We start from the raw sequence: 72,089 nt of genomic DNA on the forward strand, positions 1-72,089 counted from the left end.
CAAAGTAGTGGACTTCATGTCTTCTGAGGTCCGAACCACGATCATAGCAAAGCTGTATGGAGATCCTGAGTTATTCCTTGCACTTCGAGCATTCCTTAACGGAGAGCTACGAACGGGATTACCGCAGTTTGCGCAACCAAATAGGCCTGACTCGATTATGATTGATGAGGAAAATCATGTGCAATCACTTGACTTAGATGGACACGAGTCTGTGATCGAGGTACCCATTAACGAATTAGGGCAGTATTTTGAAGGCGACGAGTCTAATGCGACCCTACCCATCACTACCAAGGGATTAACTATAAAGGGAATTCTTGATGGTGGTGCGGGAGTTAGCATCGTTACAAAAGATTGTTGGGAATCCATGGGAAAACCCCGCCTCAGTGTTACTAACATTGTGGTAAAGATGGCAAATGGTACCATAGCCAAACCTATGGGGATGCTCAAGGATCTTAAGATCAAAGTTCTAGGACACAAGGTACGACATACGTTCATTGTAATGGATTTCTCTAAACACCTTATGTCATATGAAATGATTTTAGGACGACCATTCATGAGGGAAGCACAAATGGTTCACGATTGGTCTAAAAATCATGTCTATTTGCAATTCCAAGACTCTGTCCTTAGAGTGGATTTGGTGACTGGTAAGGTACACCCCTTAGGGAGTAAAACCATTATTGATCATCGCTCTGACACCACAGTTCACTCGGCCCCACTACAATATTGTTACACTTGTAAGAAGGATACAGACATTGGCCAAGATTCTCCTTATATGGATATCCTACCGGGTATGACGGAATCAGACAATGTGGATTGGGTCCACCTAGCATCAACCATAGACACTTGGGGAAATAGGGGGACGACCTGGGTAACACCTGAGGGGGATGAAATGCCTGTACCCTTAAATATGCTACAAGCAATGCATATCGCTTCCGACAAGACTCATCCTAAGGTAACAAAGAAAACATACAAGTGGGTCCCTAAAGCTTCTTTAGTGACCATAACTAGTGCTAAAAAGCAGAAGCCTTGTAAGAAACGTACCACTCACTCCAAGAAATGTAAAGAAATGTTGCGGTGGATCCCTAAACGACTATTGGAATCCCAAGGCTACTATCAAGGAAATGATCAAATCTGGGTGCCAAAACGTAGATTGTGCTCTTATCTATCACCTGACCCAAGTGAACCCAATCCCGTAGCTCCAAAACGAATCAATGATCGTGGAAAGAAAAAAATCACCGAATGCTACACACCCGCTCCCGAGCTAGTTTGGGTACCAAAGAAAGAACGATTTGTTCCACCTACCTCAGGAAGGGGGGAGTCCCATGAAGATTCTAGCTCCTCATGTAATACATCCATAGAGGTAAAATCTTCTACACAGCCTCCATCTATAGTAGTGGACCTCCATGAAGCTACAAAAGAATCCACACCTCCCAGTGTTCAAGAATCACCTGATGAACCACTTCAAGTTCGATCCTGGGAGAGTACCTTACCACCCTTGCAACTTGACAAGGCACCTAGGGTAATAGAAAACTACTGGCAAAAATCCTCACCTATTACCAACTGGAACAATTGGTTTCAAAGGGTGACAAGCTCATTTCAAACGGTATGATCTACCCAAGGAAGGGGGGAGTGTTTGCTGACAGTCATCATTCATTTGTTTCCCTCTCAACCTTTTTCCCTGACCTCTCAATTCCAATCTTAGGGAATGTACATATAAAGCTTTATACTCAAAAAAAAAGAAAAAGAGCAAGAGCAATTAGCAAACGAGTATGCACAATAAAAGTCAAAACATTGACTCAGACCTACACATGTCACATCTGGTACAGTGAAACAGAAACCTATGCCATAAAACACCTTTGATCCTCATCACTTGAGTGATGGAGGGTAGGTAAGATTAGTACGATAGGAGTGTTTCTGTTTTAGAGTTGAGTGATTAGCAAAGATCTCTTTTCCCACTAATGTGCCTCCTGGAGGTATTCCTTTTGTTTCCTAGTGTGTACAGGAGCGTGTTGCTATTGATAGGATTTGGACCTTCATGGAACCTTTCTCTCGTTCACACTTCAAATCAAGTGCGACCATCAACACAAACAGGTGTTTCTTATCCATTAGCATTGCCCTTATCTTTTTGCATCTATGATTGTCTGCTTTGATTGTGATTGGTAGCATACTATTCAGCGCATTGGCTTAGTATCAAACATTTAATTCAATGTAATGTTTTGTCATAATCACTTGTCTAGGTTTAAAAATCAAGCAGTCCGACTAAGCTCGTTTGACCAAGCTAGGTATTAGAAATCTTCTCTTAATACCATGGGGAATGCCTTCCTAATAAGCAATGGTTACTTAGGTTCTTAATCCGATTTAGGCAGCATTGTATGAAATGTACTAGGGCTTTCTAGTGGGCTTAACCCTATTGACCTGTAGCTTAAGTATTATAAAGGGAGTTTACTAATGTGATGAGCCTGGGGAGGGTAACAGTGTTATATGGCCCCCCAAAGTTACAAAATTAAAATGATGAAAATGAACAAACAAAAAATCAAAGTGCCACAATGTAAAATTTTAAGCTGGAAGAGAAATCTCAGCTTGATTTGGTACTTCACTCACATGTATTGCCTATGGTACTAGAGCCCTAGAGGTTTCCAGTGTGGGCGCTTTTCCTTGAAAAGCAAAAAACCCAAGGCATACAAAATAAGCACACACATCATAATTGAATCACTGTGAAAAGACCTTGGGGGGTCAAAGAAAAAGTAATCAGTCAGGCGATGATTTCATGAGAAATTCCTTTTATGGTAGCTTAACTACAAGGTTTTCTAGATATAGCCTCTAGTCAGCCCTTGAACATGAATACTTGGCTCTCGCGATTAAACAACTTAATTGACCACAGAAAATTAAGAAGCTTACCCATGGTATTAATATTCGATCTCTAGTGCTTTTCGACCGTCAAATTAGCGACCCCAGACTTGTTTAATTTTCTACCTTTACATCTGTTTATGCATTTGATTACATTGCAATTTAATGTTCATTGCTATCAACTTGTTTGAAATTCTTTGACCAATCAATTTGTCTGTCTAAAATTGCATGTGATTTTTAATTGTATATGAGAATGCAATTACTGTGCCAATGTTGTTTGATTTTGCAGTGACTGAAGAAGGCTAAGGACATTCATCTCAAATGCTCTTCCACCTCGACGAACCAGCTTCAACTCAATAGCTTCCGAGGACGGAATCTACATCAGGAAGGGGGGCATGTTAACCCTCACGGCACACGGACACCCCATCACCTACGATGGACGTGTATTATGTATTTGGTAGAGTCAGGTACCGGGCTTGTCGGTCCAATAGGGAAAGGTAGAGTGATCGTCGATGAGAGGCGCACTTTAACTTGGACATTCAAGGGATTAGTTGGTTAAGCATGGGCGCCCAAGTGTGAATGGGCTGAGCTCCTATAAAAGCCAACTAAACCTAATTTTTACTCATTCTCTCATTTGTGCAATTGAAGAGTGCTCTTGCTCCATCTCCATCTTCTTCTTCTTCACCTCCTTGTGTGTGTGTGTGAGAGAGAGAGAGAGAGGGAGAGTGTGTGTGCGATCGAGCATTACGAAGGCACGACGGCGGCGAAGCGGTTGAGCGCGGCACGACTGCAGCTTCTTCTTCATCGCGGCGAGGAATCCACCACGAAGGCGAGCGTAGATCGGTGAGTGACACACCCTTTGTTTTCTTGAGCTTGCTAGTTTAGGCTTGTTGTGTGCTTGGAGCCGTTTGTGGCTCGCATACGGTGTATTGGCAAGTCCCTTGCTTCGACAGTGCGGCAAGGAGCGCACAGACCAGCATTCTGACGTCTTGGGATCAGCAAGACAAGGAAAAAGTCACTTACATAGTGGAGACCATCGTGAGAGAGTACCAGCCTGCTCCGGGTTCTTCCGTTGTTTCGGTGCGGTGGATCAAGGGTGTTGCACGGGACACCATCAAACATCGACGAGATGCAGCTCGACAAGCTTTCAGGACCGGCTCGCCGAAGCCTTCGGGCATCCCACACGAGACGTGGCTGCAGATCATGGAGGATGAGCGGACAACGGCCACGCGGTTCAGACATCAGCGTGAGGCCGCGCAGGTACGACAGATGACTAGGGGGACATCTCATCTTGGCAGCGGAGGCTTCGACACCTTTCGCTATAAGTTTTTGAGTTTCTAATCCAATCTTAACTATGGCGTTTTTTAAAACGCGATGAATCATGTATTCTTATTACTTTGATTTCTGTATAAACACAGAATCTTGCGATGCATCAAGCTCCATCATGCGAGGAGGAGTCATATGCATATCGCAGAGGTATCTATGAAGTACTGAATGATCTTGAAGCTTCAGGAGAGTCTGTAGACTGGGAGGCCTTATAGGCTCGCTGATCGCTTGAGGTGAGACGTTAATATGTGTGAGTTGATTTAATTAAGTCAGTATATGTGAAGTAATATCAATACTAATTTTGTGAGTTGTCCTATGTGCAGGTTGCGACGCCTAGTCATTAGTGGACCAGATTTCATCTATATGCTTTGTGAGACACAGACACGTTTCTGTGTCTGTTTTTTGTACAAACACTTAGTGTTCAGACAGTTATTGTTTCCCTTATGGTTATGATTATTGTCATTGTTATGGTTATGGTTATCAGCATTATGGTTTTCATCAAAGTGGTTATAGCCGGTTATGGTTTTAAGTTATGGTTATGATTTGAAGTTATGGTTATGGTTCGGTATGGTTATGCTTTTAAGTTATGGTTATGGTTCGTTATGGTTATGCTTTTAAGTTATGGTTATGCTTTTAAGTTATGGCTATGCTTTTCAGTTGGTATGGTTGTCTTTTATTGGCCTTAAATCTCATGTGAGATCCTACATGGTTAGCATGTAGGAGGCGTATACATGATATGGTTTTTTTTGAAAAGTTTATGCAAAAACAAAGGGAACTCTGCCGAAATTTCTGCGCGCGGGAGCATGGTTGATATTTTGGTGCTGTTCGCTTTCTTGGGCAGAGGGCAGGAAGTCTGGCTGTGGTTGTGTCCATCTTTTAACTGGGCACAGGCCAGGCTACCTGCCCTCTACCCAATAATTTTTTTTTTGCTATGGTCGTCGCTATATGCGTCGCTATGCCAGTCGCTAATAGCAACTGGTTTCATAACGACGTGTATAGCGACGGCCCGTGTCGATATATGCGTCGATAACACCTGTTTTTGTTGTAGTGTGAGATGGCCTATCAACTCAAGTTGCCCAACCATTGGCTCATACACAATGCTTTCCATGTGAGCCTACTAAAGCCTTACAAAGGAGACACTACAAGAGGTACTTCACATTAGCGACGCTCATAGTGAGACGTTCAAAAGTGAAAATCCACGGCATCGCATATCAACGTCGCTATGGGTGTCGCTATGAGTGTTGCTATTTTATTTGTTACATAGCGACGCTCATAGCGACGCCGACAGGGGTAAAAAATAAACCGAGAGCGCCCAAAAACTCAGATCTCAGATCTGAGTTTTCGACGCTCAAGCAAAGAGGTAACCCACGCTCTCCCTCTCTCTCTCTTTCTCCCCCCCCCCCCCCCCCCCCCCACACACACACACACATACACACACATACACGAGGGTCTTGCATTCATTTAGGTTTACTCTATTATTGAAACATTGAATAGGGTTGATGGGTGAATGCCCTGCCACCAAAAAATTTTACTCTCGGGCGTCGCTATGTAAAGCTCTGTAACGTCGCTATACGTAGCCTGTAAACATCGCTATATGCGTCGCTATATAGCGATGGCTATAGAGACGTTCCCGTATTGACGCTATTAGCAACGGTCTTAGGGACGCCGAGGAGTATAAAAACCCAATGTATTTCCGTCGTTAAAAACGTCACAAGTGCACACAACCGCTTGTAGTGAGAGCCATCTCAAGAACCAACTATTGAAGACCCACCGGAGATCGAGGACCAAGAAGAGGTGCTGCAGCCAAAGTCCATTCTCCGACATGAAGACAAGGTACTAAGAGGCGGTAAGACTATCCCATGATATCTTTTTAAGTTTAAGAATTATCATTTTAAAGATGATAGATGGATGCAAGACATACAATTAAAGGATAACCTAAACCTTTTCAATGCTTACAATGCTTCCCAAGAGTAAGCAAATGTACAAATGTTAAAAATGAGCAAAATTTTTGTCTTATAAGACTCTCTTTTTCTTTATTGTGCACAAAAATGAAGTAGTATGCATGCTTAGATCAAGTTTGCGGAGACGACATCTCCCGAACACCAAGTAGAGCTTGTCACTCTACTATGGAAGATTGATAGGACTAATGTGCAAACATGCTTGCGACAGCCTAGGCTCTCAAGCGCCAAATGGACTAGTCATCCATTTTGGAACGATGTCGTAGGGTAACATAGGGATCCTCTACCCGCTACGAAAAATGACTAATGAATATGCTTTATCTTCTCTACCCCAGATTTCAAGAGAGAGGTAATGTCATAATAATCAATATATAATTCTCCTAAATGATTTTCTTATGTTAAACTGATCATTTAATATGGGGAAGCGCCAGGGGAGAAAAGGCTAGAATATTGGTTAAGCTAGCAGACTGGCCACAATAGGGATCCAAAGGAGGGGGAAAAGGGATCCAAAGGGGGGGGGGGGGATCTGAAAAAAGAGCAATGTGCAACAGTGGGCTTAAAAGACCCTAAGCTTCAGCCCATTAAGACTTCCAAAATGCTAAGGTTCCAAAATTCAAAGGTTGTGTCCAAAGGTCAAAAGCCTAGGGAAATTGGATGCTTTGCGTGTGTCCCAAAAGTCTTTCTCAAGCCCTACAAAGGAGGGGGCGCGCCCAAGAAGTAGGGGATGAGAGAGAAACTCACACACACACAAGCTTCATTTGTACACAAGGGGAAAGAGGGACACATGTCAGCTCCCTAGCCTAGATGCCCACAAGGTGTACTCAGATTCTATTGGATGGCCTTGGAGGTGGACCAATGAGAATTAGGCTAGAGTAAGTCTAGTTTAACAAATTTAAAAAACACTTAATGAAAGAACCAATAAGAATTAAGCTCTCTAGAAGACTATTGGAGAGTCTTTCAAGGGGTCCAATGAGCATTCAGCAGCCTAATGGCTTGCTTGATTCCTATTGGCCAAGAGGCAGAGGGGTCCAATGAGAGTTTAGTTGCATTTATTAATTACCTAAAGCTCTCACAAAAGGGGAAAGGGGGACACATGTCAGAAGTCTATCACTTATGCTGCTTAATTTCCATTGGCTGAGGCTGGGGAGGTCCAATAGGATGTGAGCATGAGCAAATAGCAAGAGGGGTCGACCAAGAGAGAGAGAGGGGGCTGATTTTTCAAAGGCATTATTCACTTACACAACACACACACAATTTATGTGTGAAGCAAGAAGACTCTCTCTCTCCTTCTCAAGCTTTAATGGAAAGCTTACCACCTACTCCAAGCTTGTGAGAAGGGAGGCCTACACCAACAACTCTTGGATTTGTGATGCAAATCCAACCAAGAGCCAAGCTTCAATGCATGCTCATCTCCTCTACCATGCTAATTACTAAGCTAAGCTATGCTAATAAGAGTGATTATGTGAGGGGATGTACATCTTTCTCGTAAGAATACTCCTTCTTCCTCTCAATCTACTCTCATATCCCGCTAGCTCTCACCATCTTCGAAAGTGTGTGAGGTCTTAGGTCTGAGATCGCGAGGAAATTGATGTTGTGTTTTGCTTAGTGCATGAAGTTTTCATCTTCATTGCACTAGCTAGTATTGAAGAAACACAAAGAATTGTATTGTAAAATGTATCACTTTTGATGGGAGAAACCATAATACAAAGCCTTTTAGAGGGGGGACCGGCTCCATGCAAATCCGGTCCTCAACTCTTGTCAATTGCTTAATTTCTCTCTCTTTTGAAGTATTGTTCATGCTATCTAACTAGGTGTTATACTTGTTGTTGCTCTCTCCACCCAAGCACTCTTGTTATTCTCATTAGGAATCTATTCTAATGAAATGCTCACTATGTTCATGCTATTTTCCGCTACACACAAGTTACTGGACCATTAAATGTTAGAGAGAGAGATTTGGACAATTATTGTGTATGTTTATGGTTATTCATGGGATTTGGTGATTGGCTTTAGTACAATTTACCTTGAGCCTATATGCTCTTGAGATTTATTTGAGAGAGAGAGAGAGAGAGAGAGAGAGAGATGATTCAAGACACGGCTTGCAGTTATTGTAGCATGCGACTCCTGCACACTTCTATTAGGGATGAATACCACCCTCAAACATATGTTGCAAGCTAGGAGCACTTCTTCATCTTCGAGCAGCGACCCAACAGCAGCTCACCGCTGATCAGCTCGGCCAGACCTTTAGAGCTCCTCATCCCGATTATGCAAGGCTCAAAGTTGTCTGCTCAGATTGCAATCCGCGACTTGCGACTCTCCCAACGTTAAATAATTCCCCTCATCTTTGCTAGTGACATCCAGCAGTTGAGGGTAGTAGCTGTCCATGCACAACACGAGACCGAAGTTAATAGGCTGGTGCATTTCACACAGGCATTGAGCTTTGTGAAGGTGTATTTGGAAAATGAGCAGAAACTGTGCATTGCAAGTTACCCTGGGCGGTATTCATCTCGAATAGAAGTATGCAAGAGTTGCATGCTACAATAGTTGCAAGCCGTGTCTTCAAATGTGACTTCATGAGCCAACATCTCCATGAGAATATGAATCAGTTGACACATGCGATGACTGTGATGAAGGTGGGGGTTGGCTTCGTTCCTTCTCTGAAAACGGAATTGCTGGCCAAATTTGCAAGCCAATCAGAAATGTCCGACTATATGGCCTATGTCTGCATTCAAATTACCGGGGATTACAGGCACAAGAAGTTTTGGACAAATTCTCACAATAATTCCCACATTGTGACTCACCTCAACATCATTAGCTTCTGTGAGTGGGGGGGGCGGCGGTCCCCTGCCCCCAATCGTACCTAGCTAGGTATGCGGTGCCTCTCGAACAGAAGCTCATGATGTTATTTATTGTATGAAAAACACTGGAAAAGACTCTGTTTTCCTACATGAGAAAATTTCTAAATCTTCTAATTGTGAGGAGAGTGATAAGCTTTGTAGGTGACATTGCAGATGTGATCATTCTGGAGCTGGAGGGGTCGGGTGGCACAAAAGGGCAGCAGTTGTGACTTCCAATGCAGTCCTCCACTACAATCCTACAATGGCAAGAAACAACTAAACCAAGATTTGATAAAACAAATAAGGCGTTATGGGACAAGAAACCTTTCTAGTTAAATAAATTAGGAACTTTCTACAGAGCATATGATTAAGGCGAGTGAGATCCAGGACAGAGCAAGCATTGCAGATGTATGCAATATACATTTTCCTCTAGGATGTGAGCAGTTGTAGCATAGCTTGGAGGAGGCTCTGCAAAGAATGCCCTCGCAATGCGATTTCCAAGGCATTAGGAATAAATTGAGCCTACAAAGAACTTGAAAGCCTCACAATGGAGGCAGACACCTATTTGCAGCATGATCGAGCTAAGAAGCATGATAAGGACAAGGCATGTAAAGAGGAGAGGGATAGGTGCTTGAGTTTGGCCAAGCAAGTCTTGAGCATCCCTCCGATGAAGCTCTTTTCTTTTACCATGTGCTCAAGCAGGGTGGCGTTGTGCCATAGAGGTTTTGAATAATGTGGCTAGAAAGAGCACTCTCTGAGAAGATGTCCACCATCCTTGAGGACGTTTTCCTGAGCATTGACAGAATATTTGAAGCCTTGAACAGAGACCGCAAGAATGAGCCGGCCAAAAAGCAGTACTATGAGGCAAAGCAAGACTATGTGGAGAAGAGTGTAGGGCTGGAGAATTTGTGGAGGGAAATGTGACATATCTTTGAGGCTAATCCTAAGAATCAAAGGTAGCTGGCAAGGCTCGCAATGCAGCACCTCTTCTTAGATGGATTTCCCCTCAAGATTCTTGATGGTGATACAGGTAAGTATTGTAAGCTTTGGATAAAGACTGTGCTAGTGGAGCTAGACTCCATGACTAAGGTGAAACCAATAGGTCAGCTTGCATTCTTGTGTGGAGTGTGACGGGGATGCAGAGCAGCGACAAGAGTACAAGATTGTTGAGCTTCATGTTTGAGAGGCACCTGAGATTACCAGTGCAGGGAGGTGTACGCACGGCATCACGGCATGTACATACAACTGGTGTCATCAAAGCGACAAGAGCACAACTGGCTGCTTCTGCTAGACACCGAAGGACTAAGGTCCCCTGAATTTGTTGGGCTGAACGCATCTTTAGTGCGGGATAATTTGGGTTATCCATGTTCATGGTGTGCAACGAGGGAGATGGCGGGCTGAATGAAGTGCTTCCCATGGTGCTTCTGGCGTTCAGAGGCTCTCCCATTGTTGAGGAGTGCGGGCAATGGATCAAAGCCAAGGTGGCCTTTGTCTCAGTGTTGTTGTGGGATTCCAGGAGGGCGACCATTGTCGTGTGTGTTAGACATTATGTGTGTGTGTGTGAGGGAGAGAGATAGAGAAAGCGAGAGAAGGTAGAGAGAGAGACATTCGCAGAGATAGTGACAGGTTGTGATTGACTATTGAGTTACATCAGGGTTAATTTTATAAGGTTAGAAGATTGGATATGAAGAGGTGTCCGTGCCTCTTCACTTCTTGCGGTGTACAGCTAGCATATTTTATTTTATTTCAACACCGAGGAGTGTGGACACTCGATATCAATGATAACAAGAGCTTATGTGCAAAAAGTAGTGTTGAGAGGCAGAGACATACAAAATCTCCAAATTTCTGCGGCCACAAAGCACAACACTCTTCTCTGGCTCATTCTTCACCAAGGGATATGGACTGGAGCAAAAGCCCTCAAAATTGGTAAAGCGGATGGCAAATGTAGAAGATGTCTCTATGCAGTAGAGGACTGTAAACACCTATTCTACCATTGCCCCAAGAACTCCTTCTTGATCAAAGAACTCAGTGCAATGTGCATGAAGATGGGCAAGTGGAAATTAAGTCTGGAAGATGTCCTGATTGGTAATTGTAAAGGTCTAGATATTCTGTTATGGAATGTGTGGCGGGGATTTATCCTCTGGTTTATATGGTCGCAAAGAGTAGCTGCTAATATGCAATCCTCAACTTCTCTTCCCCTCAGTCTTTTAAGGCATGACTTACTGTCCTCTGCCTCTCAACTTTGTATAAAAATCACAGAAGCCCTTGACCCTATTGCTTCCATCACTGATATTCAGAAGGAGTTCAGATGGCAACAATGGAAATGTCAAGTGTCTAAGTTCTATTCTCCTCTCATACTTTGTATGAAAGATCTCCTCATGTAATCTCCTAAGGGGCTGTCCCACCCCCTACCTGTGGGACCTTTGTATTTCCCTCTCCTTCATTTAATCAATTCCACTTTGCATCAAAAAAAAAAAAAAACTCCAAATTCCAACGGGCACGCAAGGGGGCCAACAATGGCATCATCATTTCCAATAGGAGTGCAATGTGCATGCATGGCACAAAGCTCGATGAAAGAAAAAGGAACCTACCCGTGTGATACATGAAGCACAAAGTTTGAGAAATAAACCCTCAGAGTCATGAATCCTGCTAAAAGTAATAAATACAGCCTCATCATGGGATTACATTGCTTTTATTCCACAAATAGAAATAAAACAAGGGCGAGGGGTCTTCAGGGGATTATGAGGGGAACATATACTTAGCCCTCGCATTTCTTTTCATGTAATGTAATGCCTACAATTTAGCACTCCTTTCCATGATTTGAGACTGATGTGAATATATATCGCTTAAGTCTTTGTTATGAGTATCTGCCATCTCTTCCAACCAATAAAAAATTATACAATGGCCTTAACCCTTTGGGCATGCCAAAATGTTGCCATATACATGTGGTAGTGATGTGTGTGAACACACTTAGGACCGTCGGGGCATTTTTTCCCTCTTTAGGAGGTTTTTTCCCCAGTGCATTGTATACACGCCCATCATTCTAGGGCTATCTATCTTTCCATTGCACACTAAGTAAAACACTCTCTATTGTGTGCCTTGAGTTTCCTTCATCTTCTCCAAGATGTGTGTGTTTTCCTGGAACCCTAATTCCAACAATTGGTAACACAGCAGGTTGCGTCCTCTCGAGCTTAGTCGCCAGCTACTCCGGCACACGCCTGCTCACTTTCTCCGATTTCCATGAGCTTTTGCGAGTGTTCGCAGGTCGATAAAAATTACGGGTAAGCTCAAAGAGCTTAGTCTGCTCAAATTTCTGATTCGGGCTCATGTCGGCCTCCGTTTCCACTACTACAGGCAGTACTGCACATGCTATTTTGTCATTTTGTGTAGAATTTTTGTTAGTGCCATTTTTTGCATAATAGGTCCCTTACAGTCTTCTACAATTTGTGCTATATAGCACATGTTGTTCTCGCTTCGTTTCTCCTCTTTTTGGACAATTTTCACATTAGGTGCAACATTTACCATGCCTGACAACAACATTTAGATGTGTTCAAGATGTTTGCTGCGAAGGACAGATTGGATGGGGACAATTATCCTATGTGAGCTTATATGATGCAACATGTTCTTGTGTCGAAGGGCGTTTCAAATATTGTGCAGGGCATTGATGTACGTCATGGTTCTGAGGATGTAGGCGATATTGAGGATGTTGCACGTCTTGCTGCAAGGATTGCTGTTGTTAGAGTAGTGCTGCCTACAGCTGAGCAAGCTCGTTGGGATGTTAAAGATGTGCAGTCTCATGCATTGATTGCGTTGTCTGTGAAGGGCACTATTACTCCCCACATTTGTTTAGCAAAATCTCTCAAACACGCTTGGGATATTCTTGTTGGTCTTTATGCAAGTCGCAATGAGACTAAAATTGCATTGTTGCATAAAGAGTTCGAATCAAAGATTATGCATGAGGAAGATGATATGGAAACTTTCCTTATTGGTGTCAAGGATATCAATGAGAAACGTATTTCTGCAGTTGAAGTCATTTCAAATAGTTCCCTTGTGCAAACTGGTCTTGATGCCTTGCCAGATTCTTACAAGACTTTTGCTAGTACTTGGAGATTTATGACCCAAGGAAATCTTGAAGTTGTCAAGTTTGATGTATTATGCACATTGTTGTTGCAAGAGTCACTTTCCAAAAAAAACAGGACTAGACAGTGTGCAATTGAACATGCCTTTATTGTTGCTCAAAGAAAAGGTGATAACAGTAATGCAGCCACTTCTCATGGTTCTTCGGCGAGTGGAAAATCACATGTTCCTAATCCTTCTGTTGGCAGAAATTCGTCTGGAAATTTTGATGATAAGGGCAAAAAGAAGATGAGTTGCCATTATTGTAAAGCTAATGATCACTTGATCAAGCAGTATCCTAAGTTAAAGGCCAAAGAGGCAAATAAGGAGCAAAGAAGAAAGAGGGTGGTTACACTGCAAATGCTGGTTCCACTACAAATGCAGTTATTGTTGAGTCTTCTATGAAAGGAGATTGTGATTTTGATGTCAATGCAGAATGGGCTTTTAGTGTAGAGTGTACCTATAACTATGTTTTCCATGATGCATGCATGTCAGTTGTTGTAGATTCACATGTGTGGTATTTTGATAGTGGTGCTACAAAGCACATTACCTCACATCGTGATTTGTTTACCTCTCTTGAGTCTGTCCCTCATGGGAATTCACTTACTTGTGCCAACAATGCCTCTTATCCGGTTCAAGGAGTTGGAAAGATTGTGCTTACTGCTGCAAATGGCAGTTCTTTCACACTTGTTGATGCACTTTATGTACATGGGATCAAGAAGAATCTTTTGTCTGTATCTACACTTGCTAGACTTGGTCTTGTAGTCAAATTTGTAAATGACAGATGTATTGTACATGATCTCAATTTTGGTGATGAAATTGTTGCATTTGGCATTTTATGCCATGGGCTGTATAAGCTCACTTTATATGACAAGTGTGGGTAGAATTTTACAAATGCAGTTGTGGATTCAAATGCTATTTCAAATGCAAAACTTTGGCAAGCACATTTTGGTCATTTGAATTTTGCCAGTTTGCTGCAAAAATGTGACATGGTTGCTTCTTTGCCGCCTCTTGAAGCACCTGTCAAACATGTTTGTGAAGGCTGTATTTTGTGTAAGATGCAGCATTCAAAGTTTCCAAAGTATGGTTTCGTTAGGGCCACATGCACGTTGCACGTTTGCAGGTCGCAGCTTGTGCATAGTGATGTTTGTGGGCCCATGCAGACTCCGTCCTTGGGCAATTACCTTTACTTCGTGACTTTCATTCATAATTACTCCAGGCATGCATGGGTATTACCACTTAAAGCGATGTGCAAAGTTTTTATGTGCTTCAAACATTTTCTAGCTATGGCTGAAATTTGTTTCGAAATGTACTATGGGCACCCTCCATTTCGATCGAGGGGGGGAGTATATATTTCATGAATTTAATGCATTTCTGGCTAGTCATGGGATAAAACACCAATGTACAATGCCTTATATGCCTCAACAAAATGGTGTTGTTGAGAGAAAAATAGGTCACTTACGAAATTGGCACGATGTATGGTCAAAACTCAAGCTTTGTCGCATCGTTTTGGCTTGAGGCCATCATGTGTTCCACTTATGTACTAAACAGGTGTCCTACGAAAGCTTTGCAGTCTATTACTCTGTATGAAGCATGGCATAATAGAGAGCCTACTGTGAAGCACATGCATATTTTTGGTTGTTTGATATATGCTTTGGTGCCATAAACATAGCGTAGAAAATTGGACATAAGGTTGTCAAATGTATTTTTGTTGGTTATAGTGCTAAAAACAAAGGTTATAGGTTGTATCATCCGCAAACAAAGTGTATCTTGGTCTCACAAGATATTGTGTTTCTGGAAGATTCTGTTCAGACCTTGTTGTCATGTACTAGAGACAGTAATGAAAGTTCACATGACATTTATGACACTTTGTTGCCTCTTGGATATAAATTCCAATGAGGCAAATGTACAGCCTATGGGGGTTTCTAAAAATGTTACAGATCAGCCTATCACACTGATGTAGATGTACATGATATACTTGATGAGGAAAGTGCTGAAAATGAGCAAGCTAGAGGTATGCCGAAATGGCTGGTGCATACATTGCATGACAGTAAATTGGATGCACCTTTGCCTAGTCGCACTTGTTCAGGCTCTCGCCATGCATCTTATGCATTAGATTGTTACGCTTTGGCAGAGAATTCAAAAAATTGGATGGCTGCCATGCAATCAAAATATGATGCACTTATAGAAAATGACAGATGGACTTTATGTGATTTGTCTCTTGGCAAAAAGGCCATTGGTATGAAGTGGGTTTACAAGTTGAAACTCAAGCTGAATGGTGAGATTGATCGCTATAAGGCTCAACTTGTTGCAAAGGGTTATGCACAACAAAAATGTATAGATTATTAAGAGACTTTTGCTCCCACTTGTCATATGACTACTGTGCGTTTTCTATGTGCATTGGCATCTCATTTTGGTTGGGATGTACATTAATCAGACATTGTTACTGCTTTCTTGAATGGTGACGTATTTGAGAAAGTTTATGTAACAACCTCGCGGTTTTGTCAAGAAAGGACAAGAGGATAAGGTGTGCAAATGTAACAAATATTTGTATGGGTTGAAGCAATCTTTTCCTGCTTTGTATGAGAAGGCTGACACTCATTTGGTCAAACAAGGCTTTCATAATAGTCCAGCAGAAAGCACATTGTATGTAAAGCGTGAGGGTCATGTACTTCTCATTGTGGTTCTTTATGTAGATGATTTGCTGATCATTGGACCAAATGAGAGACATATTGTTGAATTTAAGGCTAATTTGAATGCTACTTTCAAGATGAAATATTTGGGGTTGTTGCATCATTACTTGGGTATACAATGTAAGCAGTGTGATAGTGGTATTGCCTTGTGTCAGAAAAGTTACATAGAGACAATGCTATGTAAGTTTGGACTTGAGGATTGCAAACCTATTGCCACTCCCATGGAAACAGGTTTGAAATTGATTCTTTATTATGTTGGTGACCCTGTAGATGTCACTCTTTACCAAATTGCTGTTGGATGCCTCATTTATGTATGCAACACGAGGCCAAATATTCAGTTTGCAATCTCACAGGTCAGCAAATTTATGCATAGCCTAGGGTCTAAGCATTGGCAGGCTGTGAAGAGGATTTTCCGCTACTTGAGTGGGACTTTACATCTTGGATTTTTTTATCCCAAGGGAGGATCATTGCCGCCAGACTTACATGCTTTTTTGAACTCAGATTGGGCTAGTTGTTTTGACACACGAGTGTGTCAAGTGGTTTTTGTCTCATGCTTGGCAGCTCATGCATATCATGGTTGAGCAAGAAGCAACCTAATGTGGCCACTTCCAGTTGTGAGGCTAAGTACAGTGAAGTTTTCACAGCTACGGTTGAGTGTGTATGGCTCAGACGCCTTATGACTGATTTGGGTGTTGGACAAGACACTGCCAATTCTATCTACACTGACAGTCAAAGCGCATTGGCAGTTGCACGGAACCCAGTTATTCATCCTCGCACAAAGCACATTGAGGTGAATTACCACTATGTCAGGGAGAGGCTCTTAGCAGGAGAGATTAGCTTGTCTTATGTGCCAACACGAGACAACCTTGCATATCTTTTCACAAAGGCATTGTCTTGTGAGAAATTTGAAGCTTTCCACAAAGCTTTGGACTTACTCCCCTTTGTGGACTAATCATGTCCTTAGGGCATGGCACTTCCCTTTACTCTATGTGCCAGCTCTTGTTCACCTCATCACTCCAGGGGGGATTTGTTACCATATGCATGTTGTAGTGATGTGTGTGAACACACTTAGGACCGTTGGGGCATTTTTTTCCTTTTTAGGAGGTTTTTTCCCCCGTGCATTGCATATATGTCCATCATTCTAGGGCCATCTATCTTTCCATTGCACACTAAGTAAAACACTCTCTATTGTGTGCCTTGAGCTTCCTTCATCTTCTCCAAGCTGTGTGTGTCTACTTGGAACCCTAACTCCAACAAAAAAGACTGCCCCTTCTTAAGGACCCGTCCTACCCCCATAACTTATATACTATGCAGCTCCATTTCTAGCATAACAACCTCCCTTGGTGGCGTGGCTTACAAGCAGTGATGTGAAATCATCTCCATTCAATAATGGGTTCAAACATTGTTGGCCACTATTTCCCTAAATACCCCCAGACCCATTCCAAATGAGGTACCCATTTTTGTTACACGGAAATGCAAAAAATGTCATCGTGCTCAGTCGTTCTTGCACCGATCGTGATGGCGGTTCTGCTGTAGATACCGCATGTGCACGGCTCTTATTTGCGCCCTTCCAACTTCAAAATGGGCTTGGGAATTTTGCGCACAATTTTTTCATGTCTAAACTGTCTCCTTTGCCCTAGTGTGTCCTGGTGGCCTTGTTGTCAAAAATGGTCAGAAATATGTTTAAGTTTTCAACTTAGCACCTAGAGCGTAGTTAGAACCAAACTTGCATAACTGTTTAAGTAATGTCTGCTAATGGGCTTCTTCAGTCCAGACTGACATGTGTGACAAGGGCCTAAAGTTTTTGATCCCACATTGTCTAGAGTTCGAACCCAATCGGCAAAACTCACGACAGTTTTTAATGTAATGTCTGATGATAGGCCTCTTTAGGTAGCGGGATATGTAGCCAACTCACCTTCACCCACGTCTGGACAGATGTATGTGACAACAAACTAACTATTTTATCCCACATTATAGATTAGGGCTACATCATGATTGACTATGACAGATGGAACACATAGCTAGTTAGGTATAGTTGCTCCTTTTGAATTATGGCATCGTTATGATCGATTATATGAGGGAACGACCTCGTAGCGTACTACGTGTAGTTGGAGTCACGGGATTATTGACCCAAGGTGGAGGCTATAGTCCCTGACCCCAATTGCACCTGGCTAGGCATAGGCTCATGATGTTGATTTCAATAGGGTAAAACAATTAGAAAAGAGCCCCTTTCCCACATGGAAACATGTCAAAAATAGCAAGTTCCTAACTATGTCTAAAAGCATTTTGGATATCACATTGTCAACCACACAAGCAATAGGAGGCACAAATACATAAGCCAATCTGGGAATTTTTGAGATCGAAACCACTAACACCGGCTATACTAGACCTCCAAATTGCACCAAAAGTGAACCAAAGTAGGGCAACACAATGCTAGGGTCAAAGTTGCAAAAAGTCCTAGAAAAAATGACCTAACCGAAGATAGAAGACCCAGATGGGGACCAAATTTCATAGACCTATTGGGGCTATCATGTTAGGGATTTCTGGAGAGTTAGGGGTGCAATGAAGGTCCAATCATCAGTGAACAACAAGATGACCATGTCCTTACCGTAAAGTGACATTTTGCACCACAATGCAAAATATTGATCCGTTTAACCTCAAACTCAAAGTGGGCACTCTATACCTTACAATGGAACCTTACCAACCTTTAGTGGGTAGACAGCTAGTGACTAAAGACTCCAAGTTCAGCTCAAAAGGGAACTATCAACCTGATCGGGGATACCAACAAGTGCAAGAAACATGACCAAGGGCTACACCCTACCTAATTAACCTTGTAGAAGCTATATGGGCCAAGATTAGGACCTAAATTGCATTAATTTGTAAAAATTATCTTAGGCATGCCGAAGATAATCTGTTAGGATGGAAGCACATTTTGCATGCACATTCACCTGGCATGACTCCCCTACCCCTCACAGTGCCCATATCACACTCGTACACTCATTTCATTCATAAATCAAATGCAGATTACCGCACCAAATAGAGTCAAGTACACCAAAAATAACGTTTAGCCTATCAATTGAGAACCCAACTTCATGTGACATCAAGTTTCTACCCACCACAACCAATTAGGGTGCTTGAAGCACAAAACCTGTCCAAATTAGTCAAATTTATCTTAAGCACGCATAAGATAAAACAGCTATAGGAAAGGCCTGACTTGCAGTTTAATGACACAAATATGTCTACAAGGGTCAAATAAATCCCAATGACGAGTTTCATCAAGGTTGGAACAATAAAACCCTATCAATCACCAAAATCTCTAAAAGCGGTAAAGTGGACACATATTTGTGCACAATTATCACCACAAGTGCAAAATCTATCCAACTCCATACATATCACCAAAAACCCATACACTTTCTAATCATTCACTCCGACACAAAACTGCATGCACCTGCACCCCATCTGTATCTTAGGTATGCCTAAGATAAAATTTTGCCAAGCCTGTGCTTTTTAGTGCTTATTTATGTCTTATTGGTTTCTCTACTTGATTGGGACTTGCTAACTTGGTCTGACCAATGACTTGGATGCTGCCCTGCCTGGTTCACTCTACCTTGGGAGCTCCAAAGAAGAAAACCATGAAGGAAAAGTTTGTTGAGCTTCCACCATACCAGCTAGAAGAAGACTCCCTCAGGGAAGAAAATGTCCCCTAGATCTCAAAAGAACAGCTTGAAGTCAACATGTCATTGTATACCATGGATCATTCAAAAGTGCACACGGATCTAAAGTTGAAGTTCAAATGTTGCCAAAGGAATCCCAAGACTTAGTCAAAGAAGAGGCAATCCGGCCACTATGGGAAATAATTGACCTTAAAGACTACCTTGAACTCGAACCTTGTGGTGTAGACTACAAGAGGGCTTATGAGCTCCTACACAACATTACAGAAGAAGGAAGGACAACCATCTCGGATTTGAATGACTCTCCAATAGAGGTGCACATCACAAAAGACCAGGTTGCTAAAGCCCTAAGGCTGCAAAGAGGAGGAAAGCTTGTGAGAGACAGGGTTTCCCACAATCGGCATTTTCACCAGTTAGTCATCAACCTCCTTCTCTGATCTAAAAGTGAGAGGGATAGAGTGGGCTCTTTGGCTCTATCATTGGCACTTTCATTTCACTGCTAAAAGAACTCCCAGATACACCGTTTCAAATCATGTCGTGGCTGTTACCATATACATGTGGTAGTGATGTGTGTGAACACACTAGGACCTTCGGGGCATTTTTTCCCTCTTTAGGAGGTTTTTTCCCCCGTGCATTGTATATACGCCCATCACTCTAGGGCTATCTATCTTTCCATTGCACACTAAGTAACACACTCTCTATTGTGTGCCTTGATCTTCCTTCGTCTTCTCCAAGATGTGTGCGTTTCTCTGCAACCCTAATTCCAACAATTGGTATCAGAGCAGGTCACATCCTCCCGGGCTTAGTCGCCAGCTGCTCCAGCACATGCTTGCTCACTTTCTCCGATTTCAGTGAGCTTTGGCGAGCGTTCGCATGTCGACAAAAATTTTGGGAAATCTCGAAGAGCTCGGTCTGCTCAGAATTTTGATTTGGGCTCATTTCGGCCACCGTTTCCACTACAGGCAGTACTGCACAGGCTATTTCATCATTTTGTGCAAAATTTCTGTCAGTGCCGTTTTCTGCATTACAGGTGCCTCATAGTCTTCTACGGTTTGTGCTATATAGCACAGGTTGTTCCCGCTCCGTTTCTCCTATTTTCGGGCAGTTTTCACATCAGGTGCAGCATTTACCATGGCTGACAACAACAACACAGATGTGTTCAAGATGTTTGCTATTGAGGACAGGTTGGATGGGGACAACTACCCTATGTGGGCTTATATGATGCAACATGTTATTGTGTCAAAGGGTGTCTGGAACATTGTGTAGGGCATTGATGTACGTCCTGGTTCTGATGATGTAGGCGATGTTGAGGATGTTGCAGGTCTTGCTGCAAGGATTGCACCTGTTAGAGTTGTTTTGCCTACGGCAAAACAAGCTCGTTGGGATGTTAAGGATGCGGAGGCTCATGCATTGATTGCGTTGTCTATGAAGCGCACCATTGTTCCTCACATCCGTTCAGCAAAATCTGCAAAACAGGCTTGGGATATTTTAGCAGGTCTTTATGCAAGCCGAAATGAGGCTAAAATTGATTTGCTGCGTAAAGAGCTGGAGTCGAAGATTATGCATGAGGAAGATGATATGGACACTTTCCTTGCTAGTGTCAAGGATATCGATGAGCAGCTTATTTCTGCAGGTGAAGTCATTTCAGACAGTTCCCTTGTGCAGATTGTTCTTGATGCCTTACTAGATTCCTACCAGACTTTTGCTAGGACTTGGAGACTGATGACCCAAGGAAATCCTGAAGTTGTCAAGTTTGATGCATTATGCACATTGCTGTTGCAAGAGTTACTTTCCAGAAAAAACAGGACTAGACAGCGTGCAGTTGAACAAGCTTTTATTGCTTCTCAAAGAAAGGGTGGTAACAACAATGCAGCCACTTCTTATGGTTCTGCTGCGAGTGGAAAAACTTATGTTCCTAATGCTTCTGCTGGCAGCACTTCGTCTGGAAATTCTGGTGATAAGGGCAAAAATAAGATGTGTTGCCATTATTGTAAAGCCAATGATCACTTGATCAAGTCATGTCCTAAGTTGAAGGCCAAAGAGGCTAAGAAGAAAGAGGGTGGTTCCACTGCAAATGCTGGTTCCACTACAAATGCAGCCATTGTTGAGTCTTCTGTGAAAGGAGACTGTGTTGCTGATGTTGATGCAGAATGGGCTTTTAGCGCAGAGTGCACTTACAATCTTGTTGTCCATGATGCATGCTTTGTCAGTTGCTGCAGATTCACATGTGTGGTATTTCGACAGTGGTGCTACAAAGCACATTACCTCACATCGTGAATTGTTTACCTCTCTTGAGTCTGTCCCTCATGGGAATTTAGTCACTTGTGCCAACAACGCCTCTTATCCAGTTTAGGGAGTTGGAAAGATTGTGCTCACTGCTGCTAATGGCAGTTCCTTCACACTTGTTGATGCACTTTATGTACCTGGGATCAAGAAGAATCTCTTGTCTGTATCCGCACTTGCTAGACTTGGACTTGTAGTCAAATTTGTGGATGACAGATGTACAGTTCATGATCTCAGTTTTGGTGATGAAATTGTTGCATCTGGGCTTTTGTGCCGTGGGTTGTATAAGCTCACTTTGTATGACAAGTGTGGACAAAATTTTGCAAATGCTGTTGCAGATTCAAGGGCTATTTCAGATGCAAAACTTTGGCATGCACGTTTTGGTCATCTGAATTTTGTCAGTTTGCTGCGTTTGCAGAAATTTGATATGGTTGCTTCTTTGCCACCTCTTGAAGCACCTGTCAAACATGTTTGTGAAGGCTGTATTTTGGGTAAGATGCAACGTTCTAAGTTTCCAAAGGATGGTCCAGTTCGGGCCACATGCAGGTTGCAGCTTGTGCATACTGATGTTTGTGGGCCCATGCAAACTCCGTCCTTGGGCAATTACCTGTACTTCGTGACTTTCATTGATGATTACTCCAGGCATGCATGGGTATTTCTGCTTAAAGCGAAGTTCGAAGTTTTTATGTGCTTCAAACAATTTCTGGCTATGGCTGAAAATGTCTCGAAATGTACTATCGAGGGGGGGAGTATATGTCTCATGAATTTAATGCATTTCTAGCTAGTCGTGGGATAAAACACCAATGTATAGTGCCTTATACACCTCAGCAAAATGGTGTTGCTGAGAGGAAAAACAGGTCACTGATGGAAATGGCACGATGTATGGTCAAAAGTCAAGCTTTGTCGCATTCTTTTTGGCTTGAGGCCATTATGTGTGCCACTTATGTACTTAACAGGTGTCCTACGAAAGCTTTGCAGTCTATTACTCCATATGAAGCATGGCATGATAGAAAGCCTTCTATTGAGCACATGCGTGTTTTTGGCTGTTTGGCATATACTTTGGTGCCACAAGTGCAGCGCAGAAAATTGGGTGATAAGGCTGTCAAATGTATTATTTTTGGTCAAAACGTATCATCCGCAAACAAAACATATTCTGGTTTCACGGGATGTAGTGTTTATGGAAGATTCTGTTCAGCCCTTGCTGTCATGTACTAGAGATAGTAATGTAAGCTCACATGACATTTATGACACTTTGTTGCCTCTTTTCAGTGGTGGAAATACGAATGTAAGTTCCAATGAGGCAAATGTACAGCCTATGGGGGTTTCTGAAAATGTTTTAGATCAGCCTATTACTGATGTAGATGTACATGATGTACTTGATGAGGAAAGGGCTGAAAATGAGCAGGCTAGAGGTATGCCAAAATGGCTGGTGCACACTTTGCGTGACAGTAAATTGGATGCACCTTTGTCTAGTCATACTCGTTCAGGCTCTCGCCATGCATCTTATGCATCAGATTGTTATGCTTTGGCTGTGTCTAGCTTACATGATGTTGAGGAGCCTCTGACTTTTGATGAAGCACAAAATTCAGAAATTTGGATGGCTGCCAATGCAATCAGAATATGATGCACTTATAGAAAATGACACATGGACTCTATGTGATTGGCCTCGTGGCAAAAAGGCCATTGTTACAAAGTGGGTTTACAAGTTGAAACGCAAGCCGGATGGTGAGATCGATCGCCATAAGGCTCGACTTGTTGCAAAGGGTTATGCACAGCAAAAAGGCATAGATTATGAAGAGACTTTTTCTCCCACTTGTCGTATGACTACTGTGCGTTTTCTATGTGCATTGGCAGCTCATTTTGGTTGGGATGTACATCAATCAGACATTGTTACTGCTTTCTTGAATGGTGACATATTTGAGGAAGTTTATGTAACGCAGCCTCGCGGTTTTGTCATAAAAGGACAAGAGGACAAAGTGTGCAAATGTAACAAGGCTTTGTATGGGTTGAAGCAATCTCCTCGTGCTTGGTATGAGAAAGCTGACACTCATTTGGTGAAACAAGGCTTTCGTAACAGTCCAACAGAAAGCACATTGTATGTAAAGCGTGAGGGTGATGTACTTCTCATTGTGGTTCTTTATGTTGATGATTTGCTGATCACTGGACCAAATGAGAGACATATTGCTGAATTTAAGGCTGATTTGAATGCTACTTTCAAGATGAAAGATTTGGGGCGATTGCATCATTACTTGGGTATACAGTTTAAGCAGTGTGATGGTGGTATTGCCTTGTGTCAGAAAAGTTACATAGAGACATTGCTATGTAATTTTGGACTTGAGGATTGCAAACCTATTGCCACTCCCATGGAAAGAGGTTTGAAATTGAGTCTACATGATGCTGGCAATCCTGCTGATGTCACTCTTTACCAAACTACTGTTGGATGCCTCATTTATGTATGCAACACGAGGCCAGATATTCAGTTTGCAGTCTCACAGGTCAGCAGATTTATGCATAGCCCAGGGTCTAAGCATTGGCAGGCTGTAAAGAGGATTTTCCGCTACCTTAGTGGCACTTTACATCTTGGCTTGTTTTATCCCAAGGGGGGATCATTGCCGCCAGACTTACATGCTTTTTTGGACTCAGATTGGGCTGGTTGTTTTGACACGCGAGTGTCCACAAGTGGTTTTTGTTTCATGCTTGGCAGATCATGTATATCATTGTTGAGCAAGAAGAAACCTACTGTGGCCACTTCGAGTTGTGAGGCTGAGTACAGGGCAGTCTTCACAGCTACGGTTGAGTGTGTATGGCTCAGACGCCTTATGGCTGATTTGGGTGTTGGACAGGACACTGCCAACACTATCTACACTAACAGTCAGAGCGCATTGGCAGTTGCGAGGAACCCAGTTTTTCATGCTCGTACAAAGCACATTGAGGTGCATAGCCACTATGTCAGGGAGAGGCTCTCAACAGGAGAGATCAGCTTGGCTTATGTGCCAACACAGGACAACCTTGCAGATCTTTTCACAAAGGCATTGTCTCGTGAGAAGCTTGAAGCTTTTCGCAAAGCTTTGGGCTTACTCCCCTTTGTGGACTGATCCTGTCCTCAGGGCATGGCACTTCCCTTTACTCATGTGCCAGCTCTCGTTCACCGCATCACTCCAGGGGGGATTTGTTACCATATACATGTGGTAGTGATGTGTGTGAACACACTAGGACTGCCGGGGCATTTTTTCCCTCTTTAGGAGGTTTTTTCCCCCGTGCATTGTATATACGCCCATCACTCTAGGGCTATCTATCTTTCCATTGCACACTAAGTAACACACTCTCTATTGTGTGCCTTGAGCTTCCTTCGTCGTCTCCAAGTTGTGTGCGTTTCTCTGCAACCCTAATTCCAACAGTGGCATCCAAATTCACATAGGCCTCAAAGTGAGACGACATGACCGAAGTAGACCATGCCCAATATATTCACATAACTCTCACTCATGTAAAAAAGCCAGAGAAAATCACCTTCTTGGGAGCTCCAAAAGTGTTAACAAAAATTTCTTATCATGCTATTTGTCAGGCAAAACATCTACTGCCTGCCTGAGAGCAAAATCTATGGCTACTAAACAAGAATGAAGAAGAAGAAGTGCGGATGAAAGATCCACTAGTGAGGACTAGAGTAAGGACCAGACTAGTCAATACCCCTTGCCAAGAGACAAATACTGCAAAAAGAGCCGAGGAAAGTGACAAGGAAGAAGAAGAGGCGACGGAGGAAGAGACTCCCCTCGAAAGAAAGAGAAGAGAAAAAGGAAAAGCAAAGGTAGAGGACAGAAAAACAACAAAACAGCCACGCCCTATAGCAGCAACAGAGGAACCAATCAAAAGGCAACAAGAATCAAAAGAGAGAAGGTGGCTTTTGAGTTGGGAGAATTTGAAGAAAAATGGAAACCATCTCCAAGGAGAATCAAAATTTGAACCAAACACCGAATGTTCGATGAAAAGAATGATCCTCGGGCCGATCCTCGGGCCAGCCTAGAGCATATCTATCATAAAGCAGAATGGCAACGAGAACAAGCCCATGAATAACAAGAAACTGATACACCACCTAAGGAAGATTCACCCAAAGAACCAGTCAACCCTATGTTAGGTATGTCAAGCCCGTGGGCACAGCCTATATAGCAGGGAGTTCCAATTTGCATGGTTTTTTGCATGGCAAGTATGCCTTATATGTAAAAGGTTTTATTCAATTAGTAGTGCATGCAATTTTGTTTTCTTTTTTCAAGCTGTCGATCTCTCTCTTTCTCTCTTTGATGCACACCATGGATCCTCGCCAACAGCCATCATAGCCTCATCTCCTAGCACTTGGTATCAGAGTAAGGTGCTCTCGGCCTTGGCTCGACATGGCGTGGGAGCAGCCACCTGCAGAGAGGAAGCACGCCTGTCGAACTGCATCAAAGCGAGAAAACTCAGTGTCAAGATGGTTGCTTGGCATGCTGAGACTATGTCAACTCTGCAAGGCTTGCCAATTCTGCCTCTACAGGCTCCTCACACGCACAACTGTAATGTGTTGTTTGCTGCCCGGTTTAGCTACAGAGAAGGCCCGTTTTGCCTTTATGTTCACACTTTAATAAAGTGGCCACCCAATTAATCTTTCAAGCAGGGCACTATTCCCACCCTCGGGTACCCTCGCAAGGGCTGCTTACATGCTCGATGCTCAGTAGGCTTGCAATTTTGAAGGCGTTTTCACAAGCTCAAAAACAGTAAATTTCTGTGATAAGTATCTCAATATGCTCTCTAAGGTGCATACATAGATCGTTGGAGAGGAAGACCACCTCTTTGAAGGTTCCGGTGCAATAATTAACACCACAATTTTATTATCAAGCTTCTGAAAGACTTCAACATGGCATCAAAGATCGACAAGTTTAACGGATCCGGCTTCCACACTTGGCAAATTAAAGTAAAGGGCTATTTGATGCGAAAAAAATTGTGGAACATCGTCAAGCCACTATCAAGCGACGAATCAGGTACATCCGATGCAGTTACCAGAGCATTATCTGCCGAGCAACAGAGGAAAGACGAACAAGCTTTTGGTATCATTCTAACTTCCTTAGAAAACGACTTTATTCATTATTTGGATGATGTTGATTCTTCAAGTGCTGCCTGGATAGAGTTAGAGAAGCTTTTCGATGCCAAAGCTAAGTATTCCAAAATGAGTTTAAAAATGGAATTGTATTCTCTTCGCATGCGTGAAGATGAAAACATTGCAGCTTTAGCTAATAGATTGAAGAGTATTAAAACTCAACTTGTTTATGTCGAAGCCCAAGTACTAGAAGAAGATCTCATAGTCGTTTTGCTAAAAAGTTTGCCTGACAAATTTCATTAGATTGTTACTGTTTTAAAGAAAAAGATCCACTGCCCTCCTTGGATGGTATCATCAATTCATTGCAGGAAGAAGAACGAAGGGTACCTACTATTTTTCCCAGTGCATATACAGTCTCCAATGCAGTATCCCCCATTAGTTCTTCTGATACTTCCAGTGCCTATGCAATCACTAAATGTGCTGCTACCTCAGTTTCATCTCGACCATTCAGTGGAATCAGATCTTGTGCCATTTGTGGGCGCAACAATCATCAGACAAAAGACTGTTTCAAGAAGAATCCTTGTGTTCACTGTGGTCAAACAAATCATCCATCAAATAGATGCTTTCAAAAGGGTAAAAATCAAATTCATATGATTGAGGGAGACACCGAGCCTGCAATATATTCTGTTGATAATGATGTTCTTTAGTTAAACTTTTTTCATGTTTTTAGTCAAAATAAATTGTACATGCTCTAGACACCGCCACACATGAGTGGTAAGACCTCCCAAATTATCATGGGCAAGCTTCTCAATTTTCTTTGGTCAATTAAGTTGTTTATTAGGAAGGCATTCCCCATGGTATTAAGAGAAGATCTCTAACACCTAGCTTGGTCAAACTAGCTTAGTCAGACTGCTTGATTTTTAAACCTAGACAAGCGACTATGACAAAAATTACATTGAATTTAATGTTTGATACTAAGCAAATGCGTTGGATATTATGCTACCAATCACAATTAAAGCAGACAAACATGGATGCAAAAAGATAAGGGGCAATGCTAATGGACAAGAAACACCTGTTTGTGTTGATGGTCGCGCTTGATTTGAAGTGTGAACGAGAGAAAGATTCCATGAAGGTCCAACAAATCTTGACAACAGCAACACGTTCCTGTACACACTAGGAAACACAAAGAATACCCCTAGGAGGCACATCAGTGGGAAAAGGTTCCAACACTTATTGAACACAATTAAAAAACACAAGGAATCCTAACCTAATTATTTGCACTCCCCCTAGAGAGTCAAGGGAACAGGATATTGTAGAGATTGGGGGGAAAACCTAAGGCTAAACCCCTATCCTCGTCGTCGAGAAAAAAAAAGTCATCATCCATGAGACCATATGTGCCATCCGTGTAGTCATGTAAATCTTCTTCTTCATCAGAGGCACCCATGTTTACTAAGAAGGTCACTAGACGCCTATAGTCATCTTGGTCAAAAGGGTAGGCTTGTGCAATGGGAGCTACACTCTCTACTAAGTATGGATCAGTCGTGGTCAAGAGACGTATCAACCATTCTAACTCCTTGAAATTCCTCTCACATGCTAGCGTACATACCAAATCCCATTCACACACAAGCACCGGAAAGACCATGTGAAACATTTGTGAAAAGTAACGAGGGTATGTCTCACCCGAGGCAGCAAGAGTGGATGACTCTAGCGTACCAGCCATATCTGTACACGCAAATAGATGATGGTTAGAGTGCAAATATTACAAGGGTCGTGTTCTTGTGCATAATGTGTTTTAATGATTTTGTATTATGGCTCTTGCTCTTTTACTTTTTTATCTTGTTTTTGTGAGTATAAGGCTAATATATACATTCCCTAAGATTGGAAATTGAGAGGTCAGGGAGAAAGGTTGAGAGGGAAGCAAGTGAATGATGGATGTCAGCAAACACTCCCCCCTTCCTTGGGTAGATCATACCTTTTGGAATGATGTCATTACCATTTGAAACCAATTGTTCCAAGTTGTTATGGGTGAAGGCTTTAACCAATAGTTTTCAACCTCCCTATACGTTTCATCTAGTTTCAAGGGTGGTAAGGTACTCTCCCATTATTTTATTTTCAACGTTGTTGTAGGTTGTGAACTTACAACAGGAGGTGCAAACTCTTTCTTGCTTGTATGGATATGTATAATGGTAGGTGGAGGTTGTGTCGAAGCTTCTATTTCCATCTAGGAATTACATGAAGAGCAAGAGGCTTCATTTGATTTCCCTGTTCCTGAGCTAGGTGAAACAAATCGTTCTTTCTTCGGTACCCAAACTAACTCTGGAGCGGGTGTGTAGCATTCCGTGATTTTTTCCTTTCTGCGATCTTCAATTTGTTTTGGAGCCACATGATTGAGCTCACATGGGCCCGGTGACAAGTAAGAGCACAATTTACGTTTTGGCACCCAGATTTGATCATTTCCTTTATAGTAGCCTTGGGCTTCCAATAGTTTTTTAGGAATCCAAATCAACATTTCTTTATATTTCTTGGGGCGAATAGGACGTCTCTTACCAGGCTCCTGTTTTTTAGTACTAGCTATGGTCGCTAAAGAAGCTTTAGGGACCCACTTGTATGTTTTGTTTGTTATATTGGGATGGGTCTTGTGTGTCTCAAGCTTTATTTCAACTACATCAATTGAAGCTCTAGAGAGTTGGGCTATGGGGACATATGGTTCAACCTCTTGGACATGCAATGTTTTGGGTTTTATTTCCTTAAAAGGCAATATCTCAGGGACTATGGCTTGAGTGGCAGGGCTAAGAGTTGGTTTCTCTGTTGTGACACCCCTTGTCCCCCAATCAATAGTGCATTTGGTGGCTATCATCCACGTGCGTTCTATGTTTATATTACCCTCCATAGTTCCAACAGGCATGACCAAAAAGTCTTGAGCTTCAACCCCATTGTCATAACTGACAGAAGTGTGCCAGATTCCAAACACCATAGTTTTTTTCTTGTGGACACCCCTGACTTGGATAATACTCTCAGATAGCGGTGGCTTCCCTATCTGACACCGCACCCCATATGATAGCAAATTATATTTAGCACCCGTGTCCAATAAGGCGTTATATAGCACTTTTCCATAGGTGCTGTTTAGCTCAATAGGGTATTGTAGAGGTGTGTCAAAGTCCAACCAATCCTCGTCTATTTCAACATGGAATGTATGTGTAACTCCACGGTTAGCCTCACGTTTTCATCTTATGCGTTGTTGTCGCTCTTTAGCCTCAACTTGAGCTTGTATCTTCTTCAATTCTATTTGTGCCTTGGCTGCCTTTTTTGTATGGATGGCACGTAGCTCCTCTTGGCTTAAAGGATCATAATATCTTTTAAAGTTGCTCCCATTGAGGAATCCAATGGTTTCAACTCCATCAAGAGTCTCCACACGAATGGTTCCTTGTGGGGTGATCTCAGATACTCTATATGGTCCTTTTCTCGAATATTTCAACTTTTTCTTTTCATTACGCACTCCATACATAAGGACTTTATTACCAGCATTGATATCTTTGTTCTTTAGATGACGGTCAGACGGTCAAACCATTTCTTCCTCCTATCTTTCTCCACAAGTGCATTTTGAACAGGTAATTGCCTCTCTTCATCTAGCCTGTCAAGGATATATAATCGCTCAACTAAGGGGTTACTATCCCAACCTTCTTGAGAAGCTACTCGAAGACTAGAAACGACAAACTCCCATTGCATAACCGCTTCTTGGCCATACACCATCTTAAACGGTGTGCAGTTAATGGAAACTTTGTATGCAGTACAATAAGCCCATAGAGCTGATGTAAGCTTTATATCCCAATCTGTGCGTTGAGCTTTCACTGTTTTCGTCAAGATAGAGATTAAGGTCTTGTTGGTTCTCTCAGCTTGGCCATTTGCTTGTGGATAATAAGGTGTGGACTTATGGTGAGCTATCATAAAGTTGGTAGTGAGTTCTTTTATTACTCCATTTATAAAATAAGTACCATTGTCACTCACAATCTCAAAGGGACAACCAAAGCTTCTAATAATGTTCTCAAAGAGAAACTTGGCAGTTGACCTCGCATCGGCCTTACGTGTCGCCCTGGCTTCCGCCCAGTTTGTCACATAGTCAATGGCAATGATAATATATCGAGATTGGGTGCTACGAGCCGCCGGACTAATTGGGCCTACAAAGTCCAAACCCCATTTTTCAAATGGTTGAGTCACTTTCACAGGATGTAAGGTCATATTATCCTTCCGTTGTGTGATCTTGTAATGTTGGCATTCATCACATCCTTTTGACAAAAGTGATGCATCCTTGAATAAGGTAGGCCACCAATAGCCTGATTGCAGCACCTTTCTAGCTGTTAGTTCCCCTGAGAAATGTCCTCCGGCTATACCCATGTGGGCTTCTTGCAGTATGTATAAATACTCATCCTCACGGGCACAACGTCTAAGAATATCATCCTTCCCTAACCTGTAGAGAGTTCCTGCAATGAGAGAGTAAGGTTCACATTCTTTTAATATTTTTCGAGCTATGTCCTTACGAAGCTCTTTGGGTGGAAAACCATTAACTAGAAAGTTCACAATCTTCTCACTCCATTCAGGTATGGTTTCGACTAGGAATAGAGAAGTATCGGGAAACTCATCATCGATTCCAGTAGGGGCTTCACCATTGGGTATGCAAGACAAATGATCCCCCATGACATGTCTTTTACCAGGTTTCACCACAACGGTAAAATCAAACTCAAGGAGAAGTAACAACCATCGTGTAATTCTTCCCGTGGAACAAGGTTTATTTACTAGATACAACAAGGCTTGATGATCAACATAGAAAACAAATTTGTTGGTCAGAAGGCAGTAGCAAAATTTATTCACTGCATAAATCATACCTAAAGCTTCTCGCTCCGTAGTGGTGTAGTTTCTCTCGGCATCATTCAATTGACGACTTGCAAAGCTAATGGGGTAGTCCAGTTTATGTTCTCCTGGTTGAGCTAGAACACACCCAATAGCAAAGTTCGATGCATCAATATGCACATGGAAAATTACATTCCAATCGGGCACTCGTAGAATAGGAGCGCTAGTCAAGGTCTTTTTCAATGACTCATAAGCATGGTCACACTCCGCGGTCCATTGGAACTCAATAAGAAGTTTGTACAAAGGACGAGCTATCTCGGCAAAGTTTAAAATAAACTGTCGGTAATAACCAACATGGCCCATGAACCTTTGAACTCCTGTATAGTTTGTAGGTGGTGGAAATTCAGCAATGGCTTTGATTTTGCTCTCATGGAAATCCCATTTTTGGACACTATATGCCCTAAAATGACTCCATGTTTAACCCAAAATTGACATTTGAAAGGGTTTAAGGAGATGCAATACAATCTGCACCTCTCAAACACTTTTCGTAAGCATGATATATGTTCTTTCCAAGAGGAATAAACACAAAGGTCATCTAACAAAGCTTCGCAAAACTCCCTCAAATATTCTCTAAAAGCAGTGTTTATTAATCTTTGAAAAGTAGCAGGGGCATTGGTTAAGCCAAAAGCCATAACACGAAATGCGAACACTCCAAATTTGATTATAAAGGTTGTTTTAGCTTGGTCCTCCAGCGCAATTGTGATTTGATTGTAGCCAGAGTACCCATCTAAAAAGCTATAAGTTTCCTTCCTTGCAACTCTTTCGAGCACATGTTCTAAATACGGTGACGGGAGCAAAGCGAATCCCGAACCCCGACGGCCTCTAAAACACTGGGGACCGAATGGCGCGCCTCGAGCCTGTCATGGTAAAGCAAACAGGGGGCACCACCTAGTTTCAGCGGCTAGGACGCAAACAACACACCACCATAACAAAGTTTTCATCCAAGAGAGATGGATGCTTGGGAGTAATGATGAAGAGGAAAGGGAATGAGATCAAGTGAGAGAGAGAGAGAGAGAGAGAGAGAGAGAGAGAGAGAGAGAGAGAGAGAGGGAGGGGGTATAGCGGCTTAGTACTTAGGCACCACAAAAGGATGGCGAATCCGCACACCCTTCACACATACACAAGCTCACTCCAAAACACAAGACTAGGTGGCAATTCCGCACACCTCACATGGGCAAAACATTGCAAGAAAACATACTCACAAAACCTCAAGCTTTATTTAGAGAATAAGGCGATGAAATGGGGAGCATAGAGTAGGGGAATGAGAAGGGAGAGAGTGGTAGAGCACATGGCGGATAGGTGGGAGTTGATGGCGAAGACTCGCGCGAGGATTATGGCCATCATCCTTCATTTAGTTGCCCTTCATCTTCCATAGCCAAGGGTGTAGAGGTCATGCTCAAGACAAGCATGGTGATTGCGGTGATGGTGATGGTGATGGTGTGTGTGTGTGTGTGTGTGTGTGTGTGTGTGTGTGTGTGCACTAGGCACACACAGTGCATAGTGTGTTCTTTGGTGATGTTATGTGTTTTTGTGTGATGGTGACCCCTCTTTATATAGGGGAGGAGGGGGGGAGAAATTCTAGAATTTAGAAATGAAGAAATCATTATCTACATAGGCCATGTGACTGTGGGCCCCACTTGTCTGGCTGTGTGTATATGTGCCAGAACAGCAGTCTCATGAGAGAGAGACTAAGAGAGAGAGATGGGTTGATGAAAAAAAGTGAGAGGTGACATGGAGAATAAAGTAATTACAAGAGGGGAGACAGGGGAGTGTGCTCAGAGGTGAATCTGTGTGCAGATGTGTGTGAACACAAGAAAAATCAGGTAACCACTGGGTGGGGATGGGTCTGTGGGAACCGTTTTTAGTGAAACTGAGTGTGTGTGAGTGTGGGGGAGGTTATTTAGCTACAAGACAAGAGACATGGCGCCCTTTAGAGAGAGAGGGGGGTATTTGGGTCATGGGATATGATAGGAGAGAGAAAGAGGGGGTGGGGTATACTATTTTGGAAGATAGGGTAAGTTGCATGTGAGTTAGGGTGCATTATTGGTGAGTTATAATGCATTATTGGTGAGAGGTGGGGTAGCTTGAGGGGAGAGAGAAAGGAGAAAGGGCAAAGGGAAGAGAGAGGGGGTTTACCTTTTGAGTGGAGGAGAGGAAAAGGGACACCCGGTGGGGCAACAGTGAAAAAAAAGGAGGCAAGGTGGGGATGGGCTACCCCGTAGGCATGAGGTGGCTTATTTTACCTTTCTTATATATTTACATAATCATACTTTTTTTTTCTTACTTTTTCCAATGCCTTTTATCACTCCGTTCATAAGAGGGGGTTTTCATGGGGTGGGGACGAGAGAAGAGGGGTATGGGAGCTTGGCTTGTGAAAAGCCCCCATCATTAGCCCTCCCCTTTTGGCTAGAGGCATTCATGTCTCTAGCTCATCTGTTTGATCATTATCGTCGGAGGTGGCGGCTGATGGTGTGTCCTCATCTGGAATGTCAATTGGTGGAGCCTGGTCAAATCGAAGAAAATAAGGTTTAAGTCGCCAACCATTTACCTTGGTTTTATGAAGTTTTCCATCAGCCTCCATAAGCTGGTAGCTTCCATTGGCATACTTTTTCCTGACGATGAAAGGACCTTCCCATCGAAGTAGGAGTTTCTTATCCTTACGTGTGTCGAAGCGATTGTCGTAGCAGAGCACCAACATTCCTTTCTTCAATTATTTTTTCCGGAGATGCTCGTTAAAGCTAAGCCGTCTATGCTCTGCTTGTGCTGCATAATAATTTATTGCTTCTTCTCTGTCCAGCTGCAGTCTTTCCAAGTTGATGATGTGATCTCTCGAATGCATGTTGGGCTGTTGAAGTTGGCTTGCCATTACTGTGAGACTTTGTAGTTGCACTTCAATGGGAAAGATTGCTTCCTTACCAAATACTAGATGATACGGTGTGAATCCCAAGGATGTACGAAATGAAGTTCTGTAGGCCCATAAAGCTGGTAGTAGATACTTATCCCAGTCTCCAGGATGATTGTTTACCTGCTTGGTAATAATTTTAGAAACCATTCCATTTACCTTTTCAACTAGGCCATTACATTGAGGGTAATATGGTGAAGAGTGCCTCCTTGTAATGCCCAGTTTCTGCATTAATTCTCCTACCAAGTCTGCTCTGAAACCTGGCCCTCTATCTGAGATGATCTCTAAAGGTGTGCCAAACCTACAACATATGTGCTCGTAGATAAATTTAGCTACCTCTACCGCTGTGATTCTAGTGGTGGCTGTAGCCTCTGCCCATCTAGTCATGTAGTCGACCCCCATGATAATGTAGAATTTTCTTGAGTTGGCCCTAGGTAATGGCCCAATGGCATCGATACCCCATTTTTCAAATGGGCCATATGAGAGAATAGGTGTCTGTGGTTCAGGCATAAGTGACCTAGTGCCGGCCTTTTGACACAACTTACATGTTTTGCACCAGTGGTGTACATCACGGTTGAGGCTAGGCCATATGAAGCCTGCTTGCAAGATTTTCCTAAATGTTATGTCTAGGGCAAAGTGACCACCACAAACCCCGTCGTGACAGCTAGCAATTACTCCCGTGATTTTCTGAGAGAGAGGGACCTTCCTGAGTATTTGGTCCTTACCCTTACAGTACAAACCGTCATTGATGAGTCGATACCTTGTGGCCTTCCGCGTCAGCCATTGCTTCTATCCCTTTGTTAAATCTGATGGGCATTCCCCTGTTTCCAAAAAATGCATGATGTCAAGCAAGGCATGACTTCCTTGAAATAGAGGGAGCTTTAGTTTTATTGCTCCAACCACCACTTCCTGTAGTCTTTCACTTGCTAGGGCATCTGCTTCTTGGTTTTGAGCCCTTGGGATATGGTGTATTTGAACTTCTTCAAACTTACCCAACAAGGTTTTTACACCACTTAAGTGAGTCCTTAAACTAGGATTCTTGCATGTCCATGCTCCATTTACTTGCCTTACCAGAAGTAGAGCATCCTCAAATACATTAAGGCGTTGTACACCTTGCGAGACGCACCATTGTAGACCCTTGGTTAGTGCTGCATACTCAGCTTCATTGTTAGAATGTGAATCTAACAATTGGCCCAACGAAAATACCTTTGTCCCTTTGTCATCAAAGACCACTATGCCTGTAGCTGCTTTGTCGGACGCTCGCTTGTAGGCTCCATCAAAGTAGAGAGAGTATGCTCCTTCTACCATAGGTGGTACTGGAGGTAATCGGACTTCTCCTTCCGTAGATTGCTTCTCCTTCCTTTCAAAGACTTGGTAGGTCATGAGTCCCCCCAAACTTGCCCTTGTCGTGCTTTCTACCTATACCGTGTAGTCAAACTCTTGCAGACGAACTAGCCATTTAGTAATTCTAGCAGACACATCCCTGTGTTGTACAACATAGGGAAATATTTCATCCGTGGTTAGAATCACAAATTGCTTAGGCAGCAAATATGACCTAAACTTTGTAGTTGCAAATCTAAGAGCTAGGACTAAGTGTTCCACATGGGTGAAACCTTTCTCTCCTGCTGTCATCATTCGACTAGAGAAGTAGATTGGCCTCATGAAAGATGTCGTCGTATCCTTTTGGAGTAGCACAACCCCCAATGAGTCATCACCAACACTTAAGGTGACATAGAATTTTTCATCCCACTTAGGTGGTGAGATAGTTGGCAGAGTGGCTAAGACCTCCTTTACCTTGTTGTAGTGATGTTCGCTTTCCTCGTCCCAAGTGAAAGTTGATCTTTGAGTGAGTTGTTGCAGTGGTAGAACAAGTTGTGATAGTAGATGTATGAATCTACTTAAGTACCTCACCTTCTGTAGAAAAGAGACCAGTTGACGTGAGGTCGTTGGTGAAGGTAGGGCTATGAGTGTGGACACCTTACTTGGGTCGGCGTTGATACCTTTTGCTGAAATTTCATGGCCTAGTAGAATGACTTTACTCTCCCCAATGTGGCATTTGTCCACATTTAATTGCCCACCTAGGCTCTGCAACCTGGCCAAACCTTCAGCTACCTTTTCTAAATGTGAAATACGGGAGCTATATATACAAAAATAATCAATGAACACTCTTATGTATGTTCCAAAGAACGGTTGAAAAACATATGTGACATATCTTTGGAATGTGGCAGGTGCATTTGTGAGACCAAATGGCATAACCCTGTATGGGGATGGGCTACCCCGCAGGCATGAGGTGGCTTATTTTACCTTTCTTATATATTTACATAATCATACTTTATTTTTTTCTTACTTTTTCCAATGCCTTTTATCACTCCCTCCATAAGAGGGGGTTTTCATGGGGTGGGGACGAGAGAAGAGGGGTATGGGAGCTTGGCTTGTGAAAAGCCCCCATCAGCGGCAAGGGGTAATGGTCCCTCCTAGTGGCGGCATTGACCTTCTTGAGATCCACACACACTCTGAGTTTCCCATTCTTTTTTGGCACAATCACTATTGTAGACACCCATTCTGAGTGCTCAATAGGGTATATGAATCCGTATTTCACAAGCTTTTCAATCTCTTCTTGAATGATTTTTGCATATTTAGGATTCATTGGGTAGGGTCGTTGCTGAACTGGTTTAGCCATGCTATTCATGAGGATTGTGTGTTGCACCACGGAAGGTGGAACACCTTTCATATCATGATATGTCCAGGCAAATATATCCCTGAATTCCTTGAGAAGTTCTTTAAGTACACACTCCTCAATCTCTGTCAGATCTTGGGCAATGAAAATAGGTTTGGACTCTTCTCCTGGGTCTGCTAACTTTATTTCCTTACCTATTGTTGGACCATCATAGACTCCATTGTTTCCATCGATAGGTTTTCTTTGAGCCTTTGTATACACAACCTTACGTACCTGTGTGGTGTAGGATTTGAAATGTTTAGGTGCAGGGTGTAAGTCTGTGGGGTCTTGTTGTTCTGTGGACTGTGATTTCACTTCCGATTCCTTTTGTTGTTGAGCTAACTCTTGATTTTGTTGTCTCCTTACAGTACGGCTCAACTTTGGCTTCTCTGTAGCCTCTAGTTGTGCGATGTCAATGGGTTGTGGACTACACCACATAACGCTTTGAAGGTATTCACCCCAGCTATCTACCAACTTCCGATGAGCATCATATGCCCCTATATAATTAAGCCATTCTGCGGTAGATTTCTTTTCATTTATTCTATCACGCACATTTTCTTGATATCGTCGCCTCTTATATCTCTTACTCTTCTTCTCTAGTTTTCGATTACAACCGATCTCTAGTGAAGAGTCACTAGATGAATCGCTTCTTGTGTCTTCTGCTCCCCTGGATAGATTGTCATCTAAGGTATCACTGGGCCCTGAATGGTTTTTCCCCACATTTGCACTAAGATTTAACTCAAATTCTTCGTCCTCAGATTCAATTTCAATTGGTTATTCTGACCCCAAATCGTGTGGGCTATAGTCTTGTGAGGCACTACTAGTTCCAATGCCAGTCAAACCTTCATATTGTAGGTCATCAGAAGCTATATGTATTGCTTCTAGCATATTTAAGGGCACGAGTGGTGGCATTTCATCCCCCTCAGGTGTTACCCAGGTTGTCCCCCTGTTTCCCCAAGTGTCTATGGTTGTTGCTAGGTAGACCCAATTCACATTGTTTGACTTAGTCATCCCAAGTAGTACATCCATATAAGGAGAATCTTCCCCAACATCAGTGTCCGCTTTACACGTGTAACAATACTGCAATGGGACCGAGTGAACTGTGGTGTCAGATCTATGAACAATTATAAACCTGTTTCTTAGGGGATGTGCTCGACCAGTTACAAGATCCACTCGAATGATAGAATCTTGGAACTGCAAGTAGACATGGTTTTTAGACCAGTCATGCACCATTTTTGCTTCCCTCATGAAAGGACATCCTAAGATCATCTCCGATGCCATAGTGTGCTTGGAGAAATCCATAACAATGAAGGTAATTCTTATTTTATGTCCAAAGATCTTGATCTTGAGATCTTCTATCATCCCAATAGGTTTAACAATAGACCTATTGGCCATCTTCACTACTATGGTTGTGGTTGCAAGGTGAGGTCTTCCCATAGTTTCCCAGAATTTTTTAGTCACAATGCTAACCCCAGCGCCACCATCAAGGATTTCCCTCACAATTAATCCCTTTGTAGCGATTAGTATGGTTGCATTGGATTCATCAACCTCAAAGTATTGTCCCAGCTTGTTAACAGGTATTTCCACCACAAGGTTCTCATCTAGGTTGGGTTGTGGATCTAAGTGTTCCTCTTCTATTGGAATCTCCCCAGCTCCATCCATCTGTGAAAATTGTGGTAGCCCAAACTTTAGTTCTCCATTGAGGAAGGCTCAAAGAGCTGAGACTAACTCAGGGTCTTTATATAGTTTGGACATAATGGTGGTTCTAACTTCTGAAGACATGAAATCCATCAATTTGGCAATGTTTGACAGAAATTTTTGGGCTTCAGTCCCTTGACATGGGGAAGATGGGATCTCCATTTCTTCGATAGGATCCGGTAGTCCCTCTATAAACATTCTTTCATCAATAAGTAAGTACGTCCACTTTCCCATGACTTTAAGTCACTTTCTTCTTGGATGACACTAGGTATGGCTAAGGGTCTATGGACTTGGTGAGGTTGTTGTTGCGTAAGGGAACACGGTGTCTGTAATCTGGATCTGCCTAGGTGCTAGTTCTAGATCCCTTTGGGTATCTTCTACCAAACTCCTTAATTACTTGACTCGCTCGATCTCCTCTGTAGGGTTTGGATAAGTTCCTATCTTCTTCTTGGATCCCTGCCATTGTGGCTCATGAAGATCTTCCTTGTTGGTTTCTATCTTAGTGGTTGTTTTGGTTTCCATGGTTTCACCTAAATTAGAATCCTCTTCAGCATCGTTCATATATACGGGGTCGTCACCAGTCCCTATGTTGGTCTTTGAACTGGGGTTTGACTTCGCTGCTTTTTGCGATCTCTTCCTTCGTGTTTTCTTCTTTTTTTGAGATTGGGAAATTGATGCCGTGTCTCTTTCCTCAAGAATATAATTTTGTTTATGAAGCATTGATCGTGTGAGTACATTTACTGGTACCACAAGTGTACTCTGTGATGGCTCCTTGGTAACCTCAATCAAGTTTAATGGCATGATCTTCAGTGCATTTGGATTATTTGGACATTGGGCAATCAAATGATCTATGCCACATCGATTACCCATGAGTATCGGCATTGTAGACATGCTCGCTTGATTGGTTTGCATTAGTGTGGCGTTCTTTTGTAGCCTAATAGGACACTCGGCCACACGATGTAGACCTCCACACTCATAGCATTGAAGAGGTTGTCTCCTAGTAGTGTAATTGATATTTTGGCCTCTTACAGTAAGAGCAGCTACTTGATAGACAGGTTTGACTTGTCCCCAATAGTCCTCCATGTAGTATTGTGGACTTTCTTCAAGCGCATCCATCCCATAGGCAATATTAGGGTCTATATCTTCCTCACAGCCTTCCAAACAAGCAATAGATGACTCACAACCCACTTGATTCACAAAAGTGATTCTCACATGTGGTGGTTGCGGTCCTAGCACTAGAGGTGGTAAGGGTGTTGTTTGAACAACATTTTGGGCCCTAGGGACCATGTGTTGTGACATTTGTTCAAGAGTTGGGGCCAGCATCAATGCAGGCACTCGAGGTGTATCTATCCATGCTAAGGTTGGTCTATTGGCCATCGCGCGCTTAAATACTAGGAAATCCTTAGCTTGATGACAATACCTCACACAGGCATTGCAGTTCCCATTGAATTTTACTCTAAAAGTAGGGCATTCACTGGTACTATGCGGTCCATAGCATATTGAGCACCATTGTTGCTCCCTTCTTGGATACATATGATTGTTTTGCGGAGCACGATTGTCTCTCAGACGCTCTTGAATGGCCTTGGTGAGATCTGCTAAAGTCATCTAAGATATCTTTGGCTCCTTAGCAATAGGCTTTAGGGTCATTGGCTGATGTCCTAATGCTTGTGAGCTAATAGATTTAGGCTCAACAGACACTCTTTCTCCTTGAATCATTAAATTATCCTCCAATTGGATCGCATTGGTGGTGACTGCTTCCCAAGTGGTGATACCTCTAATGACTAGGCCATTGTAGATATCCTCATGTGGTAATCCCCTAATGAATCTATCAAGCAATTGATTATTATTGAAGCGCTCATTTGGATTACAACAAGCATTCAAATGCTTCAGGCGACTGTGCGCTCCTTGCCGAACTGTCGAAGCAAGGGACTTGCCAATACACCGTGTGCGAGCCACAAACGGCTCCAAGCACACAACAAGCCTAAACTAGCAAGCTCAAGAGAGCAAAGGGTGTGTCACTCACCGCTCTACGCTCGCCTTCGTGGTGGATTCCTCGCCGCGATGAAGAAGAAGCTGCAGTCGTGCCGCGCTTAACCACCTCGCCGCCGTCGTGCCTTCGTAATGCTCGATCGCACACACACTCTCCCTCTCTCTCTCTCTCTCACACACACACACACACACACAAGGAGGTGAAGAAGAAGAAGATGGAGATGGAGCAAGAGCACTCTTCTATTGCACAAATGAGAGAATGAGTAAAAATTAGGTTTAGTTGGCTTTTATATGAGTTCACCCCATTCACACTTGGGCGCCCATGCTTAGCCAACTAATCCCTTGAATGTCCCAGTTAGAGTGCGCCTCTCATCGGCGATCACTCTACCTTTCCCTATTGGACCGACAAGCCCGGTGCCTGACTCTACTTAAATAAATAATATGGTTACAGTGTCCGTCGTAGGCGATAGGGTGTCCGTGAGCCACGAAGGTTAACATTGCCCCCCTTCCTGATGTAGATTCCGTCCTCGGAAGCTATTGAGGTGAAGCTGGTTCGTCGAGGTGGAAGATCATTTGAGATGAATGTCCTTAGCCTTCTTCAGTCACTGCAAAATCAAACAACATTGGCACAGTAATTGCATTCTCTTAAAAAGCATATGCAGTTTTAGGTAGACAAATTGATTGGTAAAAGAATTTCAAACAATTTGTTAGCAATGAACATTAAATTGCAATGTAATCAAATGCATAAACAGATGTAAAGGTAAAAAATTAAACAAGTCCAGGGTCGCTAATTTAACGGTCAAAAGGCACTAGAGATCGAATATTAATACCATGGGTAAGCTTCTTAATTTTCTGTGGTCAATTAAGTTGTTTAATCGCGAGAGCCAAGTATTCATGTTCGAGGGCTGACTAGAGGCTATATCTAGAAGACTTTGTAGTTAAGCTACCATAAAAGGAATTTCTCATGAAATCATCGCCTGACTGATTACCTTTTCGTTGACCCCCCTAAGTCTTTTCACATTGTTTCAATTATGATGTGTGTGCTTATTTTGTATGCCTTGGGTTTTTTGCTTTTCAAGGAAAATCGCCCACACTGGGAACCTCTAGGGCTCTAGTACCATAGGCAATACATGTGAGTGAAGTACCAAATCAAGCCGAGATTTCTCTTCCAGCTTAAGATTTTACATTGTGGCACTTTGATTTTTTGCTTGTTCATTTTCAACATTTAAATTTTGTAACTTTGGGGGGTCATATAACACTGTTACCCTCCCCAAGTTCATCACATTAGTAAACTCCCTTTATAATACTTAAGCTAAAGGTCAATAGGGTTAAGCCCACTAGAAAGCCCTAGTACATTTCATACAATGCTGCCTACATCGGATTAAGGACCTAATTAACCATTGTTTATTAGGAAGGCATTCCCCATGGTATTAAGAGAAGATTTCTAATACCTAGCTTGGTCAAACTAGCTTAGTCGGATTGCTTGATTTTTACACCTAGACAAGTGATTATGACAAAACATTACATTGAATTAAATGTTTGATAGTAAGCAAATGCGTTGAATATTATGCTACCAATCACAATCAAAGCAGACAATCATAGATGCAAAAAGATAAGGGCAATGCTAATGGACATAAAACACCTGTTTGTGTTGATGGTCGCGCTTGATTTGAAGTGTGAACGAGAGAAAGGTTCCATGAAGGTCCAAATCCTATCAATAGCAACACGCTCCTGTACACACTAGGAAACAAAAGGAATACCTCCAGGAGGCACATTAGTGGGAAAAGAGAACTTCGCTAATCTCTCAACTCTAAAACAGTCATGACATAGGTTTCTGTTTCACTGTACCAGATGTGACATGTGTAGGTCTGAGTCAATGTTTTGACTTTTAATGTGCATACTCGTTTGCTAATTGCTCTTGCTCTTTATTTTTTTGTTTTTTGTGAGTATAAAGATTTATATGTGCATTCCCTAAGATTGGTGATTGAGAGGTCAGGGAAAAAGGTTGAGAGGGAAACAAATGAATGATGACTGTCAGCAAACACTCCCCCCTTCCTTGGGTAGATCATACCGTTTGAAATGAGCTTGTCACCCTTTGAAACCAATTGTTCCAGTTGGTAATAGGTGAGGATTTTTGCCAGTAGTTTTCTATTACCCTAGGTGCCTCGTCAAGTTGCAAGGGTGGTAAGGTACTCTCCCAGGATCGAACTTGAAGTGGTTCATTAGGTGATTCTTGAACACTGGGAGGTGTGGATTCTTTTGTAGCTTCATGGAGGTCCACTACTATAGATGGAGGCTGTGTAGAAGCTTTTACCTCTATGGATGTATTACATGAGGAGCTAGAATCTTCATGGGACTCCCCCCTTCCTGAGCTAGGTGGAACAAATCGTTCTTTCTTTGGTACCCAAACTAGCTCGGGAGCGGGTGTGTAGCATTCTGTGATTTTTTTCTTTCCACGATCATTGATTCGTTTTGGAGCTACGGGATTGGGCTCACTTGGGTCAGGTGATAGGTAAGAGCACAATCTACATTTTGGCACCCAGATTTGATCATTTCCTTGATAGTAGCCTTGGGCTTCCAATAGTTGTTTAGGGATCCATCGCAACATTTTCTTACTTTTCTTGGAGCGAGTGGTACGTTTCTTACAAGGCTTCTGTTTTTTAGCACTAGCTATGGTCGCTAAAGAAGCTTTAGGGACCCACTTGTATGTTTTCTTCGTTACATTAGGATGAGTCTTGTCGGAAGCGATATGCATTGCTTGTAGCATATTTAAGGGTATAGGCATTTCATCCCCCTCAGGTGTTACCCAGGTCGTCCCCCTATTTCCCCAAGTGTCTATGGTTGATGCTAGGTGGACCCAATCCACATTGTCCGACTCAGTCATCCCAGGTAGGATATCCATATAAGGAGAATCTTGGCCAATGTCTGTATTCTTCTTACAAGTGTAACAATATTGCAGTGGGGCTGAGTGAACTGTGGTGTCAGAGCGATGATCAATAATGGTTTTACTCCCTAAGGGGTGTACCTTACCAGTCACCAAATCCACTCTAAGGACAGAGTCTTGGAATTGCAAATAGACATGATTTTTAGACCAATCATGAACCATTTGTGCTTCCCTCATGAATGGTCGTCCTAAAATCATTTCATATGACATAAGGTGTTTAGAGAAATCCATTACAATGAACGTATGTCGTACCTTGTGTCCTAGAACTTTGATCTTAAGATCCTTGAGCATCCCCATAGGTTTGGCTATGGTACCATTTGCCATCTTTACCACAATGTTAGTAACACTGAGGCGGGGTTTTCCCATGGATTCCCAACAATCTTTTGTAACGATGCTAACTCCCGCACCACCATCAAGAATTCCCTTTATAGTTAATCCCTTGGTAGTGATGGGTAGGGTTGCATTAGACTCGTCGCCTTCAAAATACTGCCCTAATTCATTAACGGGTACCTCGATCACGGACTCGTGTCCATCTAAGTCAAGTGATTGCTAAGGAATGCTCGAAGTGCAAGGAATAACTCAGGATCTCCATACAGCTTTGCTATGATCGTGGTTCGGACCTCAGAAGACATGAAGTCCACTAGTTTGGCAACATTCATTGGCGTTTTGCAGGGTGTAGGTCCTTGACTAGGAACTGGTGAGGATGGAATCTCATATTCCTCAATGGGATCAGGTATTCCTTCGTTAAACATCCTTTCCAACAAGAAAGGTGTATGCTCACTTCCTGAATCCCCGTCCTCACTCCCTTCTTGGATGATACTAGATATGGCTAACGGTCTATGGTTCATGTGGGGTGGATGAACTTGCGTGGGAAACACTGTGTCATGAATTTTGACATGCATGGGTTCTGGTTCTAGTTTCCTTTGAGTCTCCTCCACTAAACCTCTTAGATGTTTCACCTGCTCAATCTCGTCTACTGGGTTTGGGTACGTCCCAATCTTCTTTTTACGATTCTTCCCTTTTTGCCCCTGCGGTTTATCTTGGGGGTCTTGGATTGGATTTGGAAACACTTGTGGTGTTTTCAGAGGCTCTTTATGATTTTCTCTTATTCGGTTTTCATTTGGTTCCATGTTACGGTTTTCTTTGTCGGTCTTTCTCTTTGTGGTATTGGTTCTAGTCTCCATTGTCTCGATTGAATCTGAATCATCCTCGAGGTCATTCATATACACGGGGTCATCTCCTGTTCCTATGTTTGTTTTGGAACTTGGCTTTGAATTTTCCGTATTCTGCGACTTCTTCCTTCGTGTCTTCTTTTTCTTTGCTTGGATAACTGACGCGGTATCTCTCTCTTCGAGGATATGGCCTGGCCCTTGAAGCATGGACCGTGTAATCACATAAGCGGGTGCGACGGGTGGTATTGGCGATGTCACACTAGCAATTTCGACCAAATTTAGGGGTGTGATTTTAGGGAATTTGGGTTATAGGGGCATTGGGCAATCAAGTGATCTATGCCACAACGATTACATGTGAGTATTGGCATTGCAGACGTGCTCCCTTGATTCATTTGCATCTGTGCAGCATTCTTTTGCAGCCTAATAGGGCACTTTGCTGCCCGATGTGGTCCACCACACTCGTAGCATTGAAGATGTGGCCTCCTAGCCTGGGTGTTGATATTTTGACCTCTGGATGCGAGAGCAGCAGCTTGATAAACCGGCTTGACTTGTCCCCAACAATCTTCCATGTAGTATATAGGACACTCTTCCAATGTATCAAGACCGTAGGCAATACTAGTGTCTATTTCCTCCTCACAGCCATCTGGATAAGCATTTGATGGCTCGCAACCCACTTGGTTCATAGGGGCGACTCTTGGATGCGGGGGCTGCGGTCCTAGCACAGGAGGTGGTAGCGGTGTAGCTTGTACAACATTTTGAGATCTAGGGACCATGTGTTGCGGTAGTTGCTCAACAGGTGGAGTAGGCATCAATACAGGAGCTCGAGGTGCATCCGTCCAGGCTACAGGTGGTCTATTTGCCATCATACGTTTGATCATTAAACAATCCTTAGCTTGGTGACCATACCTACCACATGCGTTGCAAGTTCCATTAAATTTTACTCTAAACGTAGGGCACTCACTAGTGCTATGTGGACCTAAGCAAATGGAACACCATTGTTGCTCCCTTCTTGGATACATGTGACTATTTTGAGGGGGTCGATTATCCTTAAGAGACTCTTGGATTGCCTTGGTGAGGTCTGTCAAGAATGTCTCAAATACCTTTGGCTCATTGGCAATGGGCTTTGCAGTCATGGGTTCATACTCAATGGCTTGTGAGCTAGTGGATCTCGTGTCAGTAGACACCCTCATGCCTGCTATCATCAAGTTGTCCTCTAATTGGATTGCATTGGCAGTGACATCTTCCCAGGTTGTGATACCTCTAATCACTAGTCCATTATAGATTCCTTCATTCCTCAACCCTCGAATGAATCGATCAAGCAGTTGGTTATTGTTGAAGCGCTCATTTACAGGGCAGCGAGAGTTTAAGTGCTTTAGACGACTAATGAAGTCCCTTACTGACTCTCCTTCCTTACGTTCGGCCTTCTGTAGCTGAGATGCTACACCCCGAAGCACACCTTCTCGTATGTACTCCTTTAGAAACAACCTTCGAAGGGTAGGGTAGATTGTTTTCTCGTCCACCCTTAGGGTCCTATACAAATCTCCAGCCTTCCCACTTAATGTCAAGATTAAGGCATTGCACTTATGTAGTTCGTTGCGTTCCCCTAAGGAATCACATACTTGTTCAAACACTTCAATGTGTTTCCTAGCATCTTCGTCCCCATTGAATTTTTGCGTGAGTTTGGCAATTTGTACTGCCTTACTTCTAGGCTCTCTATCAGATGCATGACGCATATTTTCCGCGATAGATCGACCTATGGTTTGAGCAAACGCTGCCAAGTCACCTATGTGAGGAGGCAGGGCCGGTGGAGGTACTCTTGGAATCATATGTGGGAGAGGGACGGGTGCCGGTCTTGGCATATGTGTGGATGATGCAGGATATGGAACATAACCGGGCATAGGTCCACTCGGATAAGGGCTAGGGAGCGGCACTCGAGGAGCATAAGCAAGTGGTACTATTGGAGGTGTGGGGGCCATGTGTGCATAAGGGGCTAGAGGCACATATGGTCGAGGCCCCATATTAGGTACTACGACACTAGGTAGTGGCACTGCGCTAACCGTAGATGTCATCGGTACATTCTCTGTCAGGCTTATCTCTGGAGTGAGCACTGGGTTTTCCTTAATAGAGGGTTGAGCCAAGTTAGGGAAGCTAAAGTTGTCGCTCGGAGGCTCAGATTGCATAGAGACCCCAGGTGAAATGACGTAAGATGGGTCCATGGGGCTCATTAGAGGAGTCTCCATTTGTGATAGAGTAGGCTGTTGAGCCTTGCTCGTATCCAGAAATCTCATGGGGCCAGTTGAGAGTATATTTACCCCTCGGTTTTGCCTTTCTTATTGAATAATGCCATGGATAACATTACAGATCATTTTCCGTTGATCTTCGATGCTCGTGGCACCAGAGGTGGATTGTACAATCTCTATCCATCCTACATGGTAGGCGTGGCCAGAGTGTAGATCCGTCAACACCTCAGTGTGGAGGTCGTATGTCCAATGATCATTAATGAACAATCCTTCTAGAGTCGATGTGTTAACTGTTTCTTGTGAGGTAGAAGCAATGTTGCTCCCCGTGGTTTTACTTGTCACCAACGGTACTCTAGAGGGAACTTCTGAAGGAGGCAGCTCAACAGGGCCTTCTTGGTAAGAAGTTGGCAGGATATCCACATGGACAGTCTTTGGGGGTGTGGGGTCCACGTGCGATGTGAAAGGAGAGTCCACTTCCCCACCCCCTTCGTGTGCTTCATTTGCATCAGGTTCCGAGCGAGTAGCTCTACCTAATGTTTCCATGAAACGGCTAAACATACTAGTAATAGGCTGTGGAGCTTCGGGAGGTGCATGGCCTTCTCTCTCAGTGTTTTGGGTAGGGTATGCTTCCATGATTTCTGAGTCGGAGGAGGAATCACTAGCGGCTATTTTAGGGTCTTGGGTGGTGCTACCTTGTGTCCCCGCTGAGGGTCTAGAGCTTATCGTGGATGGGTAATGGGTGTCCGTATGAACAGAGGCACCCTCAATATGCTCGTGTTCTAGCACCCACCCAGAGCATAAGTGCATGTGCTTTTGATACCCTAAGGTGTCAAAAAGCTGCTCTAGGAGGCCTTGTGACTAGTTTTTAGCGTGTTTTTTGTTTGTTTTTTTGCTAGATTTTTATAGAGCGTGTCGTGGAATGGGCCGTGTGATAGCTCGAAACGAGCGTATCGGTCAGAGGGTCGTGCCGTGATTTACAGCCCTCCGTTTGGTCACTCTATGCCCTCGGAATCCCTAAAACTGTCAATTTCCAGTAGGGAACTAGCCCCAAACTAGAAAGTCTAAGGGTGCAAGTGGGAAGAGAAAGGAGGAGAGTAGAGGACTTGTCCCACATGCTCTCATTCTCTCTTGAGGGAGTAGGGTATATATATAAGAGTGAGTCTAGTATATATCATAAGACTGAGGACTGAGGCCTGGGCCTGGGCTTGGGCTTGGGCTTGGGCTTGGGCTTGGGCAAATGATTCCGATCCCGATTTTCTTTTATACAAACCAACCCGTCCGTTTTAAGAGTCACGTTTTTTATTTTTGAAAAATTTAACCGCCCGCTCACTCGCGTTTTTATTTTCCGATTTTTTTATTTTTTTATTTTTTTATTTTTTTTTCCAGATTTTTTTTTCAAAAAATAAATAAATAAATATATTTTTTATAATGCAGAAATGCAGAAAACGCAGAAATTGAAAAAACGCAAGAAATGCAGAAAATTGAAAACGCACAGAAAAACGCAAGAATTGCAGAAATTGAAAAAACGCAAGAAATTGCAGAAAATTAGAACTTGACAGAAAATTAAACGCAAAAACTGCAGAAATTGAAACTTGACAGAACCAGAAAATGCAGAAAATGCAAAAACGCAAGAAACGCTAACTGTGCAGTGCAAACCAGAAAACGTAGAAAACGCAAAAAACAGAAATCTCCACACAACTACACACACTCATTCCCTGCCTTTCCTATGATAGAAATTGCACCACAAGAAAGCGTAAAGTGCTAACCGAGCTTAATGTAGGGCATATCCCCGGCAACGGCGCCAAAAATGTGCGCTCCTTGCCGCACTGTCGAAGCAAGGGACTTGCCAATACACCGTGTGCGAGCCACAAACGGCTCCAAGCACACAACAAGCCTAAACTAGCAAGCTCAAGAGAGCAAAGGGTGTGTCACTCACCGCTCTACGCTCGCCTTCGTGGTGGATTCCTCGCCGCGATGAAGAAGAAGCTGCAGTCGTGCCGCGCTCAACCGCCTCGCCGCCGTCGTGCCTTCGTAATGCTCGATCGCACACACACTCTCCCTCTCTCTCTCTCTCTCTCTCTCTCTCACACACACACACACACACACAAGGAGGTGAAGAAGAAGAAGATGGAGATGGAGCAAGAGCACTCTTCTATTGCACAAATGAGAGAATGAGTAAAAATTAGGTTTAGTTGGCTTTTATATGAGTTCACCCCATTCACACTTGGGCGCCCATGCTTAGCCAACTAATCCCTTGAATGTCCCAGTTAGAGTGCGCCTCTCATCGGCGATCACTCTACCTTTCCCTATTGGACCGACAAGCCCGGTGCCTGACTCTACTTAAATAAATAATATGGTTACAGTGTCCGTCGTAGGCGATAGGGTGTCCGTGAGCCACGAAGGTTAACATTGCCCCCCTTCCTGATGTAGATTCCGTCCTCGGAAGCTATTGAGGTGAAGCTGGTTCGTCGAGGTGGAAGATCATTTGAGATGAATGTCCTTAGCCTTCTTCAGTCACTGCAAAATCAAACAACATTGGCACAGTAATTGCATTCTCTTAAAAAGCATATGCAGTTTTAGGTAGACAAATTGATTGGTAAAAGAATTTCAAACAATTTGTTAGCAATGAACATTAAATTGCAATGTAATCAAATGCATAAACAGATGTAAAGGTAAAAAATTAAACAAGTCCAGGGTCGCTAATTTAACGGTCAAAAGGCACTAGAGATCGAATATTAATACCATGGGTAAGCTTCTTAATTTTCTGTGGTCAATTAAGTTGTTTAATCGCGAGAGCCAAGTATTCATGTTCGAGGGCTGACTAGAGGCTATATCTAGAAGACTTTGTAGTTAAGCTACCATAAAAGGAATTTCTCATGAAATCATCGCCTGACTGATTACCTTTTCGTTGACCCCCTAAGTCTTTTCACATTGTTTCAATTATGATGTGTGTGCTTATTTTGTATGCCTTGGGTTTTTTGCTTTTCAAGGAAAATCGCCCACACTGGGAACCTCTAGGGCTCTAGTACCATAGGCAATACATGTGAGTGAAGTACCAAATCAAGCCGAGATTTCTCTTCCAGCTTAAGATTTTACATTGTGGCACTTTGATTTTTTGCTTGTTCATTTTCAACATTTAAATTTTGTAACTTTGGGGGGTCATATAACACTGTTACCCTCCCCAAGTTCATCACATTAGTAAACTCCCTTTATAATACTTAAGCTAAAGGTCAATAGGGTTAAGCCCACTAGAAAGCCCTAGTACATTTCATACAATGCTGCCTACATCGGATTAAGGACCTAATTAACCATTGTTTATTAGGAAGGCATTCCCCATGGTATTAAGAGAAGATTTCTAATACCTAGCTTGGTCAAACTAGCTTAGTCGGATTGCTTGATTTTTACACCTAGACAAGTGATTATGACAAAACATTACATTGAATTAAATGTTTGATAGTAAGCAAATGCGTTGAATATTATGCTACCAATCACAATCAAAGCAGACAATCATAGATGCAAAAAGATAAGGGCAATGCTAATGGACATAAAACACCTGTTTGTGTTGATGGTCGCGCTTGATTTGAAGTGTGAACGAGAGAAAGGTTCCATGAAGGTCCAAATCCTATCAATAGCAACACGCTCCTGTACACACTAGGAAACAAAAGGAATACCTCCAGGAGGCACATTAGTGGGAAAAGAGAACTTCGCTAATCTCTCAACTCTAAAACAGTCATGACATAGGTTTCTGTTTCACTGTACCAGATGTGACATGTGTAGGTCTGAGTCAATGTTTTGACTTTTAATGTGCATACTCGTTTGCTAATTGCTCTTGCTCTTTATTTTTTTGTTTTTTGTGAGTATAAAGATTTATATGTGCATTCCCTAAGATTGGTGATTGAGAGGTCAGGGAAAAAGGTTGAGAGGGAAACAAATGAATGATGACTGTCAGCAAACACTCCCCCCTTCCTTGGGTAGATCATACCGTTTGAAATGAGCTTGTCACCCTTTGAAACCAATTGTTCCAGTTGGTAATAGGTGAGGATTTTTGCCAGTAGTTTTCTATTACCCTAGGTGCCTCGTCAAGTTGCAAGGGTGGTAAGGTACTCTCCCAGGATCGAACTTGAAGTGGTTCATTAGGTGATTCTTGAACACTGGGAGGTGTGGATTCTTTTGTAGCTTCATGGAGGTCCACTACTATAGATGGAGGCTGTGTAGAAGCTTTTACCTCTATGGATGTATTACATGAGGAGCTAGAATCTTCATGGGACTCCCCCCTTCCTGAGCTAGGTGGAACAAATCGTTCTTTCTTTGGTACCCAAACTAGCTCGGGAGCGGGTGTGTAGCATTCTGTGATTTTTTTCTTTCCACGATCATTGATTCGTTTTGGAGCTACGGGATTGGGCTCACTTGGGTCAGGTGATAGGTAAGAGCACAATCTACATTTTGGCACCCAGATTTGATCATTTCCTTGATAGTAGCCTTGGGCTTCCAATAGTTGTTTAGGGATCCATCGCAACATTTTCTTACTTTTCTTGGAGCGAGTGGTACGTTTCTTACAAGGCTTCTGTTTTTTAGCACTAGCTATGGTCGCTAAAGAAGCTTTAGGGACCCACTTGTATGTTTTCTTCGTTACATTAGGATGAGTCTTGTCGGAAGCGATATGCATTGCTTGTAGCATATTTAAGGGTATAGGCATTTCATCCCCCTCAGGTGTTACCCAGGTCGTCCCCCTATTTCCCCAAGTGTCTATGGTTGATGCTAGGTGGACCCAATCCACATTGTCCGACTCAGTCATCCCAGGTAGGATATCCATATAAGGAGAATCTTGGCCAATGTCTGTATTCTTCTTACAAGTGTAACAATATTGCAGTGGGGCTGAGTGAACTGTGGTGTCAGAGCGATGATCAATAATGGTTTTACTCCCTAAGGGGTGTACCTTACCAGTCACCAAATCCACTCTAAGGACAGAGTCTTGGAATTGCAAATAGACATGATTTTTAGACCAATCATGAACCATTTGTGCTTCCCTCATGAATGGTCGTCCTAAAATCATTTCATATGACATAAGGTGTTTAGAGAAATCCATTACAATGAACGTATGTCGTACCTTGTGTCCTAGAACTTTGATCTTAAGATCCTTGAGCATCCCCATAGGTTTGGCTATGGTACCATTTGCCATCTTTACCACAATGTTAGTAACACTGAGGCGGGGTTTTCCCATGGATTCCCAACAATCTTTTGTAACGATGCTAACTCCCGCACCACCATCAAGAATTCCCTTTATAGTTAATCCCTTGGTAGTGATGGGTAGGGTTGCATTAGACTCGTCGCCTTCAAAATACTGCCCTAATTCATTAACGGGTACCTCGATCACGGACTCGTGTCCATCTAAGTCAAGTGATTGCTAAGGAATGCTCGAAGTGCAAGGAATAACTCAGGATCTCCATACAGCTTTGCTATGATCGTGGTTCGGACCTCAGAAGACATGAAGTCCACTAGTTTGGCAACATTCATTGGCGTTTTGCAGGGTGTAGGTCCTTGACTAGGAACTGGTGAGGATGGAATCTCATATTCCTCAATGGGATCAGGTATTCCTTCGTTAAACATCCTTTCCAACAAGAAAGGTGTATGCTCACTTCCTGAATCCCCGTCCTCACTCCCTTCTTGGATGATACTAGATATGGCTAACGGTCTATGGTTCATGTGGGGTGGATGAACTTGCGTGGGAAACACTGTGTCATGAATTTTGACATGCATGGGTTCTGGTTCTAGTTTCCTTTGAGTCTCCTCCACTAAACCTCTTAGATGTTTCACCTGCTCAATCTCGTCTACTGGGTTTGGGTACGTCCCAATCTTCTTTTTACGATTCTTCCCTTTTTGCCCCTGCGGTTTATCTTGGGGGTCTTGGATTGGATTTGGAAACACTTGTGGTGTTTTCAGAGGCTCTTTATGATTTTCTCTTATTCGGTTTTCATTTGGTTCCATGTTACGGTTTTCTTTGTCGGTCTTTCTCTTTGTGGTATTGGTTCTAGTCTCCATTGTCTCGATTGAATCTGAATCATCCTCGAGGTCATTCATATACACGGGGTCATCTCCTGTTCCTATGTTTGTTTTGGAACTTGGCTTTGAATTTTCCGTATTCTGCGACTTCTTCCTTCGTGTCTTCTTTTTCTTTGCTTGGATAACTGACGCGGTATCTCTCTCTTCGAGGATATGGCCTGGCCCTTGAAGCATGGACCGTGTAATCACATAAGCGGGTGCGACGGGTGGTATTGGCGATGTCACACTAGCAATTTCGACCAAATTTAGGGGTGTGATTTTAGGGAATTTGGGTTATAGGGGCATTGGGCAATCAAGTGATCTATGCCACAACGATTACATGTGAGTATTGGCATTGCAGACGTGCTCCCTTGATTCATTTGCATCTGTGCAGCATTCTTTTGCAGCCTAATAGGGCACTTTGCTGCCCGATGTGGTCCACCACACTCGTAGCATTGAAGATGTGGCCTCCTAGCCTGGGTGTTGATATTTTGACCTCTGGATGCGAGAGCAGCAGCTTGATAAACCGGCTTGACTTGTCCCCAACAATCTTCCATGTAGTATATAGGACACTCTTCCAATGTATCAAGACCGTAGGCAATACTAGTGTCTATTTCCTCCTCACAGCCATCTGGATAAGCATTTGATGGCTCGCAACCCACTTGGTTCATAGGGGCGACTCTTGGATGCGGGGGCTGCGGTCCTAGCACAGGAGGTGGTAGCGGTGTAGCTTGTACAACATTTTGAGATCTAGGGACCATGTGTTGCGGTAGTTGCTCAACAGGTGGAGTAGGCATCAATACAGGAGCTCGAGGTGCATCCGTCCAGGCTACAGGTGGTCTATTTGCCATCATACGTTTGATCATTAAACAATCCTTAGCTTGGTGACCATACCTACCACATGCGTTGCAAGTTCCATTAAATTTTACTCTAAACGTAGGGCACTCACTAGTGCTATGTGGACCTAAGCAAATGGAACACCATTGTTGCTCCCTTCTTGGATACATGTGACTATTTTGAGGGGGTCGATTATCCTTAAGAGACTCTTGGATTGCCTTGGTGAGGTCTGTCAAGAATGTCTCAAATACCTTTGGCTCATTGGCAATGGGCTTTGCAGTCATGGGTTCATACTCAATGGCTTGTGAGCTAGTGGATCTCGTGTCAGTAGACACCCTCATGCCTGCTATCATCAAGTTGTCCTCTAATTGGATTGCATTGGCAGTGACATCTTCCCAGGTTGTGATACCTCTAATCACTAGTCCATTATAGATTCCTTCATTCCTCAACCCTCGAATGAATCGATCAAGCAGTTGGTTATTGTTGAAGCGCTCATTTACAGGGCAGCGAGAGTTTAAGTGCTTTAGACGACTAATGAAGTCCCTTACTGACTCTCCTTCCTTACGTTCGGCCTTCTGTAGCTGAGATGCTACACCCCGAAGCACACCTTCTCGTATGTACTCCTTTAGAAACAACCTTCGAAGGGTAGGGTAGATTGTTTTCTCGTCCACCCTTAGGGTCCTATACAAATCTCCAGCCTTCCCACTTAATGTCAAGATTAAGGCATTGCACTTATGTAGTTCGTTGCGTTCCCCTAAGGAATCACATACTTGTTCAAACACTTCAATGTGTTTCCTAGCATCTTCGTCCCCATTGAATTTTTGCGTGAGTTTGGCAATTTGTACTGCCTTACTTCTAGGCTCTCTATCAGATGCATGACGCATATTTTCCGCGATAGATCGACCTATGGTTTGAGCAAACGCTGCCAAGTCACCTATGTGAGGAGGCAGGGCCGGTGGAGGTACTCTTGGAATCATATGTGGGAGAGGGACGGGTGCCGGTCTTGGCATATGTGTGGATGATGCAGGATATGGAACATAACCGGGCATAGGTCCACTCGGATAAGGGCTAGGGAGCGGCACTCGAGGAGCATAAGCAAGTGGTACTATTGGAGGTGTGGGGGCCATGTGTGCATAAGGGGCTAGAGGCACATATGGTCGAGGCCCCATATTAGGTACTACGACACTAGGTAGTGGCACTGCGCTAACCGTAGATGTCATCGGTACATTCTCTGTCAGGCTTATCTCTGGAGTGAGCACTGGGTTTTCCTTAATAGAGGGTTGAGCCAAGTTAGGGAAGCTAAAGTTGTCGCTCGGAGGCTCAGATTGCATAGAGACCCCAGGTGAAATGACGTAAGATGGGTCCATGGGGCTCATTAGAGGAGTCTCCATTTGTGATAGAGTAGGCTGTTGAGCCTTGCTCGTATCCAGAAATCTCATGGGGCCAGTTGAGAGTATATTTACCCCTCGGTTTTGCCTTTCTTATTGAATAATGCCATGGATAACATTACAGATCATTTTCCGTTGATCTTCGATGCTCGTGGCACCAGAGGTGGATTGTACAATCTCTATCCATCCTACATGGTAGGCGTGGCCAGAGTGTAGATCCGTCAACACCTCAGTGTGGAGGTCGTATGTCCAATGATCATTAATGAACAATCCTTCTAGAGTCGATGTGTTAACTGTTTCTTGTGAGGTAGAAGCAATGTTGCTCCCCGTGGTTTTACTTGTCACCAACGGTACTCTAGAGGGAACTTCTGAAGGAGGCAGCTCAACAGGGCCTTCTTGGTAAGAAGTTGGCAGGATATCCACATGGACAGTCTTTGGGGGTGTGGGGTCCACGTGCGATGTGAAAGGAGAGTCCACTTCCCCACCCCCTTCGTGTGCTTCATTTGCATCAGGTTCCGAGCGAGTAGCTCTACCTAATGTTTCCATGAAACGGCTAAACATACTAGTAATAGGCTGTGGAGCTTCGGGAGGTGCATGGCCTTCTCTCTCAGTGTTTTGGGTAGGGTATGCTTCCATGATTTCTGAGTCGGAGGAGGAATCACTAGCGGCTATTTTAGGGTCTTGGGTGGTGCTACCTTGTGTCCCCGCTGAGGGTCTAGAGCTTATCGTGGATGGGTAATGGGTGTCCGTATGAACAGAGGCACCCTCAATATGCTCGTGTTCTAGCACCCACCCAGAGCATAAGTGCATGTGCTTTTGATACCCTAAGGTGTCAAAAAGCTGCTCTAGGAGGCCTTGTGACTAGTTTTTAGCGTGTTTTTTGTTTGTTTTTTTGCTAGATTTTTATAGAGCGTGTCGTGGAATGGGCCGTGTGATAGCTCGAAACGAGCGTATCGGTCAGAGGGTCGTGCCGTGATTTACAGCCCTCCGTTTGGTCACTCTATGCCCTCGGAATCCCTAAAACTGTCAATTTCCAGTAGGGAACTAGCCCCAAACTAGAAAGTCTAAGGGTGCAAGTGGGAAGAGAAAGGAGGAGAGTAGAGGACTTGTCCCACATGCTCTCATTCTCTCTTGAGGGAGTAGGGTATATATATAAGAGTGAGTCTAGTATATATCATAAGACTGAGGACTGAGGCCTGGGCCTGGGCTTGGGCTTGGGCTTGGGCTTGGGCTTGGGCAAATGATTCCGATCCCGATTTTCTTTTATACAAACCAACCCGTCCGTTTTAAGAGTCACGTTTTTTATTTTTGAAAAATTTAACCGCCCGCTCACTCGCGTTTTTATTTTCCGATTTTTTTATTTTTTTATTTTTTTATTTTTTTTTCCAGATTTTTTTTTCAAAAAATAAATAAATAAATATATTTTTTATAATGCAGAAATGCAGAAAACGCAGAAATTGAAAAAACGCAAGAAATGCAGAAAATTGAAAACGCACAGAAAAACGCAAGAATTGCAGAAATTGAAAAAACGCAAGAAATTGCAGAAAATTAGAACTTGACAGAAAATTAAACGCAAAAACTGCAGAAATTGAAACTTGACAGAACCAGAAAATGCAGAAAATGCAAAAACGCAAGAAACGCTAACTGTGCAGTGCAAACCAGAAAACGTAGAAAACGCAAAAAACAGAAATCTCCACACAACTACACACACTCATTCCCTGCCTTTCCTATGATAGAAATTGCACCACAAGAAAGCGTAAAGTGCTAACCGAGCTTAATGTAGGGCATATCCCCGGCAACGGCGCCAAAAATGTGCGCTCCTTGCCGCACTGTCGAAGCAAGGGACTTGCCAATACACCGTGTGCGAGCCACAAACGGCTCCAAGCACACAACAAGCCTAAACTAGCAAGCTCAAGAGAGCAAAGGGTGTGTCACTCACCGCTCTACGCTCGCCTTCGTGGTGGATTCCTCGCCGCGATGAAGAAGAAGCTGCAGTCGTGCCGCGCTCAACCGCCTCGCCGCCGTCGTGCCTTCGTAATGCTCGATCGCACACACACTCTCCCTCTCTCTCTCTCTCTCTCTCTCTCACACACACACACACACACACAAGGAGGTGAAGAAGAAGAAGATGGAGATGGAGCAAGAGCACTCTTCTATTGCACAAATGAGAGAATGAGTAAAAATTAGGTTTAGTTGGCTTTTATATGAGTTCACCCCATTCACACTTGGGCGCCCATGCTTAGCCAACTAATCCCTTGAATGTCCCAGTTAGAGTGCGCCTCTCATCGGCGATCACTCTACCTTTCCCTATTGGACCGACAAGCCCGGTGCCTGACTCTACTTAAATAAATAATATGGTTACAGTGTCCGTCGTAGGCGATAGGGTGTCCGTGAGCCACGAGGGTTAACAGCGACTAATAAAGTCTCTCACCGACTCTCCTTACTCTTGTTGGGCTTTCTGGAGCTGAGAGGCTACACCCCAAAGCACTCCCTCTCCTATGTATTCTTTCAAGAACAGTCTCCTAAGAGTAGGGTAAATCATTTTTTCTTCCACCCTTAGGTTTCTATACCAATCCCCAGCCTTCCCACTCAAAGGTTAGGCTTAAAGCATTACTCTTATGCAGGTCATTGTGTTCTCCTAGAGAATCACATATTTGTTCAAACACTTCGATATCTTTCTCCCATCCCCGTCTCCACTAATTTGTGTGAGCTTGGCTATTTGTACTGCCTTACTTCTAGGTTCTCTATCAGGCGTGTTACGCATATTCTCAACAATAGATCGACCGATAGCTTGAGCAAATTTTGCCAAGTCACCTAAGTGAGCAAGCACCGCGGGTGGAGGTGCTCCAGAGACTACATGTGGAGTAGGTATTTGCATTGGGCTTGGCGCGTAGGAAGCTCTTGGGTTCACGTTTGGTATGGTGTCGTGCCATGTGGCGGTCCAAAGTTCATATGTGTGGCCTTAGACATAGCAAACATCTGATGTGACATGCTAATGCTAGCCGGTATGGTCCGATGGAAATAACAGCTTGGGTGTTGTTGTTGTGGAGCATAGGTAGTTGAAACAATGGGAGGGATAGGGGTTACATGAGTACGAGGACCCATGGGTGTATACGATTGGTACACACTTGTAGGTATTGTTGTCGGCATTGAGCTACCATATAGCGGTGCTTTACTAACAAATGAGGTCCATGGTGTGTTTCTTGGCATGCCCATCATTGGAGTAGGCATGGTAGCCGTGGTGTCATCAAGAGAAAGATGAGCTAGACTTGGAAAAGTAAAGCTATCACTTGTAGGCTCAGATTGCACTCAGACCCCTGGCGAAACAACATATGGAGGATCCATCAGACTTACGGAGGGAATCTCCATTTGCGATAAGGTTGGTTTTTTAGCCTTCCCTGTATCCAAGAATCTCATGAGACCCGTTGAAGGCATGTGGATCCCCTTGTTCTGTCTCTCTAGCTCAATAACCTTATGGATGACCTCACAAACTCGTTGTTGTTGATCCTCCACACTAGTAGCACCCGTTGTGGATTGTAGGACATCTAACCAACCCATGTGATAGGTGTGACCTGTGTATAGGTCAGTTAGAGTTTCTGTTTGTAGTTCGTACTCCGAGTTCTCATTTAGGAACGCTCCATCTAACCTTGAGGTGCTAGGGGGATCCTTTGAACTAGATGCAATGGGACTCTAAATGGGTTGACCCTTAGTGGTCACACTAATTCAGGAGCACTCGATTGCTCTCCTAGCAAAGATATTGACATAGGAGTTTTTGCTTTTAACTCTCTTCGTTGCTCTACCTTGCGTAAGCTCTCGATTTCTTTTTCCTAGCCGCAATGATATATCGCTCAACTTCTTGCACCCCGGCTGCACCTCGGCAAGGCTTCTACCATCATGTAATATAACCTCAGAGGGAGTAGTTCTGAAGAGTCAGGGGATGCAGTGAATGGAGTATTCACGTGCACATTCTGTAAGGGCATAGGGTCTATGTTGGTCATGAATGGCGAATTTACTTTGCCATCGTTAGTTCCGTGTTCTGAGCGAGTGGCTCTACTAAAGGTTTCCTTCAAGCAGGTAAGCACGCTCGACCCGGACCGCGGGCCCGTGACATGCATGTCTTGGCTTGAGCTATCAGGATTAGGCATTGGGTAACCCTCCATGACGTCATAGTCAGAGGAAGAGTCACTAGACGCTATATGCAGGTCCTGAGTGGTACTACCTTGGGTTCCCGTTGAGGGCCTAGAGTCTAAGGTAGAGGAATAATGAGTGACCGCGTAAATGGAAACACTCTCGATGTGCTCGTCCTCTAGCACATGCCTAGAGCGTAGGTGCATGTGACCTCGACACTCTAGAGGTGTTGGTGAGTGCCTCTGGAGGCCGCTCACCTAGTTTTTTTTTTTTAAAAGGTGTTTACAACCCTTTTTTTGTATTTTTGGTTTCTTTTTTAACCGAGCCACAAAATATAGCGTGCAATAGCTCAAAATGAGCGTCTTGGCTAGAGGGACGTTCCGTGCTTTACAACCCCCGGTTTGGTTATGTATAGCCCTCAGAATCCTAAAACTAGTCTTTTCTTAGGTGAGGAGAGGACTAGAATTAGTAAGTCCAAAGGGTGAGTGTGAAGGGGATGGTGGAGGACTTGAGGAGCTTATCCCACATGCCCTCACTCCCTCTTGTGGAGGTAGGGAATATATAAGAGTGAGTTTAGTATATATCATAGGACTGAGGCTTGGGCTTGGGCTTGGGAAATGATCCCGATCCCGATCCCGATCCCGATCCAAAATTTTCGTAGAACACATTCATGCCTCACGCTTAAATATTTTTGGTTTTTTTTTAAAATATAAAAATTTTATTTATTTATTTGTGGTCGCCGCACGTGCGGTTCGGTGGCCTTTTGGGGCCACACACACAAAACTTTCTACCTACACTAACCTAACCTTACCTCTTCTACAACTAACTACTCTACTAACTAAGCTTAACTACTCTGCTAATTACTAACTGACAGTGGACAATGAATCTACCTACTTTGCTAACTGTTTACTCCTTCACTAGCTAATACACTAACTTTGCAAACAAATAAAAACTGTGTAAACAGACATTGTTAGAAACCAAGCTATCTATTAACTGTGTAAAAAAGTGTGCAAGCAGCCATTGACAGAAAACGCTCTTTCACTACTAACACATTAACTGCTAACTGTGCTAGCAAGCATTGATAGAAAACAGAGATTATGCAGGAAAAAACTTGCAGAAATTAACTTCTTCTTCTTCCTTCCTAACTGACTCACAGAAGAAGCATAGAGTGCCTCTTGAGCTTAGTGTAAGGCGATTCCCCGGCAACGGTGCCAAAAATGTGTGCGTCTATCGCACGTGTCAATGCAAGGAACTTGCCAATACACTGTGTGCGAGCCACAAATGGCTCCAAGCATGCAGCTAGACTAAACTAGTAAGCTCAAAGATGACGATGGTGTGTCACTCACCGCTCTACGCTTGCTATCGTGGAGGTTTCCTCGCCGCGCGAAGAAGAAGGAGCCGCCGCTACGCCCCGCTCAACCGCTTCACCACCACCGTGCCGTCGTCGCAATGCTCGATCACTCTCTCTCTCTCTCTCTCTTACACATACACACACACACACACAAGGAGATGGAGAAGAAGAAGATGGAGATGGAGCAAGAGCACTCTTCAATTGCACACATGAAAGAATAAGTGAATCTTAGGTTTAGTTGACTTTTATATGAGCTCGCCCCATTCACACTTGGGCGCCCATGCTTAGCCAACTAATCCCTTGAATGTTCCAGTTAGAGTGTGCCTCTCATCGGCGATCACTCTTACCCTTTTCCTATTGGACCGACAAGCCCGGTACCTTGACTCTACCAAATAAATAATACGGTGTCCATCTTAGGTGATAGGAATGTGTGTGAGGGTTAACATCGGGCTTGAGGGGGGGATTGTTAGGTATGTCAAGCCCGTGGCCACAACCTATAGTAGGCAGTTCCAGTTTGCATGGTTTTTTGCATGGCAAGTATGCCTTATATGTAAAAGGTTTTACTCAATTAGTAGTGCGTCCAATTTTGTTTTCTGTTTTCAAGCTGTCGATCTCTCTCTTTCTCTCTCTGATGCACACCATGGCTCCTCGCCAACAACCACCATAGCCTCATCTCCTAGCACCCTATTGTAGAAGTTCCACACTCCTCTCCCCCAAGTGCACCACCACAACTAGAGGACACGACACAACCAAAACCAAAGGAGGCCACTCCCATTGCTAGCAATATGGAACCAGATATTAAACTGCCCAAAGAAACTTTCAAGGAACGAGGAACAAGAGGGTGAACCAACTAGCTGCATAGAGATGCCAAATACTCATGCCAACCAGCCCGATGGGCCAATCACTGAGGCTAAGGACAAATAAACGGATCAGCCTGAAGCGAGCAACACAAGAAGAATGGAAAATCTAGAGGACATAAATGAATATGCACACGATGTGGTGGACAAAATGAAAGAAGAAATCTATCTCGCTTCATAGCATATACATGCGATTGCGGGTTTGTGAGAAAGGTTAGACATGGCCAATGTTTGTGTCAAATCATACAAAGAAGCCATGAAATACAAAGAAAAAGAATTGATTGAACTAATTGCAAAGAAAACAGAAAATCTAGAAGCTCTCTAGACAAGAAATCAGTAGCAAGAGCAATAAGTCACAACGGCCACCTTAGCTCTACACAAATTTACTTCAACAATCGACAGGCTACAAGCCCAGCTAAACATTGCAAATACTTAGTTGGCACAATCATAATCCACGTGCCAAGAGCAAAATACATTGCTAAACTAGCTCAAGGAAAACCCTACAATAGTGTTAACCCTCACGGCACACGGACACCCTATCACCTACGATGGACGCGTATTATGTATTTGGTAGAGTCAGGTACCGGGCTTGTCGGACCAATAGGGAAAGGTAGAGTGATCGCCGATGAGAGGCGCACTTTAACTTGGACATTCAAGGGATTAGTTGGTTAAGCATGGGCGCCCAAGTGTGAATGGGGTGAGCTCCTATAAAAGCCAACTAAACCTAATTTTTACTCATTCTCTCATTTGTGCAATTGAAGAGTGCTCTTGCTCCATCTCCATCTTCTTCTTCTTCACCTCCTTGTGTGTGTGTGTGTGAGAGAGAGAGAGAGAGGGAGAGTGTGTGTGCGATCGAGCATTACGAAGGCACGACGGCGGCGAAGCGGTTGAGCGCGGCACGACTGCAGCTTCTTCTTCATCGCGGCGAGGAATCCACCACGAAGGCGAGCGTAGAGCGGTGAGTGACACACCCTTTGTTTTCTTGAGCTTGCTAGTTTAGGCTTGTTGTGTGCTTGGAGCCGTTTGTGGCTCGCATACGGTGTATTGGCAAGTCCCTTGCTTCGACAGTGCGGCAAGGAGCGCACATTTTTGGCGCCGCTGCCGGGGATATGCCCTACACTAAGCTCGGTTAGCACTTTACGCTTCCTTGTGGTGCAATTTCTATCATAGGAAAGGCAGGGAAGGAGTGTGTGGAAGGTTTCTGTTTTTTGCGTTTTTTGCAATTGCTGTCAAGTTTCAATTTCTGCTATTGTCTGCGTTTTTCAATTTCTGCAATTTCTGCGTTTTCAAGTTCGGCGTTTTCACTTCCTGCAATTTTTCGCATTTCTGTCAATTTTCTGCAATTTCTGCGTTTTTCTGCATTTTCTACAAGTTCTGTCAATTTTCTGCAATTTCTGCGTTTTTTTTGCATTTTTCTCAATTTCTGCGAAAAAAAAAAATTTCGAAATTTTTTTTTTTGAAAAGGAAAAAAAATCGGAAATTAAAAACGCCGGAAATTAAAAACGCGAGCGAGTGGGTGGCGAAATTTTTCGAAAATAAAAAACGTGACTCTTAAAACGGACGGGTTGGTTTGTATAAAAGATAGATCGGGATCGGGATCATTTTCCCAGGCCCAGGCCTCATTTTCCCAGGCCCAGGCCCAGGCCTCAGTCCTCAGTCTTATGATATATACTAGACTCACTCTTATATATATACCCTACTCCCTCAAGAGAGAATGAGAGCATGTGGGACAAGTCCTCCACTCTCCTCCTTTCTCTTCCCACTTGCACCCTTAGACTTTCTAGTTTGGGCCTAGTTCCCTACTGGAAATTGACAGTTTTAGGGATTCCGAGGGCATAGAGTGACCAAACGGAGGGCTGTAAAGCACGGCACGACCCTCTGACCGATACGCTCGTTTTGAGCTATCACACGGCCCATTCCACGACACGCTCTAAAAAATCTAGCAAAAAAACAAACAAAAAATACGCTAAAAACTAGTCACAAGGCCTCCTATAGCAGCTTTTTGACACCTTAGGGTATCAAAAGCACATGCACTTACGCTCTGGGCGGGTGCTAGAACACGAGCAAATTGAGGGTGCCTCTGTTCATACGGACACCCATTACCCATCCACGATAAGCTCTAGACCCTCAGCGGGGACACAAGGTAGCACCACCCAAGACCCTAAAATAGCCGCTAGTGATTCCTCCTCCGACTCAGAAATCATGGAAGCATACCCTACCCAAAACACTGAGAGAGAAGGCCATGCACCTCCCGAAGCTCCACAGCCTAGTACTAGTATGTTTAGCCGTTTCATGGAAACATTAGGTAGAGCTACTCGCTCGGAACCTGATGCAAATGAATCACACGAAGAGGATGGGTTGGACTCTGACACACCTCTACGATACCCCATTGAGTTAAATAGTGCCTATGGAAAAGTGCTATATAACGCCTTATTGGACACGGGTGCTAAATACAATCTGCTATCCTATGGGGTGTGGTGTCAGTTAGGGAAGCCACCTCTATCTGAGAGTATTATCCAAGTCAAGGGTGTCAACAAGAAAAAAACTGCGGTTTTTGGAATCTGGCACACTTCTGTCAGTTATGACAATGGGGTGGTAGCTCAAGTCTTTTTGGTCATGCCTACTGGAACTATGGAGGGTAATATAAACCTAGGCCGCACGTGGATGATAGCCACCAAATGCACTATTGATTGGGGGACTGGGGGTGTTACAACGCAAAAACCAACTCTTAGCCCTACCACTCAAGCCATAGTCCCTGAGATATTGCCCAAGGAAATAAAACCCAAGACATTGCATGTCCAGGAGGTTGAACCATACGTCCCCATAGCCCAACTCTCTAGAGCTTCAACTAATGTAGTTGAAAGAAAGCTTGAGACACACAAGCACCATCCTAATATAACAGAGAAAACATACAAGTGGGTCCCTAAAACCTCTGTAGTGAGCATGGTTGATGCAAAAAAACGGAAACCTAGTAAGAACCGTACCACTCACTCCAAGAAATGTAAAGAAACGCTGCGTTGGATTCCTAAACGACTATTGGAAGCCCAAGGATACTATCAAGGAAATGATCAAATCTGGGTGCCAAAACGTAGATTGTGCTCTTACCTATCACCTGACCCAAGTGAGCCCAATCCCGTATCTCCAAAACGAATCAATGATCGTGGAAAGAAAAAAATCACAGAATGCTACACACCCGCTCCCGAGCTAGTTTGGGTACCAAAGAAAGAACGATTTGTTCCACCTAGCTCAGGAAGGGGGGAGTCCCATGAAGCTTCTAGCTCCTCATGTAATACATCCATAGAGGTAAAAACTTCTACACAGCCTCCATCTATAGTAGTGGACCTCCATGAAGCTACAAAAGAATCCACACCTCCCAGTGTTCAAGAATCACCTAATGAACCACTTCAAGCTCGATCCTGGGAGAGTACCTTACCACCGTTGCAACTCGACGAGGCACCTAGGGTAATAGAAAACTACTGGCAAAAATCCTCACCTATTACCAACTGGAACAATTGGTTTCAAAGGGTGACAAGCTCATTTCAAACGGTATGATCTACCCAAGGAAGGGGGGAGTGTTTGTGGACATCCATCATTCACTTGCTTCCCTCTCAACCTTTTTCCCTGACCTCTTAATCTCCGATCTTAAGGAATGTACATATAAAGCTTTATACTCACACAAAAAAAAAAAGAAAAGAGCAAGAGCAATTAGCAAACGAGTATGCACATTAAAGTCAAAACATTGACTCAGACCTACACATGTCACATTTGGTACAGTGAAACAGAAACCTATGCCATAAAACACCTTTGATCCTCATCACTTGAGTGATGGAGGGTAAGTAAGATTAGTACGATAGGAGTGTTTCTGTTTTAGAGTTGAGTGATTAGCAAAGTTCTCTTTTCCCACTGATGTGCCTCCTAGAGGTATTGTTTGTGTTTCATAGTGTGTACAGGAGCGTGTTGCTATTGATAGGATTTGGATCTTCATGGAACCTTCAAATCAAGCGCGACCATCAACACAAACAGGTGTTTCTTGTCCATTAGCATTGCCCTTATCTTTTTTACATCCATGTTTGTCTGCTTTGATTGTGATTGGTAGCATACTATTCAGCGCATTGGCTTAGTATCCAACATTTAATTCAATGCAATCTTTTGTCATAATCACTTGTTTAGGTGTAAAAATCAAGCAGTCCGACTAAGCTAGTTTGACCAAGCTAGGTATTAGAAATCTTCTCTTAATACCATGGGGAATGCCTTCCTAATAAGCAATGGTTACTTAGGTTCTTAATCCGATTTAGGCAGCATTGTATGAAATGTACTAGGGCTTTCTAGTGGGCTTGACCCTATTGACCTTTAGCTTAAGTATTATAAAGGGAGTTTACTAATGTGATGAGCCTGGGGAGTGTAACAATGTTATATGACCCCCCAAAGTTACAAAATTTAAATGTTGAAAATGAACAAGCAAAAAATCAAAGTGCCACAATGTAAAATTTTAAGCTGGAAGAGAAATCTCAGCTTGATTTGGTACTTCACTCACATGTATTGCCTATGGTACTAGAGCCCTAGAGGTTCCCAGTGTGGGCGCTTTTCCTTGAAAAGCAAAAAACCCAAGGCATACAAAATAAGCACACACATCATAATTGAATCACTGTGAAAAGACCTTGGGGGGTCAAAGAAAAAGTAATCAGTCAGGCGATGATTTCATGAGAAATTCCTTTTATGGTAGCTTAACTACAAGGTCTTCTAGGTATAGCCTCTAGTCAGCCCTTGAACATGAATACTTGGCTCTCGCGATTAAACAACTTAATTGACCACAGAAAATTAAGAAGCTTACCCATGGTATTAATATTCGATCTCTAGTGCTTTTCGACCGTCAAATTAGCGACCCCAGACTTGTTTAATTTTTTGCCTTTACATCTGTTTATGCATTTGATTACATTGCAATTTAATGTTCATTGCTGACAAATTGTTTGAAATTCTTTGACCAATCAATGTGTCTACCTAAAACTGCATATGCTTTTTAAGAGAATGCAATTACTGTGCCAATGTTGTTTGATTTTGCAGTGACTGAAGAAGGCTAAGGACATTCATCTCAAATGCTCTTCCACCTCGACGACCCAGCTTCAACTCAATAGCTTCCGAGGACGGAATCTACATCAGGAAGGGGGGCATGTTAACCCTCACGGCACACGGACACCCTATCACCTACGATGGACGCGTATTATGTATTTGGTAGAGTCAGGTACCGGGCTTGTCGGACCAATAGGGAAAGGTAGAGTGATCGCCGATGAGAGGCGCACTTTAACTTGGACATTCAAGGGATTAGTTGGTTAAGCATGGGCGCCCAAGTGTGAATGGGGTGAGCTCCTATAAAAGCCAACTAAACCTAATTTTTACTCATTCTCTCATTTGTGCAATTGAAGAGTGCTCTTGCTCCATCTCCATCTTCTTCTTCTTCACCTCCTTGTGTGTGTGTGTGAGAGAGAGAGAGAGAGAGGGAGAGTGTGTGTGCGATCGAGCATTACGAAGGCACGACGGCGGCGAAGCGGTTGAGCGCGGCACGACTGCAGCTTCTTCTTCATCGCGGCGAGGAATCCACCACGAAGGCGAGCGTAGAGCGGTGAGTGACACACCCTTTGTTTTCTTGAGCTTGCTAGTTTAGGCTTGTTGTGTGCTTGGAGCCGTTTGTGGCTCGCATACGGTGTATTGGCAAGTCCCTTGCTTCGACAGTGCGGCAAGGAGCGCACAAATAGCCACACTACAAGGCACAGATCAGACATACAAAGCAGTGGAACAGAAAGTTAAAACCTTGCGATGGAGCTGAAGTTAGAGAAAATGCAGAGAAGAGAGCTCTCTATCAGGTTCATGCAGCGAGAGGAGAGATACTAACAAGAAATACACCAACTAAAAGCAGAATTGAGCAAAGCTCAAGCAACAGCCACTACACAAGCTACCATACCAGAGGAAGGACATATAGATTTTGCAATGCAAGATCAAGGTATCTTACAATTTTTGCATTTTGAAGTAGCAGCCACCAAAGATGTCTGTCTTCCTGATATGATATTTCTCATGATGAAGCTGGACCCTCCGCTCAACCAAAAATCTTAACTACTACTAAGGAGAAAGCAACATTGAAAATGCAGGTGGAAGAGGAGACATATACCATCTAGAAGGAAGCCATGCAATGGGAGGAGCAAATATTGCATTCCATCAATGGCAACCTCCTCTCACCACCAGATATAAATGAGGCATGGCATCAGCAAGCTCTATCCTTTCCTCTCATCAAATTTGAAGTACTTCAACTCAAAGAGAGGTTACTTAAATATTTCCAAGCCGAACCAACACTGACACATCCCAAATGGCAAGAGATCTGGCTAAACCGACAACCCAGGTATTTGATCTTGTATACAAATGTGCCAAGTCCTATCAAGCAAGATCCTGTGCAGTGTCCGGTGCCAAGAGTTTGAAGTTGGAAGCACCACTTTCTCCTCCAACAAAAGCGGCCCACTTGGCTAAACTACCTAAGGTTTCCACCTACTTCAAATAACCAACCTACAGAGGACTACATGGTGGAAACAATGTCCTTGAGCATTCAGCTGTTTCATGGCATTTCGGATTTGGCATGCATCTTGCTAGTAAATATTGCAAAAATGCTATTAACTTGTTTGCAAACTTTTCACCATGCAAAACAAGCAGATGCCACATAAATGTTCTTTCTCAAAGGTGCCAAGGGCCTATGCTACCATTTATCAGGCCAGCCCTCCGAACAAGTGCTTCATGGATTTTATGCTCACTACTTAGCACCCTAAGTAGCTATGTCATGGATGACACAGACAAGGAGGGGGGAAATGTTAGTTGCTCATCTAACAAGAGTGAGAGAAAGAAAATCAAAAGGGATGACACTCATTTTTAAAGCCAATTGAATGTATTACATCCTTTTGTATCACTGAAAAATCATGCAAAGTCCAAAGCTGTTGTAATATTAATATTGCCAATGAGTCTAAAGGGGTTGAGGACCTCTATGTTTGTAATCATATGCAGTTTCTAAGCCTTTTATTGAGCCTAGATAGCCAAGAATCTATTCTTTGAACCTTGGCTAAGGTATAAAATCCAACCTTTGTAATTAAAAACCTAAGTTTTTGGATAACAAAAGTAAGTGTTTTTGCATAAGCTCAACGTGAGTCTATTGTTTCTTTGAATCTTCGTGTCTCTCTCGTACAGTGTTGCATTGCTATTTTGAGCATACCAATGCGTTCGCAGGTGAAAGCTCTTCCATTTGGTGTTGTATCTTTGCAGGCTTTATGTTTGGATATCTTTCAGCTATCTTGTCTTTTATGCAGTCCACTGCGTTCACTTTCATCAAGAATTGAGTTTCGGTTTCCAATGGTCGTTTTGTAGCTTTCTTTCTTAAGTTATTGTCTCGTTTTTTTCAGTATCTTTGTTGGTGTCTTCGGTGTTGGTTTGGAAACTCAAAAAATCTTTCTTCCCCTCCTTTGAGTAGAAGCTTGGCTCTTACCTACTCCTTCTCAGAGTCCGACCCCTTTGTTGTAATTGGTTCTTCTTCCCACTCGTCCGTAGCATCATAATAGTGATTAAAGAAAACCTGTTGTTCCTCGTTCATCTCAATTGATTCCATTTGTATGGGGACTATATCATAGCCTTGCTCCTCATCACAAAAATGTGTAGGTATAGATTCATTAATACATACATCCATGGTGGCCAGGATTTGAGTCCATTCAAAGGGTTCAAAAAAATGTTTAGGGGATGGTTTTGGCATGTTATCTGTGTCATTTACATCTTTGTCTAGAACACAACCTTCCTTTTGTAAGCTTTCCAATTGAGAAGCACCACACATCCAAATTGGAGTGTTTTTATGTACCCATGATGGCCGTTCAACTTTCGCACAAGTTTCAGAGTCCAATTCTTGTATTGGTGTCCTTAGGACATCCTTGTAAGAATGGTCTTTCAAGGTCACTTAAGTGACTATCCCTACTTGTTTCAAGCAGAGATAATCCTTGCCCTAGTCTTGGATGAATTGTATCTACCTCATGAATGGTCTTCCCAAGATGATTTTTTAATTGAGTTTCTTCCCAAAGTCTACAAGGGCAAAAGTGTGCTAGTAGTCAATCTTGCAAGAGGTGACTATCACGTTCTCTAGTAGGCCCATTGGTTTCTCTATGTGTCCATCTGCCAATTGCAGTTTCATCCTTGTTTGTCTAATTGCTAGCTTTCCCCAAGATTCCCAAACAACTTTGGTTGCTATGGCTATGCCTGCTCCATTGTCTTAAATAGCCATAGTTGTTATATCATTATATTGTACTGGAAGATTCGTGTTTCCCTCTTTCCCTTCACAATAGTCCCCGACCTTATTCATAGGTATCGATTTGACAAGTCTAGCCTGTGTCTCTTATTTTTGCAATTTTTCTAGGTCCATTTGAGATACTCCTTTCAATCCATTCTTCTAATGGTAATTTGTATATCTCCCCATAGGTGTGGTCTCAACTTCAATTGTTCACCCAAAGTGATTGTGCACTTAGTTGGTGTCGACATAATGAGTTGTAAACTAGCCACATCCAAAGGTTGTCTTGGCCTTCCCAGTTTTGTTGTTTTGCAGACCATTGATTTCTCTTCGTTCTCACCTAAGTAAGATGGTAATGTCAGCAAGGTTTCAACTTTTGTAAAGTCTGAGTGTTTCGATCCTCAATCTCCATACAATGACTGCTCATCTATTTCCATGGGTGATATGTCAAACCGAACTTCTTCTATTGGTGTTGATTTCAAAGTCAAGCTCCCATCTTTCACTTCCCTAACTCTTTTCCACATGTAGTTTGGTCAATCATCTTCAACTATCAGCACCCCGTCCCATCCTTCTTCACTATATCAAGAACTTCCAATTTAGGTGGTTGTACTTCCTCGTTCTCCCAGTTTTTTGACCTTTCCTTTTTTGAAGCTTTTTCTCTTAGGCTTTTGGTCTCAGCTTCTTCCGATTCTAATATATTTTCCTGCTGACGATTCTGTTTTTCCATCAAGGCTTGTGTGATTTGCACCAGGTTTTTGTAAGCTTCTAATTTAGTTGCTTCCATTTCAAGAGTTTGGTGGTTTCTCCATTGGTTTTCCAATGTTTGTCCAGCTTGAAAAACTTGCAAAGCTGCATTGATTAGTTCATAAAAAATTTCAACCAGAACGGATCCAATCAATTTTGGTTCGGGTTCCTAAAGTCTGTTGAAGGAGTCTGTATTTTTTCTTATGTTATCCGTATCTTTCCCTCAATCTCCTTTCGTTCTTTTTGTCTCTTGAGTTTGTATCTTTTTCATTCTTCTTTCCTAGAGGAATTGCTGGATTTATCTGATCCAGCCGTGTTATCCTGTTTGTTTTGCTTGTTTTGTGATATAGTCATTACTCGAATTGGAATTATCGGTTCTCCTTTTGATGAACTACTCAACAATATTTGAACTATGTTTAAGGAAATTTTCCCTTTGTTTACCGGATTCGTAGGGTAGTCCTCAAGAAAGTGTCCACACTTACGTTCGCACGCTCCACAATATGCCTCTATAGGTCTCACATTCATATCCGGTTTAGGACAATCATTTTTCCAATGATCATCCGCTCCACAGTTGTGACGATTTCCACTTTTTGGTTTGAGAACTGGCTTGACCATAGGTGGCTTCGCCCCCTGGTTAGCAATAAAGTAATTAGGTGATGCATCAGTGGGTGCTTGGCACATCGGCTTGATAGGAACTGGAGCAGGTTGGTTATACCACTCTTCTTCTATCCCCATTGTTACTGAACTAGTCTCAGGATATGGAGTAATGGGTACTAGCATATGTGGCCTCATTGGCACATACTAGACATTTCCATCATATTTTGGTTTGTAGTAACACTCATTTGTCTCATGATTTGTCCATTTCCTTTCAATAGCGCATTATCTTAATTGCCTTTGTTGTCCCATAGGTTGTCCTTGATTTTGTCCCTGCATTGGAATTCTTTGCATGTTGTTCATCATATCGGTCATGCGTTTAAGCATGTCCTCTATCGCACTGGCAAGAATTGTATCTATTGATCCTACTTGTGTTGGCACAATGGATGTGTTTCGATCTCTCTAAGTATCTTTAGCTTTGCTTTACTCATTGAAGATC

Source organism: Adiantum capillus-veneris, chromosome 10, assembly GCF_014529385.1.
Source record: "Adiantum capillus-veneris isolate H3 chromosome 10, ASM1452938v2, whole genome shotgun sequence".
NCBI classification, from domain to species: domain Eukaryota; kingdom Viridiplantae; phylum Streptophyta; class Polypodiopsida; order Polypodiales; family Pteridaceae; genus Adiantum; species Adiantum capillus-veneris.